The sequence below is a fragment of the Osmia bicornis genome, chromosome 5 (genome assembly GCF_907164935.1).
Source record: "Osmia bicornis bicornis chromosome 5, iOsmBic2.1, whole genome shotgun sequence".
In the NCBI taxonomy this organism is placed as follows: domain Eukaryota; kingdom Metazoa; phylum Arthropoda; class Insecta; order Hymenoptera; family Megachilidae; genus Osmia; species Osmia bicornis.
This window is the reverse complement of record NC_060220.1, coordinates 10083447-10155535: the sequence shown is the minus strand read 5'-3', so window position 1 is coordinate 10155535 and position 72089 is coordinate 10083447. Positions and strand designations below refer to the sequence as shown.

At 38.1% G+C, this 72089-nt stretch overlaps 3 protein-coding genes across 6 annotated transcripts; 2 read left to right on the top strand and 1 right to left on the bottom strand.

Moving 5' to 3' along the window:
• Positions 1 to 15453: 15453 nt before the first annotated feature.
• Positions 15454 to 56909, bottom strand: LOC114881071 (cartilage oligomeric matrix protein). Of its 3 annotated transcripts, none has more exons than XM_029197710.2 (15): positions 56732 to 56901; positions 53882 to 54052; positions 49421 to 49647; positions 43482 to 44091; positions 43219 to 43304; positions 37020 to 37083; positions 24666 to 24888; positions 22501 to 22629; positions 20197 to 20473; positions 19766 to 19918; positions 18641 to 19022; positions 18144 to 18497; positions 17848 to 18078; positions 17223 to 17732; positions 15460 to 15830 (listed from the first exon to the last, which is right to left on the bottom strand). In XM_029197710.2, exons 2-15 carry the CDS (start codon positions 53904 to 53906, stop codon positions 15706 to 15708), a joined length of 3396 nt encoding a protein of 1131 aa, XP_029053543.2. In that variant the 5' UTR covers positions 53907 to 54052; positions 56732 to 56901; the 3' UTR covers positions 15460 to 15705. The 3 variants fall into 3 exon arrangements, with proteins under 3 accessions (XP_029053544.2, XP_029053543.2, XP_029053542.2); XM_029197709.2 differs by having other exon boundaries at positions 15461 to 15830; positions 56603 to 56900; XM_029197711.2 differs by lacking the exons at positions 43219 to 43304; positions 43482 to 44091 and having other exon boundaries at positions 15454 to 15830; positions 56603 to 56909.
• On the top strand, positions 52683 to 53738 carry LOC114881073. 2 transcript variants are annotated; one of them, XM_029197713.2, is made up of 2 exons: positions 52683 to 53063; positions 53597 to 53738. In XM_029197713.2, exons 1-2 carry the CDS (start codon positions 52824 to 52826, stop codon positions 53657 to 53659), a joined length of 303 nt encoding a protein of 100 aa, XP_029053546.1. In that variant the 5' UTR covers positions 52683 to 52823; the 3' UTR covers positions 53660 to 53738. The 2 variants fall into 2 exon arrangements, with proteins under 2 accessions (XP_029053546.1, XP_029053547.1); XM_029197714.2 differs by having other exon boundaries at positions 53385 to 53738.
• Positions 56910 to 69131: 12222 nt separating the features above from the next.
• LOC123987835 lies at positions 69132 to 69998 on the top strand. Its single transcript, XM_046285986.1, has one exon. It carries the CDS (start codon positions 69132 to 69134, stop codon positions 69996 to 69998), a length of 867 nt encoding a protein of 288 aa, XP_046141942.1.
• Positions 69999 to 72089: the final 2091 nt, after the last annotated feature.

Below are 72089 nucleotides of genomic sequence, written 5' to 3'. Positions count from 1 at the left end.
ATTTTGAATCTCAGCGTATGTATTTGATCGCCTAACGGCGACCAGGATATTACTTTAGCCTAACCCAACCTAATTCACTGATTAGGTAAATTAAATTAGGTTATATTAGATTCCTGGCTGCCGTCATAATCCGGGGCGAAGCCAGGGTAACCAGCTAGTGTTGCATATATCCAGTCGAGGTGTCGATTCTGCGTCCGTACACATCGTTTGTATTCAGCCGCGATACCTATTCTATATACGTTCGTACACAACATGCGACGTGTTGCATGTTGCATGTTGCGCGTGATGCATCTTTGGTGTACGGCCTGCGTTATACATATGTAGCCGAGGTGTCAATTCTATGTTGTTTATTCTATTATTATTGTTTATTTATTCTATTATCATTCTCTTATTATTGTTAGCTTGTAAATTACTTTAATTTTCAATAGGAAGAAACTGTCCGGTTTCATGGAAATCACGGGCTGTTCCTAACATCATAAAGCACCTAAGCCCCTCCATTTATTAGTTCTAATACTACTTTTTTATCCAGAATTTTCCAAAGAGTTGATACGAGTAAAGAAAGAAATGCAATTCTATTTAAACAAAAAGTGCATCTGCATTTTTTTAGTGCATTGTTGCATTCACGAAGAAAATGAAGTCATAGAAAAATAAACATTATCATACCATTGAATTTTTACATGAACAGCTTTTTCGTATCTCTTACCAAATTCAAGATATAACCCGTCCCAATTGCGTGATGCACCCTGTATGCTTTTATGAATTAAAAAACATTTATTTAAACTAATAACTAATAATATATTTAAGCTAATAACTTTTTCTAAAAATTATTCTCAGATAGCACGTTCCTTCGGTTTTTCAGAGCAGGCATATATTTTTCAGCAGCGAGGGATGCTACGGTGCGCTATATAAAATCCACGCGTTTGGTCAGTCAGAATTTACCGGAGCGGGACAATTTTATCATTTAGGTTGAAAGAAGGATAGCATGATCACCCTACATCTCACTCTAACCACGCGCCAATGTTTCGCTTTCGTTCTTCAGGCGGATCGTCGTGATGCCTCTGGCGAGATGAGTGTTTGAATGTGTTTGTAAAAATACTTGAGGCGCTGTTGCCTTCCTACCCCTTAAGGGGGTAGACACGGGTAATAGTAGCGCGTTGACTTTACCGACAAAAATGGGCCTAAACATGGGTTTACGGGATTCGACTTTTCGTCCATATATGAGAGAATTTTGGGCTGGGTGAGGGCTTATTCGAAAGAGGAAGGTCCAGTGCAGTACGGTCAACTCATGATTTCAATCACAGCACTCTTTTAGTGGCCGAAAAATGCTTCGATTCCGCGACTGCATTTTGTCGATTTTTTCCTCTACTTTGGACGCTTATATTACTAAACATCAACATAATTCCACTGAAACATGAGTTGACCGTACTGCACTGGATCTTCCTCTTTCGAATAAGCCCTCACCCAGCCCGAAATTCTCTCATATAAGGACGAAAAGTCGAATCCCGTAAACCCATGTTTAGGCCCATTTTTGCCGGTAAAGTCAACGCGCTACTATTACCCGTGTCACCGACGAGATACTGTTAAAGACTGCCAGCCTTATGGGAGTTCGCGGCGGCGAAAAAAGTTGACGTTTTCGTACGCCCTCTAGAATATATTGCGGCCGCAGTAAGAAACAGAACCAGAATCAGTGAGTTTACCAACGACGAGGTTCGGTGCTGAACTGTATCATGAGACATGATATGATATTTTATCTGGTCGATGCTATTATTATTTCTTCGGTGATTCGAGTTAAGTTCGTTTTACAAACCTTTCGGAGATACTTTTTAAGACGTCAAATATTTTAAAGGAGGTAACTTAATAACCCTCTTTAGTTCATTGGAAATTATTTTTTGAATAAATGACCAACTCTAGTTCTAAGTGTAAAGTATGTATTTTTAAGGTAAATAAATATTCATTTAGAAAAAATGATGAATAGAAAAAGGCTACCCGTGAAAAAGGTAAAAATGCCCACCTGTTAACAGTCTGCTATGAGACGAGTCTTTGTTAACAGTTAAATGATATTTTTGGTTTAAGAATCATTATTTTATAAATATAACAGTAATTTTCGAATTATTTTTTATTCAGTTCTTGTATTTCTTCAGAATGTTATATATCAAATATTCTTATTTTTCATATATTTATTTAGTATCGATTATTACTTTAATTGTATTATTGTATTACAATAAGAATGTAATACAATTATAAGGTAAAATATAATTGTTTTCCAAGCAGCACCGACGAGATAATTATTCTACTGTGGCAAAGCTAAATCATCTCGTTGCTGGTATAACAGTTTTTTTCGGTGGTACAATGGGTAATATCACTATTCTACATTATCCATCATTCCTATTTACCGATCGTACCCCAGGCCCACTGGGCCCACTTGGCGTGCCGAACTTTAACACAGGGGTTGACAGTCTTTAACAGTATCTCGTCGGTGCCCGTGTCTACCCCCTTAAGGCGATGCGAGTGTTACGACCAGCCGCCTAAACGTACGTTAATCGAATTCTTCCCACGTTCGGACAAACATCGTATTACGGCCACCCGCCTAAGCGATCGATATTCGAACAATCGAAGTCCTCACGACCGGACACCTAAACATCATATTACGACCACCTACTTAAGTATTCGATAAGACTCGTTCTCACGGACATCCCACCCTGTCAATCATCGGCCCCTTCTCCACCACCAGCGACATTATAAAAGACCTTACCGGACATAAGCAGAGTCAGTCGAAATCATATTATAAAAATAAAATGCCAAACCTTTAAAAGTGCGATTCATTTAAAAACCTGTGAACTTTCTACGTGACACGAGCGTCGAAAACTTTACCGACAGTCCCTAGAAAAATCTCTAGACGCGAGTTTTCGATTTTCGTCGTCATTTCTAAACAGAATGCAAAAAAATTTGAGGGACGTGTCCAGGAAGCCCTACAGAATGGCGCTCTGGTCCTTATTTTACCCAAATCGTCAAAAAGTTATAAAATATTGAAATTTGTGTCTGTCCACAGTCAAGAAAATGGCGGATCGGACTCACCTGCATTAATTTATTTGTAATATAAACATTTTTGCGAAACGAATGTCCAAATAGAGACCAGAGCGCCATTCTTTGGATTCGGAGCGGGCCTTCGAAGTGAACGGACGTGCTGCGTGTGCGCTCCGCAAATGTATTCGTTTTTTACGTGTTTTGCATGCGTTTTTTGTCGGAATTGTTGCGATTTCACGGTTAATAGCTGTCACGTGTACAGATTAAGTGCAGGCATCGGGTTGTTTCGCGTAATTAATCGGCGATAGCCATCGACGTGTTGTGCAGTGCCTCTGTGTGTTGTGCGTCCATATCTATGACTTCCGATAGTTTATTATTACATAATGGGCGGTGCCGGGGCCCAAGAAATAAAGCAGATTAATTAGACTTGCGTTTAATGCAAGTAGGACAGAAATAGGATTACAATTTGTGAATCGGACAGGTGTTGGTTCCGCGGCAGCGAAAGGGACGCCTTCCTCATATTCAAAATGGCGGCCTCAGCTACAAACTCAGTGACCTAGAACGGGAAAAAGGACGAGGGCAAGATGGCCAGGGAACGAACGGCTAGAACTCAGAAGGAAGATGAAAACGATGAGAGAGAGGAAAAGTGAAGAAAGAAGAAAGAAGGAAAAAGAAAAAAGAGGGGATGCGACCCCTAAGCCGGCCGCTGTTAAGGCTGGTTCAGACACGGCTAGTAGTTTAGTCGAGTGGCGAGTAGTTCAGTGTATGGACACTACAGTTTAGTCGAGTAGATCCGTTTCATTGGATTTTTCTGGTAGAGTAAGCTTCCCCCACCACTAACTAGGCTTGCCCCACCACTAACTAGGCTTCCGAACAGACCTGTTCGGACGCATTTCTTTAGTCAAGCGATATATCTTGTACTCTGGATTTCCAAAGCTCAACTGTACTAGTCCGAACACTTTTCTATGCGCTAAACGGTTTAGTAATAAGTAGCTACTCCCCACTCGACTAAATTACTAGCCGTGTCTGAACCAGCCTTAAGAGGCGACTAAAGAGGTTCCGCGCATGCGCCCCTGGCGGTAGGCAAATCTTCTACCTGCCTGCCTATTACCCTTTCTGACACCCTCAGAACACCCACCTTCTGACACGCGAAGGGAGACTGCTCAATCCGGACCTCTAATTCCTTCCTCACATTTGATTTAGTTAATTTTTTAATTCTTAAATTTGGAAGCTCGACCCCGGTAATCAAGTATTAAATTACGGTCTTCCAATTTTCAATTTTGAATTGTAAATACTTCAACCCTCAATACGGTCTACGGACGCCACACCTTTTACTAACCCCAACAAATTAAGAAACTAAAAGCAATCCTGTTTAATTCAAGAAAGTAATTCTAATTTAATTCAACAACTTTAATTGCAACTTGATCTTTGGACCGGATTTCAATCCAATTCCGAGATTTACCATACAAATTGTCAGACGCCAAAGCCGAAACTTGAATTTTCGGACCTAATTTTCCATCCCTAATCTTCAATTTTAATTCATAATTCTCAATCGCCCTGCTTGGCGAGTCTATCTTGCGTCTCAAACGCATCTATCCTCTCGCGTATGTGCTTCCCGCACTGTCCCTGTAGATCCGCTGCTGGTGCGCAGAATCTTCCAGGCCAGTCCGAAACTCGCGATGATCCTCGATCTTTCGACGAAATTTGAAACACCCAAACAAATTTCTCTTTTTCTCTCTCGTACACACGCTCCCCGTGCCATTCTGAGCGTGGTACTCCTACATCATCGTGGGAGTATATGTAGATCTATCTATCCCACTTGCAGCATAGGTTTTCTCTTCTCTAAGCTAACAATTACGGAACTTCTACCTCGCGTTCACATATTCGCTCGGAGTCAGAGGTGGCTCTTCTAAAACTCGGTAGCGTAGGTCTTATTTTCAGGAAATCGGCGCTCATTTATAGGCCGCAACGTTAGAAACGGATTCTGCAAGGATAAAGCACAGTTCCTGCAGCACTCAGCGATACTTAAAAGTAGGCTGCAACGTAGTCCTCACGTCCCGAAGAAAAAGCTTGACCAAACAAGTCGGATAAAAGTCCTCTCTGAGGTCCGGCGGCGTGGATGCACAACCTCTCGAGGATGATCTTCGGGTCATTCAAGATCGGTATGTGGCTAAATGAGACGAAGCGCCGTCGGTTTTTGAAAATAGCCTACCGTTAAAGCGGAGGTGCGGCGATGTGGATGCACAACCTTCGCGGATGGCTGAACGTCTTTAGGCCATCCGAGACCGTTGGGGCGAGAGGGAAGCATCGTCGTGGCTTACACTGACATTCTCTGATATGGGCCTCTGAGTTCGCTGGAGGTGTCGGTGGCCGGTGCGGAGAGAAGTTTTAGTGGGTATTATGGGGTGCTGTAACGATCCAAACCAGAATTCGCATTTTTTAGAATCCGGTTGTTAGAATCCAGTCCCACACTGCCCGGGCTTACTCCCTAACCAGGAGGTGGTCTGCGTACGTAAATGTATTTCCTCTCTGTCAAAAAAAAAAAAAAAAAAGAGCGCTATTCTTTGGGTCGGATAGAGCAAAACGAGCACTCAGGGTATGGTGTACAACCTTTCGTTTAGACAAAAACCGAAAACTACGATTTCGTTGATTCTTCACTCGCGAAAGACGTCAAAAAGGTAAAACAGACCACAAATTTCGTTCCTCGTTTTTTCGGTAGGGCGCAGTTCGTTCGTTTTCTGCGCTCGACCGCGCGCTTATTCGCGGCTCGTATACATATGTGAATATGTGTGCGTCGACCGAACCGTCGACGACGATACGATGTATCGTGGAGAATGGGACGTTCGAGCCTTGTATAGGCGATGAACTCCGACGCGTGAATTTCTTTTTCACGCATCGTTCTATCGACTAGGATAGCGATTTTCAACCCATGCGTCAGAAGACGTACTATCATTATTTTTTGTTGCTATTATTATTCTTTTTTTTAGTGTAACTGAAGAACAAATACGTCCTTCCCGATTTCAATGATTTTTTGATATGTTATAAAAATTGATATTCTGATAATTATATTTATGATATTTGCTGCGGTTAAGGCGATGGCCGAACTCCGAATTCCGCGTCGGTAAAACAGTCAACGTTTCATCGAAAATTAGGCTGAACAGAAACTGATTTCAGCGCTACCTCAGTTATTGCATCCAGCTAACGGCATGCTATTTAAAATTTAAGATTAAAACCTTTTTATTTTTGAATTTTTTTTAATGACAATGTTACTAACGTATTTATGAGATTGTTCTGATTAAAACAAGATCAAACATGACATAATTTGAATTAGAATTATTTATTTACTTATTTATATCTAAATAAGTAAAAATAATGCAAATTATATGGTGTTTGGTCTTATTTTAATCAGAAGAACCTTACAATTACATTAGTAAAAGTTTCATTTAGCAAAAAATAAAAATAAAAACGTTATTGTTGAATTAATATTGTTTCACTCAAATGTTTTTTCTCGGGCCCTTTAATTCTCGGACCTCTTTCTCTTTCGCTATTTATCCTTTTCTACGTTCGCCAGCATTGAGGAACTCGCTCCAGCCCTGTTGTTCTTCCAGCATCACATTTTCGTTTCCTATTCATCCAATATTTGGGCGTAATGCAAAATCAGGAGAGTCCAACATAATATCACATTCTATGCTGAAAAAACATACTAACTTATCTGTCTAAAAAAATTTTAATAACTCTGGCAACAGATTTATTTTCGGGGTGCTTTTCATAAGTAATCAGTATTTCACCAAATTGTTCAGAATATCAATTGGGTAATTATTGAGATTAGGTTACACCTCACCGATTTTGTTGAAATTTAAATATGTTGTAAAATTAGACATTTTGAACAACTTTTTCCTATACATATAACCGCCGCTCGGCCTTAGTTTTAGAGATATTTTCGAAAAACTGTTGAAACTAACACATTGAATTCTGGCCATCCGTGTGTGTCAGTGACAACGTACGCATTAGGATGGGATCGCCGCTTTTCTACTGTTTTTGCAGGCAGCAGCACGGCGACCGACATCAATATATATATATACATATATTACGGGTGGGCTTAAAAATTAAATTCAACTAATTTTCATGATTTTGAATCTCAGTATGTGTGTCTAACCTAACTTAATTCACTGATTAGGTAGAGTAGACTGGGTTAGGTTAGGCTATATTAGGTGCCATCATAGCTGTGTACAGAAGTAAGTACACAAGGTATATATTGGTCATTGGTCGCCGTGCTGTTGCCTGCAGAAACAGTAGAAAAGCGGCGATCCCATACTAATGCGTACGTTGTCACGGACACACACGGATGGCCAGAATTCAGTGGGTTAGTTTCAACAGCTTTTCGAAAATATCTCGAAAACTAAGGCCGAGCGGCGGTTATATGTATAGAAAAAAGTTGTTCAAAATGTTGAGTTTTACAATATATTTAAATTTCATCAAAATCGGTGAGGTGTAACCTAAACTCAATAATTACCATCAATTTTTATAACATATCAAAAAATCATTGAAATCGGGAAGGACGTATTTGTTCTTCAGTTTCACTAAAAAAAAGAACAATAATAGCAACAAAAAATAATGATAGTACGTTTTGTGACACATGGGTTGAAAATCGCTATGTTAGTCGATAGAACGATGCGTGACAAAAAAATTTACGCGTCGGAGTTCATCGCCTTTTCGAGACTCGAACTTCCCATTCGCCACGATACATTGTATCGTCGTCAACGGTTCGGTCAACGCACATATATTCACATATACGAGATGCGAATGATCGCGCGGTCGAGCACAGAAAACGAACAAACTGCGCCCTACAGAAAAAACGAGGAACTAAATTTGTGGTCTGCTTTACCTTTTTGACGTCTTTCGCGAGTGAAAAATCAACGAAATCGTAGAACACACTATTTTGTAAACGAAAGCTTGTACACCATTACGTGAATGCTCGTTTTGCTCTATCCGATCCAAAGAATGGCGTTTTGGTCTCTATTTGGACATTCGATTCGCAAAAATGTTTATATTACGAATAAATTAATGCAGGTGAGTCCGATCCGCCATTTTCTTGACCGTGGACAGACAGTAATTTCAATATTTTACAACTTTTTGACGATTTGGGTAAAATAAGGACCAGAGCGCCATTCTTTAGGGCCTCCTGAATGCGTCCGTCAAATTTCTTTGCAATCTGTTCAGCAGGAACGAAAAATGGTGTGTTCTACGTTCTAGGGATTTTTCTAGCGACTGTCGGTAGTACTAGCCGTGCTGAAGTAAAAATGGCAACACCGCGGAAGTCCGGTCTGAATATATCAACACCTACCCTACTCTATCTGCCTCCCGGACTCCCAGACTCCCAGCCAATTAACGTCGTCAGACTCCCGACTACTCCCTGGACTTCACATAACCTCTTTGGTTTCGTTCCAATAATTTCGCTTGTTTCAAGGTTTTTATTCACTTATATACACGTTTATCAATTCTTAAATGTTTCAATTTGATCCAAAGATGGTTTCATTTTGCTTCATACCTAAATTTTCTTGAAACCATTGTAAATATTTCAAATATCATGCTTCAAAACACCAAACTACTTCGAGAGTACACAAAATTTATATCACATTTATAATAATTTTATACTACCACATCACTTCTACTTGCCATAGTTGCAACGTTTATGTATTGTTTATATATAATTAATACAAAATAGCGTATATTACTACAGCTTATAATTAAAAAAGACATTAATTACAATTCCGAGCACAGGACTCTGTTTTTGAAAATAGGACTCCCGATTATCACGTGAGCGGTGTTGCCACGTTGTTCAGCATGGCTAGTACTAGAGTCGGCTGTGATATTGTACATACATACATCAGAAGTGCTACCAACTTCTGATACAATCGTTACAATTACAAATGTTTTCTGCCGTAAGGTAGTTTACCGTTCTTATTGGATAATTACAACCACAATAGTTATTAACAATAACGAATTCCATAAATGTTTGCAAGTGGGATCATCGTAGAAATATCTCCTATTAGATGTGAAAGGTATTATGGGCAATCTGTTCAACGTTGGCATTTTGTAAAATGACCGGACATTGTGCAGATTGCACATTTTTTTGGGCAATGTATATAATGGGCAGGTATTTCACAAATGGCCCGGACATTTTATATAATACCCTCGGTTCGTTGACATTAAACTTATTATTATTATTATTATTATTGTTATTGTTATTGTTATTGTTATTGCTATTGCTATTGCTATTGCTATTGCTATTATTATTGTTATTGTTATTATTATTATTATTATTATTAAAACCATACATGTATGTGATAGGTTAGGATGGGCCACACACTTAAATCCGGCTGACGTGAAGCAGCCGGCATCGCTTTCGTTATTATTTAAACAATACTATTGTCATAGGAAAGTGTTGCCGGCCGCCTTACGGCGCCTGTGCAGCCTGATCTAAGCTGTCACATCTATGTAACAAGAGCGTTTCGATACATTGACCACCACCCTATAGGTATTCTGTATAATGATCGGACATTTTATAGATTGACCGAAACTTGTTATGGACATTTTGCACAATGTCTTTTCGAAGGGGTATTCTACACAATGCCCACGTTAAACACATTGCTCGTTACAAACAGTTTCATCGCGATTGGTTCATTCCTTGCAAAGTAACACCAAGAAATAAGCTTTTTGCTACAACAATAGTTATTAACAATAATAAATTACATACATTTTTGGAAGCGAGCTCATCGCGGAAATATCTCCTATTAGATTGGAAAGCTTTCATCGCGATCAGTACATTCCTTGCAGAGTAACACCAGCGAATAGGTTTCTTGCTATAACAATAGTTATTAACAATAACAAATTCCACAAATTTTTACAATTGGGATCGTCGCGAAAATATCTCCGATTAGATCTGAAAGGTTTCATAGCGATCGGTACATTCTTTGCAGAATAGCGCTAAAGAATAGGAGTTTGCAATAACAATAGTTATTATATATGTACAGGTAGGTCTCGATTAGTGCAAGTAATAAATCCCAGAAATTACTCGCATTATTTGAGTTTCGTACTATTCGAATATTTGAAATATAGGAATTGGTTCTTAGTTAAAGAAAATATACGATTAAAATTTTGAAATATACCTTTCATATGTATATTATTAAATTATAATAGTGTAACATCCCAGAGATAGGTACGTCACTGCACCGACAATTAGGGAGAGCGGTTCCCTTAGAAGGTGACTCGTATTGTAACCGATCGATTAGGCCACCGATACGTCACATAGTGTAGGGGTCCGTAGGGCCGGCCCCACTATCATGTCATGGTACGAATCGCGCAAGCGTAAGATTCCCCTTCGATGCGTAGAGCACCGAGCGATGTGCCTGCCGATCCGCAGAACGAGCACTTGTCGTCGAGACTCCAATGCGACCACATGCATTTTTAGCTACCGCAGAATTACCCAGATTCACGTAAGCGAATCGGCAGCTACGAGTATCGTGCTCTGATCTCGCTTTCGAGATTGCTTCCGCGCTCATGAGCAACCTTTATCAGCGCCTCTAACCAACCGAACTCTGAGGAATTCGCGAGAAAAGAGACCCTGAGAACGCGAGCCATGCGACGTGCGAAGGGGTCGGAGCCCGCGTTCAATCAGGCATTTTAAATAGAAAAGAGAGCTCGATAGCAGGTGTTAACGCTGCGTCTACGCGTGAGACAAAGTGTGTGTGAGTGTGAGAAAGCGGTATGATAACACGCGTTCGAGCCACGTTCAACCTTCGTCTCAGACGTCGAGGACGATCGAGCCGTTAGAGCTATTTACAGTAAAACTTGGATATAGGCAACAAACATTGGGGCCCAGGCGTTGCATATATCCAAGCGAGGTGTCGATTCTGCGTCCGTACAAATCGTTTGTACCGTGCCGTGTTACCTACTCTACGTTCGTACAAATCGTTTGTACCGTGCCGCGTTACCTATTCTACGTGCGTACACAACATGCGACGTGTTGCATGTTGCATGTTGCGTGTTTCATGTATCTTTGGTGTACGGCCTGCCTTATACATATGTAGCCAAATCATATCGTGTTTGGTACCATTTTAATCAGAAAAATCTCACAAATGCATTAGTAAAAGTTTCATTAAGAAAAAGTTAAAAATAAAAAAGTTTTATCGTTCAATTAGTATTAGTCACGCCAATATTACGGTCGGATCATATTACACGGTTTCCTCGCCAAGCGGCTCGGTTCGGCTTAGGGGGATCCCCCCAAGTGGAGGGGATAGCGATGTTGCATATATCCAGACAAACTTTTGTTGCATATATCCAGGTTTTACTGTACCGCGGTATTCGATACAACAAGGGAAAATAAATGCCATTGTTAAGTTTTTCCTCTCTTGATATCTGAGTGTATCTCTCTTATTTCTTTCCCTATCTCTATCCCACGGAAACGTGCTCTTGGCGGAAGAGCACGGTTACAGTATGGAAGTATTAGGGATTATAGGTTCGTGTGGTACGCGGTTAAGGAGTAAAATCCCAACATTAATGTGTTAAACTATATGTTTATTCAAGTAAGTGGAAATTGTTAACTAAATATGCTCCTTCTTGATATAAAAGAAAATAGTAACGTTAATAATACAATGTGTGCGGGCTAGATGAGAAATACAGTAAGAAATTATGAGTACCCTCTAGATGAAAAATACAGTGGAAAATATAGTACTAGTAGAAATTAGTATATACTAGTACGGGTAGCAGACTATAGGTACAGCCAACACTCTGAAATTATTCAGAGTCATTAGACCAACTACGCTAAGTATTGGAAATTATCAACGACAGCAACTTGTACTATTCCCTCAGATATGAACGGACCACTCTACAGGTCGCAATCGGTTTCTGGGCAAGCCAGAGCTATGTGTAGTATAAGCCGTGATCAAGGAGCTCCGCTCCTCGCTAGCTCTTTACACTTGATAGGTGACTCTAAACCCACATGTAGTGAACGCGTTGCGCATCATGAGTAGAAGGTCTGTAGATCTGTAGAAACCTGTAAGTACTTGTCGCTGTAAGGAATTTAATTTAGCACGGGTTACTCTGACGCTATATCCCTACCTAAGTGGTTCAGCGCTGAGCAACCGTAGCCTTTCCTCTATTACTAGAGTGGTAGCTGCACTCGACCGAAGTCGAAGTGGAGCTAAGCATGGTCGAGACCAAACTGATTTTCTCGGCGTGGCGCGCCTCTATTTATAGTCAGATTCTGCTGACCAAGCGCTTTTTTCTATATACAGGGTGTGCCGTAACGCATTTTCACCCTCTGAAGGGGTGGTAGGTGGGGTGATTCTGAACAACTTTTTCCTTTGTGAAAAAGTTGTTTGAAGCTTCCTTTTTGTATTATTAAGCTAAACCACTGACCAATCCGAGCGCGTATAGCGCCCCTTTGAAGTCACCGAACGTAGAAAAAGACGAAAAGCCAAACAGACCTCGCAACAATCAAGCTGGCAGTCCCATTTGAAGTAGGAAAGGAAGAAACGTCGTAAAAACGTTACGAAGTACATAGTGCGGAATATTACATGTTTTTCATCTGTGCAACGTGACAGTGAATAAAAATGTTTATTTACATGAACGAAAATTCTGTGAAAGGTGATAGTGACCGTGTGGTTGAGTGGGTTCAATGATCTTGTCTGGAGATTAGCTGTTCTTCGAAAGTTTAGGATCGACACAGTGACCCAGTGAGAATTATCTGCTTTTAGCATAGTACGTTAATTTAGGAACGAATGGGTAAGTTTCATTTAAATTATTTGTAAGTTTTTATTCATTATTCCATTTCAAACATTTTTATTTGTTGTTTAGAATGTTTAGATTTCCTTTTTTACATAATGACAGGTGACAAGAGATTAGATTCCGTATTTATTTTAAACAGCAACTAAAAATGTTCAACCAGTTCAATTTTTTTATTGTGCTGTGCCAATGGGGTGCCGAGCCGTTCGTTCGCGAACTTCAAAAAGAAAGCTTCAAACAACTTTTTCGTAAAGGAAAAAGTTGTTCAGAATCACCCCACCTACCACCCGTTCAGAGGGTGAAAATGCGTTACGGGACACCCTGTAGAATTCCTTTTGATTTCTGGAATTCCCTATCACGTGTCTCTCAAGCACCCCTACTCTAAGATTTCACCCCACCGCGAGATCATCGGGGTTCCGCTGGCGCACACGTGGTCGCACGTCGATCAATTATCGATAACTTAATTTACCGACCGACTTACTGACTAGACATTTATCGACTATTACGATTGATTCTTAAATTGCGGTACCGCTGGGACGTTACAATAGCATAAACTTGTTTATTATTTTTTAACGTATTTTAACAGTGTTGATTGCACTTTCTTCTGCTTTTTCATATCGCCGTATATGTGATGATAAACCTGCAGTATTTTATCCAAGTCTCTGTTAACTTGCATGCTTCGATCCATGTCTGGATCGAAAAAAGCCACGCAAACCTCGCATTAACTGAATTTTTGTTCGCATTAAATGCGACCTGGTATCATTATAAAAGTTGCACTATACCGAATATCGGTTTTTGGTCGACGCGATATGTGTATAGAAACAGTAGAAACAGTAGAAACAGCATTCTGACCCATACACCGCCAGAGTAGGCGGTAGAATACATTTAGACATACATAGAATTCAATGTAGTAGTAACAATAGTTTTTCAAGAATATCTCGGAAACTAAAGCTTTCAGTTGATTTTGCATAATAAAAAAGTTCTTCAGCATCATGCCCCCGACAACATATTAAAGGGTCATTGGGACCTGTGTTGGGATTAGAAACTTTCTGTTTTTTGTAATAATAATCCTTCGCAATGAAAAAATGCAAAATGTTTCTGTAACGGGACCAATCGGGAGACATACTCTACAAGATGCAAAAGGTTTCGTTCCGATTAATCCATCCGTCTCGGAGTAATCGGTGAACATACGCCGAACGTACATGAAATAGTACGTTCTTTTGCAATAAAAACCGTTCGGAATGAAAAAATATAAAATGTTTTTTTAACGGGACCAATCGGAAGACACACTCTACAAGATGCAAAAGGTTTCGTTCCGATTGGACCATCCATCTCGGAGTAATCGGCGAACAAAGCCAGAAAAAAAAAAGAAAAAAAAGATATATACTGATCGAATTGAGTATCCTCCTCCTTTTCGAAGTCGGAAAATTTCCAATAGACAAACGGTTGAGGTATACCATGGGCGTTCGGTCGGCGCATTTCCCCTTCTTGAGGGAAAGTCCTCCAATTTGAGGATGTCGTAAACAAAAGGACATACCGTCGAAGGCGTCCTCACGATGAAGGATCTCCAGTGACGGAAATTCTTATTTACACTGTCGCCGTGAACGGAACGAACCGGAGTAAAGAATTAATATTATTAGTAAAACGCGCCTTGTTATTTGCACCGTAAACCTGACATCACTTATCCGCCCGATTATCATTACGTTACTATCGCAGCTTCCTCGACTTGCATTGCAACAGGGTTATGCAATCATAGGATAAAAAAGTAATTGAATTTAGTGCCTTCTATCATTAACATTGGAACTGATACGTGCCCCGTTTTGTCTCACTCTCGGACCATTTCTGACAATGAGTAGAAAGGACGGCGTATCCCTGTTCCCCTTTTTTGGTCCCTTTCCTACCGATTCTTGCATCACCTACAATCAATATTAAAACTAATCTGCATACGTTTAGTTTTACTTCTTTACACGGGCGTAAAGCGCCTGGTGGGTGTAGTCGCTAACCCACTCAGGTTAGTTTTTTCGTCCCAATATCAATATTCCTTACGCCGACAAAGAGACAAGTGTTGGGTCTTCCGGAACTGAACACAATGATAGGCACGTCCTATGAGTGTGCAATTTATCCATACCCGGCTCCACTTGGAGGGTGGTGACTGCTGAGGAGTGGATATGTAATGCTTTTGTGCCCTTTTCCATCGCCGGTATAAGCGTAAGCTTGGGAATGGCAGAGCGGGTTTTCATCCCCACAAGGCTCACTGAAACAATGATCTACTTCCTTACGTCTCACTGTTTGGCCATTTCTTGCTATGTTAGTTACGTAGCTCTGTGTTACAGTTTCTCTCATTGTTGGGATTGCTAAGAGAATCCGCGCTTACGGAGGGAAAAGGTGACGTCGTGTGAAACTATATATGTATGTAACATGCTCGGCGTCCCTATAGGAAAAATGGCGGTCTAAATTACAATTGGCTCATTTGTTGCATACTGTTGGTCAGATGAATCAGAATCTTCTACATTTAATTTTATTTCATTTTCTTCTAATTTCAATGTAGAATTACTTGCTTGAATGTAATAAATAAGCCAACTGGATTTAGACCGTCGTTTTCCCTAGAGAGACTCCGAGAGTATTCGAGGGTATACGATAATAAATGTGATGAATTGTGGTGCTACTTTCTATTGCGTAACCAAAATTTCCTCCGCGATCATTTTACCTCTCCATAGGTGAAAAACATGTTTTTCATAAACAAACAAGTGTGAACGCGTTTTTAGCAAATATTTAGTTTTTTTATTTCGTCATGTTCTTGTGTAGAGATGTCCTTTAGTCTCGCACGCAAACAAACAAAAAATCGGATGAAATTATAACAATTCTAACGAAATTATTGCTTAAAATATTAATAATTTAAGGCGAGCTGTAATAGTTAGATTGTGTGGCGTAGTGAGCTCTAACATCGTTACTTATGTCCACGGCCACGTCTTTCTTCAAATTCGCTGGTAACTCGTTCCAAACTGATTGTGGGACAGTTTCTGAAAAGTTATAATTATTATTAATAAAATTGAAAATGATTCATCAATTATTCATTTTTATTATTAGTGTGAATGCTACTTTATTTTTTACGGTTGGTCACTCACAAGCAATAATAAAAATGGACTACTTATTAATTAATTATACACAGAAAATAAAATTACAGATTTAAGATGGTTAACATTTCAATTTATCGTATTGTTGATGTGTTAAACATGTACAGTACTGAACATGGTCAGCTTTCCCAAAGAAAAGGACTCCTTTTTCCTTTCTATGCGATTCCCCGGCTTTTATGATTCCAAGCACTTCCCATAGATTTCCTCGGGTTCTGGCTTCCGAGTTCCCGAGTCTCCGCCCTTCCCCAAACACGGTCCCAAGGAAAATAACAATGTAAGGGAGGGGCCCTCATATATTACATATGCAGGATGATTCTCCTAATTGGGACTGGTTATATCTTGAGGATGGTAAATAGTACAAGAAAGGTGCAGAGATAAAAGTTGAATGATGTGGGAGAGTCTACTGTTCTACAGTATTACTCTTTTTCATAAATGCAACGATGTATCTAGAAAATGCAAATGCACTTTTGTCTTCATATTTTACTTACCATTCTTAAAATATAATTCATCTCAATTGTGAGAATCATTCTGTATGTATGTCTGTGGTTGCTCACCATTTCCGTATAAAATTTCGTTTGATATTTATTTTATCATTCATATTTTTTTAATTATATAACATCTTTTATAATATTTAGTAATTAAAAATTATATTCTTTTCTTTTCCAAATCATTTTTAATACTAATATAATTAAAATTAAGATTTTGAGAATTCCTGCTTCCTCTCTAATGCCATTTTTCTTAGGGAAATCCACTTTGCTTGATACTGTACACGTGTATAGAGTGAATAATTATATTAAGACCTGCTGTCTAAAATAACTTTATTTATTAGTTTGTAGAAAAAATATTTTGGACGGAGTAGCTTGTATTAAAAAGAACTCATCGAATAGAAAAATTTGTAATCTTTTGTACTTTATATTTTCTAAGATATTACGATCACATTTAATTTGTTCTATCGAGTGTAATGTAACCTTAAAATGATCTTCAAGCTAAGAACTTACTTCAAGAAAAAATTTATGCATTAGTTATTAAAATTATTTTATTAAAAATGAGATGATGAAATGATTAATGAATAATTAAAAGTTAATAATCTAAAAAATTCAAAGTGACCTTGACATCCGATATCTCAGAAAGCACAAATTATAACAAAACAAATATCTTTCTATTTAATAAGTACTTTGATTTCTAGGATAATTCTTTAAATATCCAGAATATCGTTATTGTTTACATAAACAGTTTGCTTATACATAGATTCATAAGTATCAGTTTCTTTCCTCTCACCTTTGCACATGTACAGTAGATTCGACCAAGTGATCTTTTCTTGTGAAAAGCAATAAACACCGAGTTTTCCACCCTTCAAGGTCGAGTCATAAACATTTCCAGAATCAGCCATTAATTGTTTGCCCTGGTAAAGTCGGAACCTGATCAGACCAATTCTTGGTCTATGTAAGAGTTGCCACCTGTATGGAGTTCTCTCTTTCCAGCCAATTTTCTTCGGATCGTGCCAAAGGATCTTCACCTGATTAGGAGTATCCTCGTTATGCCAGAGACTGTTTCTGAGAAGTTCTCCCGGACCAGTGGTTGAGTCGACGAGTTTAAGAAAGATCCCTGGATCTCCTACTGCTCTGAACGGGGTTGGCATCCAATAGGGCTGATGTCCTTTCTTCCAAGACACGATATAAAACCTATGGTTATCCTGATAAGAAAAGACGAAGCCAACAGAGTCATCATCTCCGTCGTCGTCAACGAAAAACGTCCCCTCAAAGTCTACGCCACTAAAAACGTCTGGGCCTATTACAGAAAATGATGGACATTAAAGGAATACATATTGCTGAATCTTAAGTATTTTAACCTGAAGAGAGCTCGCCGTGATGTCTATTCCGTTTATTATGTAAATAAATGTTACCAATAGCAATTCCGGGATCACTGTTCACGAGCTGCTGGATTTCAGCGCCTTCGTTGTGTATCCTCCAAAGAGGGTCCTCCTGAGCAGTACCAACAGGGTCTAAAGCAATTGTTGTATATTTTCTGAAATCCGTTGTCCAAATCAAACTGTTATTGGGACAGTTGTCATTGCTATTTATCACGGTGTCGTTGTCATTGTCGTTCCAACAGGCATCGCCAATATTTTTATTTGCTAATAAATGGCAAAAATTTTGTTATAGTTTATCGTATGTTTTTATTGTGTACGTATACACTTACAGTGAGCGTAACGTTGATTCGGATTGTAGACGTAAGGACAGTTATCCTGATTATTAGGTATCCCATCGTTATCAATGTCAGAGTCACACTCGTTTCCTATGCCATCCCGATCATCGTCGTTTTGTCCTGGATTTGCCACATCAGGACAATTATCTCTGTCGTCTTGCACCCCGTCTCTATCTCTGTCATTGTCGTTATCGCAGACGTCACCTACACCGTCGCCATCTCGGTCCAATTGGTCTGTATTACGATCGTATGGACAGTTGTCACAAGCATCGCCTATTCTGTCCATGTCCGTGTCTGTTTGATCCCAGTTTTTCTTTCTCGGACAGTTGTCCTGCAGGTTCATGATACCTATAAAATCATATCAGCCATTGAATTTTCTCATTTGCACTGATACTAATTTGCGAAGAAAGAATCGTTTAACAAAACTTTTACACAAAGGCCGCTAAGAATCCAAACACTGAATCTACATATACGAGTATGTGATACATTACCATCGTTATCGATGTCTTTGTCACAGGCATCACCAATGCCGTCATCATCCACATCCTCCTGCTTAGGATTTCTAATCGCCGGACAATTGTCGCAAACATCTCCAACTGAGTCTGGACCATCCCGATCATTATCCTCCTGACCCGGATTTGAGACCAAAGGACAGTTGTCCGAAGGATTTAGTACACCATCGTTGTCGGCATCTGGATCGCACGCGTCGCCTAAACCATCACCGTCTGCATCCTCTTGTCCACTGTTTGGCGTTTCCGGGCAGTTGTCTATCTGACACCGTCGATCATGGCAACGAAGATTTCTGTCAGGGATACCATCACTGTCCCTGTCTATGCCACAGACCAGTCCATTTCCAGCCCATCCGATACGGCACTACAAATCGTATGTATTTATATGAACAAATAAGATTTTTTTAAAATCACTAATTAGTTATCCAGGGACCAAAGGATAGTTTGATCTATTTCACTCAAAAGTACCAAAGTAATTATAATTTTTTTCTTCTTCGCTTACGTTTTTTTGGTATAGATTGTGATCTAGATTTGGGAGGTGATTCGAGTTGTACGTTTAAAACTCTTTTTGTGTAGCATCGCTGATCCGGAGAGAGTGTGCACACTCATTGTTAGAAAGAAGATACAGAAAAGAAGTTTTAATAGGTATACCTTGGTTGCATTAAAGTTCTAGAAGATAATTTAAGTGTTGAAAGGCTGAACGTCTGATCGTAAGTTTAAGTGTTCGTAAACACAACAGATCTTTTCCATCCTTTAATCTTCAGTATCAATGATACAGCTTGGTTGGAAGGGACGATGTTTACACAGAAAGGTCTGAGTTATTTTTTAATATAATACAAAGCGAACAAAGAACTGCATGAATTTATATCTGTTCATAAAATTGCCCGTAGGGCGCCCGAGTGCCACCATTCTCTCACAGTTTCGTGTCTGCTCTGTTCTAGTAACAGAAGCTCGTAACTGTGCCCGTGTGCTGCTTTGGACGCCAATGCCCGATTTATTACTTGCTGAGCATGCCTACCCTAAAATATTTTTACTTTCCGTCCTTTCTCGCCGCTAACCTCAAAACAATATTTTCAATACAATATTTACAATATGTTTAATACTTACTCTGCAAATATACAGATTAGTGTCGATGCAGTTGCATTCAGCATTCACGTCACACACAGTCACTAAATCTGGACAAACACTGTGCTTAGGATGGCAGCCAACTGTTTGATTCCCTACAAAACCCACTCTACAAGGACCGCATCTGTATGAACCCTGCATAAAGAAAAAAATAATTTATTTCAACAACTATTAAGTGTTGACGTTCTACCGTATTTGTATGCTAGCTACTATCCTTACGTACATATATATCTAAACAAATTAAAATTACAAACGATTCGTAATCGGTGTGATGATAAGTTTATTTTTTATATTTTAATCTAGAAAAATTAATATCACAAATAAATTCTTGTTTCTAAATTTTATAAAAATATAACTATATTCTTTGAAATTCTGTCTACAATTCTTACAAAGATATGAAACTATTTCGTTACCTCTGTATTAATGCATTCCATGTATGGATTGCAATTTCCGTTGTTAATTTCGCACTCGTTTATGTCATGGCAAACTTGTTTACGACTTCTGGCTATATCTAAACCTACACCCTCTATCGCAGATCCAGTAAATCCTGGTGGACAAGGTTCGCATCTGAAACCAGGACGGAGATTGATGCATCGAACGCCGGGGTGGCAAGGTTGTGCCACTTCGCACTCGTTTAAATCAAGACAGGTAGAACCGTTACCAATGTATCCATTGGGGCAGGAGCCACATCTAAAAAATTAGAGTCATTACAATACAAATTTTTAAAAGCACTAATAATCTAATTGATAATATTAGACATAAGAGATTTCGAAGTTGCAAAACGATTTATTACGATATTTCATATGCACCAAACTAATATACTATTATTGGAATATTTCTTGGCTTCATAACTTAGGTTATTTCTAATCATACTTATTTTAATGTGATTAATAAACGGGTTTACAATAATAATTATACTACATGCTCATATCCGCGCATCCACCTCTTTTTTTCATCCCTTTCTTACATTTATCCTAAAAATAAAACTAAAAACTACAAGCTAATGAAATAATATCTATGATTTATTTTTTCATTTCCATTCCTTCTTACGCTCCTCAAACATTCCATCGTGTCTTATAGCCTTTTATCCTTTAATTTCTCTAATAATTGTTCTCCGTTTCTAAATTAGTAGATACCTACTGGCAAAATGACACTGTTTTCCTAAGTTCTACGTGTATTTATATTTTAAGGAAAGGGCGGCATGGAAGGGTCAAAGAAAGGAAATGACAAAGGTTATAGGTGACTAACTGTAGAAAGCTGTTGAACAATTGAGTATGAGGATGACTGATTGTTTATGAAAGATATAGCAGATAGGGAGCAAACGGAGTGACTGTTGGTGTGATTTTGCCCTTGTTAGCCGAAGATAGGGAAGATGATATCCAACATTTGTTTTATTACTTATATTATAAAAATAAGAATGCTAAAAACATATAGTTTCCCGCGCTTGAGCGGTTAGGGCGGACCAAACTTACTACTGACCGTCCTCAACTGGTTAAAAAAAAGGAGAGCAAGAGGAAGCCGAAGTCTGATAAAAAGAAGGCAAAACACGGAAATTTAGAAACGGAGAACAATTATTAGAGAAATTAAAGGATAAAAGGCTCATCTACGGTTCGGGTAACACGTTAACTACCGTCTGAAGTAATAAATAATCTGCATTTTGTATTTTTGTTGTACCATGATTTCTACAACCCCAGTCTCCAACATAAAATTAAAAATGAAGACTGATAGTAAATAGATGATATTAATCTGTAGCTGTGTAGGCGTGCCTTTTCGCCCGGGCATATACAGTAAGTAACCGTATACTTAACGAATTAGTGCTGGACTGTTGCTGAGAAAAATCTAGTAGTAACACTGTGCGTTTCAGGGGACCTGTATTTCAGCTACAGTGCATTGAAAAAAACTTCATATCCACGAGAAAATGACCTGCCGTGTACAGACGACACACGCACTGTCTATTCCTATCTCTGTGGAATTATAGAACCTCTCATGCACGAAAGTCGAGGTGTGTTCTCTTAGGTCTACATACTTAGTTTATAGATGCTTCCCGATCCCCATATAAAACATCGCCATTCCTTTTGCAACGTGTAGGCGAGTCACGTGACAAGATGCAACCGTATTTGCTCTACACTGCTTTCCTGTCCCGATAATTTCCACCTAACGAAATACGATTATTCCTGTCGGTGTAGTGAATGCTAATTAAATAGGTCATATGGCTGTCATACTTATCCATCAACAGGTAGGAATACGCAATTCGATCATGAGCAGCATTTGTATAAAGGTGTAAACGTATGCCACTTGTTCTGAATGGGTTAATTCCCGAAGTCTGCTTATACTTAATATGCATGATAGATACTTGTATAGCTTATTGTAGGTAAACCACTTTATTACAAACCTATAACTGACTGACTAACTGATTCAAGAATTTGCAATAACTCTAAAGTCACGGAGGTGACCCCCATAAAACGGGATCACTCAGTTCAAGATAAGTATTAGAACTTAATATTTCCAATCGTTTCAAAAATATTGCTAGATCTGTATTTGGTGGCCTGCAAGAAGGGGATGCGGGCAATGAGCGAAGCGAAGTCCTATCATACTACAGTAGTGTCTTATTTTCTTTATTCCTCCCTTTCAGTATTATTACTATTATAACTTTTCCTTCATTCCTTTTCTGTTCTACATTTAATTGTCTATGTTTATAAATCAAGTTTAATAGTTACCTGTAATAGGGTGGATAAATGACAGACTCGCATTCCACTTCTGCGTAACAAGGGTTGGATTCGCAACCATTCCAGCGTCGCTCGCAGTGTTTGCCGTCCCCTACGTAACCGGAAGGACATTTTCCGCAACTGAAAAATTGACAAGGCACTAGAATAATTTCAATTTTGAAAATTATAAACAGAGTAGAATTAATTGGCCGAGTTATCAAATAGATTCTGTTCTTTCCTTGTATGTACTTATAATTAAAATCATTGTTGCTTACAAGTTGAAATAATTAGGCGCTTAAGTGATAGATTATTGTGCTGTGTTCAGGTTGGAGTTATACCTTCAGACCGACCGACTGACCAAGTGATGACGGTCGTTTGGCTAAAGAATGCCCAAATTAGCGACACGTACTGGCTGGGGCCACCGCGAGTGTCTCGACGAATTATCAAATATGGTCAAAAAACGACGAACCGCCCTCGGCACGGAATATTGTCAAACTTTCAAGTCAATAACCTGTAAGTGCGACTATAAAATAAAAACATTTCTTCTTTATACTCGACGATCGGTGAATTCTAATTCTTCGAACGCTCCAGAACCTATAAGTTACCCTAAATATCTTATCGAATGCTGACAGGCACAATAATTATTTATAATTAATATTTTTTCTTTTCTTTTTGATATCCTTTATCAATAAGACCAAGGAAACAAAATAACCAATTACGTACTGTATTATGATGGAAATTAAAATTCAAAATAATGGGGAAGTGGTAAACTATAACAGTGTCCTTATCTTTAATTATTATTTAACAATAAGAAAGACCTGATTGACTAAATTGCCAAATGCTTTGGAATATAAGCGATGACAGTCGTTTGAGTCCTAATTAGAAGTTTAAAAACTCAAATATTTGAACTATTCGAATAACTCAGATAACTTGAAACACGAATTCTTTATTCGAATCATGTGCTTATGCTAATACAATGTTCCCTGGGTTATTATAACAATCGTATCTCCTACTATGCAACTGGTGCTTAAAATCTTGATATATTAAAGATCCAAACGTCGATTAACACATTCGCGTCCATTTGGATAGATTTGCGTCAGGGCCGGCCCTGAAATTTCGGGGGCCCGAGGCGAGCACCGAAAATGGGCCCCTTCACATATATGACATAAAAAAAAGTACCTCAAACAAAATTTATAAAATTAACATTAAAGTTTATATAATTAATTTAGATTTGCATTTACATCGATTAATATTCAAGTAAACATTACTCTTCTTGCATTCTTACAATTAGACGCAAAATCATCTTAGGGGGGCCCTGGGTCTTGGGGGGCTCTAGGCGGCCGTCTGCAATAGTCTGTCTAGACCCAGGGCTGGCCCTGATTTACGTCTCATGTTCTGTTCGAACAATTTCACTCTTTCGCTTTGAACGGCTTAGAAATTGGCGTCAATAATCAATGCCAGATTGTTTGTTACCGCACACTAGTGGTTTCCAATTGTAAAGTGAAAAAGGGCAGGCGCACACGAAAGAAAGACAAGAATTTAGTTTTCATTGTGTATTCTTGAAAGAAGTTGAATATTTAAAAAGCTTGAAAGATCGGTTTGGTATGAGACAAAACGGCTCGCAAAATTGGAAGCAAAAGTTCGAAAGGATTGCAACGAAAGCGGAGGACGTAAGCGACTTATAAACGATCAATTACGGTAAGAGAGGATCATTACGTTTCGGCTCGATTTAAGTACCTGAAAATCTTTTTTTTTTTAGTGCCGCCCGTCACTTCCCTACTCCTTCCCGGAGCGAGCGAGATAGCAGAATGTTGACGGAACAAATATCGAGGGAGAACGATTATGGTGACATAAACTGCTAAAACTTGTAATATCTTGTAAACCGTTTGGATTATGTAAAGGGTTCGTTGCTGAAACATGTTCATTAAGACCTTTTTGTTCATTTTGATGTATAGGTATTACATGTCTCTGAAGTTTGATTTAACCATAGAAGAGGAATTGTCAAATCAGTTTGCAATTCCTCCTTTCTGATTGATTGTCATTCACAATAATTGACGTAAAAAATATTTAGAAATTAAATGTAAATATGTAAGTTTCTATCTTCCAATAATCACAATAAATCTCTTGAATTTCTTTTACCTGGATTATATAAGCAAAATAAATAAATTAAAATATACCTGTATCCATCCGCACGGTCGTAACAACGAACACCGTGAAAGCAAGGGTTGTTCGTGCAAGTAACGACGGCTTTCACACAACGATATCCATCGCCAGTGTAACGTGGTGGGCAAGCTCCACATTGTGGGCCGTATGGTGTGTTACGGCAGTCAGCCCCCGGGAAGCAGGGTGATTTGTAATCGCAACTAGGAAGAGGAGCTGCCGTCGTTGTAGTTGATGGAACTGTGGAATTACTAGGATCAAGACTTGTCAGCAGTCATTTTTCCAAAGAAAGCTAGTCCATTGGACTAGCAACATTCCCGTTCGGTCGCTTATCTTCGCGATGACGGAGCGGGACAAACCTAGTACCTCGTTACGTAATCTATTCTAACAAGATTCTACAGAGTTTAGCTTTTGTGTTAAACATCTCACTATTGCTGCTTTTTTAATTATTATTACTCTTTTTGTGTAATTTTGACCTGCACCATTCTAACTGTTCTACTGTGTTTCTGATTTTAGCTTGTTTATATTTTGTTTTTACAAAGGAAGAATCTCAATTGTCCAATTTTTATATTAGCGGGCATTGCCTGTTTCAGTATGATGATAGCATATAAATTCTTAACCTCTTAAGCGTGCAATTTTTTCCTACTTATGTTAAAATAACTACGGTAATTGCCGAAGGCGTTTGACTCCGTCAGAGCCAGTTGACTCCGTTTTGCGTTGTTACCTTTTTCGTGCAGAGATTTGCGCGGAACTGGACGATACCATGCAGTCATCATTGGTATCATTGGAAAGAACACGTTTTGAAGTTGTGCAAAAATTCCTGATTTTTCAATTCCTATGGCTAGATTTTGAAACAATCTCAAAACCCTTTTAGGTGTGTTTTTCGCTATTTTAACAGCTAAAACAAAACTTTTGTGCGAAAATGGTTGAGAAAAAAAAGAAAAAAATATTGACTATTCCAAATATTTTATTTGGTCACTAGGGCGCCGAAAAATTAGAGTATTGTTTTCCCTCAAATTTTGTCCTTTTTTGCTCTGATTGCACTCGTATGGCCGACGTAGAGAGAGAGAGAGAGATGAGAGAGTCAATAAAATAATTTTTAATAAAAAAAACATCCGACTTCGAAATGCACTAAAAAGTGTAAAATCATTTCTATTTCATTTATACCAATATTCCATAGCTATTAATAATATCTACTTAATCGTTAAATAGGATACCAAATACATTTCAAAGTTTTCGAAGGCGGCGCAAAATTAAAAACTTTTCTTCTACTAGGAAGATCCTAACTCCGGCGTCGGCAACCTATGATAAATCACCCATTTGATAATTTTAAGTAAACAATATTCAACGGGAATCAACAAACCCATTGCTAACTATACTGCAGTTCACTTAACTACTGAGGTCTAGGGAGATTTTTAATAGTGCGTGTGATTCCCCTTTACAGCTTGCTTCTTACTTTGCGTTCACATCAGTTTTTTTTTTGCGACAAATAATAGGAATTTCATTGTATCATGAAACTTTACAATATCATCATCGGTTATCAGTTATCATACGTCATATATTTCTGCCCACCATTTATATGATCGCAAAGTATAATAAGAAGCAAGCTGTAGAGGGGAATAACACACGTTATTAAAAATCTCTCTAGACCTAGTGAGCGGCGCGAGTTAAGTATGGTCTCTCGTGAACTGCAGTATAGTGCATGTACATCAGGAGTGCTGCCAATTTCTCATACAATCATTACAATTACAAATGTTTTCAGCCGGACCTATAATTTTTCTCTTACGACTTATTAATTACCAAGTTTGCCATACCGCAATCAAATCGTTATTGGCAGCACCGTTTGTTCAGGTATTTTTAATTTTGCCCCGCCTCCGAAAACTTTGAAATGTATTTGGTATCCTATTTAACGATTAAGTAGATTGTATTAATAGCTATGGAATATTGGTATAAATGAAATAGAAATTATTTGACACTTTTTAGTGCATTTCGAAGTCGGATGTTCTTTTTATTAAAAATTATTTTATTTCACACTTTTTAGTGGAACCAGTAGTATTTGTAGGATAGTGTAAGGTGATTTTAGATTTCTGTTGCTTAGCTAATAACCATAAACCGAAAAAAAATTGACCGAATTTAAGTTGTTAATAAACAACAGATTTCATAAATTTTTGCAAGTGGGATCATCGCGGATATACCTCCTACTAAATGTGAAAGGTTTCATCGCTATCGGTACATTCCCTGCAGCATAAACGCCGGAAGATATAAATGAAGTATTACGTATTTTGCGATAAAAGTCGTTAGGAATGAAAAAACGCAAAATATTTTTTTTACAGGACCAATGGGGAGTTATACTCTATAAGACGCAAAAAGTTTCGTTCCGATTGGTCCATCCGTCTCGCAGTAATCGGCGACCGTACGCCGCACGTACATGAAATAGTACGTTTTTTGCAATAAAAAGCATTAGGAGTGAAAAAATATAAAATGTTTTTTTAACGGGGCCAATCGGGAGACATACTCTACCAGATGCAAAAGGTTTCGTTCCGATTGGTCCATCCGTCTCGGCGTAATCGGTGAACATACATAAAAAAAAAATAAAATCATATATACACATCGAATTGAGTATCCTCCTCCTTTTCGAAGTCGGATAAAAAAGAGAAGAGACTGACTCTGTTGCCAGTGTCTGCCGTCTTCACGCCTTGACCGCAAAGAAGAAAGTGAGAAGCTGATCTCTTCTTCCACTCCTTTTATGTCTTTTGCTTCTTCCCTGAAATCGTTTCACGGAAAGAGCAGCCACTGAGGAGTGAAGGAAGAAGAAGCGAAGATGAATAGGTTTTGCTCACTTGCTTTTGTACGGGCCTTCGGCATTCACCTGGAGTTTATCCTGCTTACTCTAGGTTTCCTAGTTATCAATATCTCATCAACCTCGCCGATTTCGCTCATTTTTATCCGACTTCGAAAAGGAGGAGGATACTCAATTCGATCAGTATATATTTTTTTTTTATTTTTTTTTTTTATTATTTTTTTTTTCCTGGCTTTGTTCACCGATTACTTCGAGATGGATGGACCAATCGGAATGAAATCTTTTGCGTCTTGTAGGATATGTCTTCCGATTGGTCCCGTTATAAAAACATTCTATATTTTTTTATTCCGAACGGTTTTTATTGCAAAAAAACGGGAAGTTTCTAATCTCAACATAGAATGACTTCAATGATCCTTTAATATATTGTCGGGGGCATGATTCTGAACATCTTTTTCATTATGCATAATTAACGGAAACCTTTAGTTTTCGAGATATTCGTGAAAAACTATTGTTATTTTTTCTGCCTTTGTTCGCCGATTATTCCGAGACGGATGGACCAATTGGAACGAAACCTTTTGCATTTTCTAAAGTATGTCTCCCGATTGGTCCCGTTAAAAAAACATTCTATATTTTTTCATTCCGAACGGTTTTTATTGCAAAAAAACGTACTATTTCATGTACGTGCGGTGTATGTTCACCGATTATTCTGAGACGGATGGACCAATCGGAATGAAACTTTTTGCATCTTGTACAGTACAACTCCCCATTGGTCCCGTAAAAAAAATATTTTGCATTTTTTTATTCCTAACGACTTTTTTTTCTAAATGTACGTTCGCTGATTACTCCGAGACGGATGGACCAATCGGAATGAAATCTTTTGCGTCTTGTAGGATATGTCTTCCGATTGGTCCCGTTATAAAAACATTTAGCATTTTTTTATTTCGAACGGTTTTTATTATTGCAAAATACGTTCTGGTTCAAGGAATGCACCGATTGCGATGAAGGTTTTCACATTTCGTAGATCATTCCACGATGATTCCATTTCCCAAAATTTATGTAACTTCTTATTGTTAATAACTATTGTTATTATAATAAAAAGCCTATTCTTTAGGGTTATCCTCCAAGGAATATACCGATCGCGATTTTTCAAAGTTATCCCTGCAAGTAAGCTTAGAATACTGCTCGTTCCACTTAAAAGTGTGAAATGAAATAATTTTTAACAAAAAAAAAATCCGACTTCGAAATGCACTAAAAAGTATAAAATAATTTCTATTTCATTTATATCTGTATTCCACAGCTATTAATATAATCTACTTAATCGTTAAATAGGATACTAAATATATTTCAACCTTTTCGGAGGCGGCGAAAAATTAAACATATAATTTATTCTTTGAAAAATAATAGGAATTTCGTTATATCGTCTATCTTTACCATATCATTATCCCTTATCAATTATCGTACGTAATATATTTCTGTCCACCATTTATACGATCGCAAATTAAGAAGCAAGCTGTAGAGGGGAATCACACGTTATTAAAAATCTCCTTGGACCTAGTGAGCTGCGCAAGTTAAGTATGGTCTCTCGTGAAATGCAGTATACATGTACATCAGAAGTGCTATCAACTTCTGATACAATCGCTACAATTACAAATGTTTTCTGCCGTATCTATAACGTTTTTCTCTTACTACTTATTAATTACCAAGTTTGCCATACCGCAATCAAATCGTTATTGGCAGCATCGGTTGTTCGGGTATTTTTAATTTTTCGCCGCCTCCGAAAAGGTTGAAATATATTTAGTATCCTATTTAACGATTAAGTAGATTATATTAATAGCTGTGGAATACAGATATAAATGAAATAGAAATTATTTTATACTTTTTAGTGCATTTCGAAGTCGGATTTTTTTTTTTGTTAAAAATTATTTTATCTAATATGTTGTTGGGATGATGATTCTAAGCAATTTTTTCCTGTACATATAACCGTCGCTCGGCATTAGTTTTCGAGATATTTGCAAAAGATAGTTCCTACTATTCCTGTAACTTCTGCGTATACCTACACGTCCGTCGCGATGTATGAGTCAGTATGGGATGGGTGGTTTCTGTAAACACAGCATGGTGCCTGTCAAGCAGTATACATAACGGGTGGAACTTAAAAATCCAATATTAATTTAACCTAACCTAACCTACCCTAATACAAAATTAAATTAGTGAATTTGTTAGTTAGTGAAATAGATTAAGTTAGGTTGGACGCAAGCCAAAATTCAAAATCATTGAAATCAGTCAAGTTCGATTTTTTAGTTCACCCGTTATATTGCTTCGGTTTCAGCCGCCGCAATGCTTACTGCTTACCAAAAGAGGGGTTGAGAGGTGATGCTGTGCTGACGCACACACCGCCACGGGCGCCTAGGTATACGCAGAATTCATTGGTATAGTACAAGTAACTTGCGTTTACAAATATTTCAAAAACTAAAACCGAGCAACAGTTATATGTATAGGAAAAAGATGCTTAGAATTATGATTCCAACAACATATTAAAAAATGAGCGAAATTGGTGCGGTTGACGAGATATCGACAATTACCATAGCTAATAATTATTTCTATAATATAATGACTAACAATAAGTAAATATGTGCAATTTTTTATCCCTATGTCTTATTTTGTTTTCCAGTACAAGTTACATTTTAGAAATACAATGACAAATTTTGTCGTTATACCCGTTTAAGAGGTTAATGACATACATGAAATATTTGATGTAGGCACTTAATCTTGAATCCAAACCATTCAGAAGTTTAGTAACCGCAGAAATACAGAGTATCAAACGATAGGTGATTGGACAATAACTTAAAAAACATTTCTTCTTATTTTAGCTGTAATTTCAAATATCCCCGGTGACCGAACGATATAAAATTTGAAGTGAAGGCGGGGGGGAACTTAACTATAAAACTGCTTCTTCATTAGTTTCCAAGATAATTCGATATTATACCCACATTGAATTTCGCCTATACATACGCAACTAATACAATTGTCTTCACTGTCAAAAGCCATTGTCATTGAATATTGAGCAGCCGAGATTGGCTTCTGCATCTACAGGGTGTCCCAGAACTGGGATAGAAGCCGAAGGGGGATGGTTGGTGAGGTCATTCTAAACAACTTTTTCCTTTGTCAAAATGTTGGTGAAGGCTTTGTTTTCGAGTTATTAACGCTGGCCAATCAGAGCGCGCCGTTCGCTCGGTCGTGATCAAGTGCATCGGCACTATGTCGGTATAATAGGATTCGTTGGGCAGAAGTTGCATCGGATAATGAATAAAAAAAAGAAAGGAATAATACTATCGAATTATTGATTGCTCATGAACAACGAAGAAAGTAATGAATCGTTGTTCATATAGAATAAATAAATCGAATTGATCCAACACTTTTATTAGTTGTACAATAGAAATTTAAAAAAAAATACTTTGTAATCATTTTTGAAACAAATATGAAGAAAAGTTTCAACATGCTAAAAAACGGATTGAAATGGAATAATTAATAAACGTGTTAAATACGAAAACATTCAAAAATGTAAATAAAACATACCTATTCGTCCGTCATGACAAAGAATACAAATGTTTATTTACTTGAAATAATTGGACTCTTTCGAACTATGTAGTGAAATTCTGTGAAAAGTGATAGTGACCGCGCGGTTGAGTGAGTTTAATGATCTCGTCTGAAGATCAGCTGTTCTTCGTAATGTGTTCCCTCCTCGAATGTTCAGGATCGGCATAATAACCCAGTGACAGCAAACCATTTTCATTGCAACTGGGTCATTTACGGACGAATGGGTATGTTTTATTTACATTTTTGAATGTTTTCGTATTTAACACGTTTATTAGTTATTCCATTTCAATCCGTTTTTAGCACATTGAAACTTTTCTTCATATTTGTTTCAAAAATGATTACAAAGTATTTTTTTTTAAATTTCTATCGTACAACTAATAAAAGTATTGGATCAATTCGATTTATTCATTCTATATGAACAACGATTCATTACTTTATTCGTTGTTCATGAGCAATCAATAATTCGATACTATTATTCTTTTCTTTTTTTTATTCATTATCCGATGCAACTTCTGCCCAACGAATCCTATTATACCGACATAGTGCCGATGCACTTGATCACGACCACGCGGACCATACCCAACACTCTCGTGGTTCGGCCCGCGCTAACGTCGCGCTCTGATTGGCCAGCGTTAATAATTCGAAAACAAAGCCTTCACCAACATTTTGGCAAAGGAAAAAGTTGTTTAGAATGACTCACCAATCATTCCTCTTCGCCTCCTACCCCAGTTCTGGGACACCCTGTATAAAGAATTCCATATAAAATCCATTTTTGAAAAATCTAATCGCTTATTCTCAAGGAATTAAGCACATTTGATTCGTATGTAAAGTTTTCAATTGGGTTAAATAAATTTTTGACAATGCTACACCCTACAGATTAGGGACACCCTAAGAAGTTAGGCGCATAGGCGCCTGAGTGTTGTCGGACTTGTTACAGGCATCGTTGTCTCTACTACTGTGATTTATCGATCGGCAATCGGTAATGGGAAAGTATGAAGCAGTCTCCATTCTCCCAAACGATTGTCGCCCGAGACGAAGTGGTAAGTACTTAAATACTCACCCCAAGCCCGCAACAGTGCACGTGTACACTGAGTTGCATTGGACTTGTCGCAGTGAAGTTGGCTAGAAATTCACTAACGCATTCACGCAGCGTTGGTGAGCCGATTTGTAGCCACCTTCACTGCGACAAGTTCAATGCAACTCAGTGTACACTGAGTCCCATCGAAGTTGTCGCAGTGAAGTTGGCCACGCATTCACTCACCGACGCGGCGTGAATGCGTTAATGAATTTGTAGCCAACTTCACTGCGACAACTTCGATGGGACTCAGTGTACACTGAGTTGCAATGAACTTGTCGCAGTGAAGTTGACTCCAGATTTACTGACACATTCACGCCGCGTCGGTGAGTCGATCTCGCCCATCGTCTCACCGACGCGGCGTGAATGTGTCAGTAAATCTGGAGCCAACTTCACTGCGAGAACTTCATTGCAACTCACTGTACAACCATGCCTATGTTTGTCTTAATGCTTGCTGAGCGTCCCTGCTATACAGGGTGTCATGTAACGTACTTTCACCCTCCTAGATGGTGGTAGGGGGGGTGATTCTGAACAACTTTTTCCTTTGCGAAAAAGTGGTTTGAAGCTTCCTTTTTGAATTATTAAGCAAAAACACTGACCAATCCGAGTGCGTATAACGCGCGGGCTCAGGGACGGCAGCGTCGGCTACGAAGCGGGGCTTGACGTAGGTCGCGAACGAACGGCTCGGCACCCCGTTAGCATAGCACAATAAAAAACTTGAACTAGTTAAACATTTTTTGTTGTTGTTCAAAACGAATACGGAATCTAATTTCTTGTTGCCTGTCATTATGTAAAAAAGGAAATTTTGAACATTCTAAATAACAAATAAAAATGTTTGAAATGAAATCTCTATCGCGGGACGGCTATTCGACACTCGACGACAACTGTTATTACAGGGAAGACAACTATTAGTTACCGCTAACGATACTGCTTTATATTTAGGGTTTCTTCTCCCTCTTTTCCATTCCAACCTCAAAATTTTGTGTCGATCGATCACCAGACATTCGGAACATTTTCCATAATCTTTTATGTAAAATGTCACTGAAAAACAGGTTGGTGAACTTGTACAAACGCTACTTCCTCTTCGACTTTGATGACCTTAAAATATGTTGTGAATATTAACATTTTGAACAACTTTTTTCTGTACATATGAGTATCGGTCGACCTTGGTTTTCGAGATATTCGCGAAAAACCGTTGCTACTATTATACTGACTTTTGCCTACACATGTACACTGAGTTGCAATGAACTTGTCGCAGTGAAGTTGGCTAGAAATTCACTAACGCATTCACGCAGCGTTGGTGAGCCGATTTGTAGCCACCTTCACTGCGACAAGTTCAATGCAACTCAGTGTACACTGAGTCCCATCTGAGTCGATCTCGCCCATCGTCTCACCGACGCGGCGTGAATGTGTCAGTAAATTTGTAGCCAACTTCACTGCGACAAGTTCATTGCAACTCAGTGTACATCCGTAGCAGTGTATGCGTCAGTATACGATCGCCACTTATCTGGTGTTTCTATAAGCAACAGTATATGAGCCGATAACATATTCAATAATTTTAAATTAATGACTCTGTAGCCGTCAGGGGGCCATAATATTACTCTATCCTAACCTAACCCAATGCAATGAACTTATAGAAAAGTAACAAGGTACTGCTTTTAATTGCTTACGTCTTAAAGTTACCGAGCGTCTACCTAATATTTAATATTTCGGATATATTATTAGAAACTGGTGTCCCACCATCTTATTTTAAAATTAGTCATACAAGAGGACCAATTTTTAATTACAAATTATTATTATAATAGAAAATAGAGTCAAAAGAGACACGTAAAAGTTGATTTGTGTCAGTTGGGATGATATATGTATATCTCAATATGTAGTGCATTATGATAAAGTTACTTTTATCCCAGAAATGTATTGCCATAGGATTATTTTAAATTCTATGGAATTTTGAATAAAATTAAACTTTACAAAATATTATTACAGTGATTTGGAATACAAAAATTTTCGGGGGTGTTGAAAATTCGGGGGTTAAAATGGATGAAGTTCCGAATACGACCGGTCGCCGATCAAGATGAAATTTTTAGGGGGCGGGGGGAGGGAGGAGAGGACCCCAAATATAAAGTGGTATCTTCGGCTTCCTATTAGTTTCCGGGATATTAATTATAAACTTTCGTACAATACATAAAACATTTCCTATACAGACGTAACTAACACAACCGTCTTCGTTGTAGTAAGCTGACATCGTCAAGTGTCGAACAGCCGTTGACACAGCGGAGGTTTCAACCTGACTATCTATAAAGTGTCCTATTCAAAACTTCGGAGATACGACGAGTGCTGTAGCCTTGCCGGCCGCCTTCCGGGTGGCCGGAAATTTATCTAGCCTAATCTAACCTACGTATAAATCAAATGTGTTTAATTCCTTGAGAATTAGTAATAAAATATAAAACATAACGTAATGTAACTAAAAAAATGGATTTTACATGGAACACCCTATAGAAACGGAAGCCAATACCGCTATGGTGTGAACGGCTGTTCGACACTTGACGATGACGGTTGCTACAGCGAAGACGGTAGTGTTAGTTGCGTCTGTATAGGAAAAATTCTATATATTGTACGAAAGTTTTTAATTAATATCTCGGAAACTAATAGGAAGCCGAAGATATCACTTTACATTTGGGCCCCCCCCTCTCTGCCCCCTCCCCCCTTCCCCTCTTTCATCTTGATCGGCGACCGGTCGTATTCGGAACTACAGCCGTTAAAATAAAAATAGGACAGTTGGTACCTTTCCCTCGTTAATTATTATCTTGACACTAAATTATTGGTAATTATCATCATCTCGTCAACCTCACCGATTTCGCTCATTTTTTAATATGTTGTTGAGATAATAATTCTAAGCAACTTTTTCCTATACATATAACCGTTGCTCGGTTTTAGTTTTTGAAATATTTGCAAACGAAAGTTACTTGTACTATACCAATGAATTCTGCGTATATGTACCTAGGTGCACGTGGCGGTGTGTGCGCCAGCACGGGACCACCACGTATCCCCTCTTTCTGTAAGCAGATTGCAGCGGTTGAAACCCAAGCAATATAACGGGTGAACTATAAAATCGAACCTGACTGATTTCAATGATTTTGAATTTTGGTTTGCGTGGCCGTCTACCTGATGGTACCCGAAATATTAATTTAACCTAACCTAACTTAACCTATTTCAATAACTAACAAATTCACTAATTTAATTTTGTATTAGATTAGGTTAGGTTAAGTTAAATTAATATTTCGGCCACGCATGTCAAAATTCAAAAAATGACTTGCGTTATACGTTATTTAACATAAACTTACGATTAGTGTCTAGTGAAATTGGATTTTCAAGTTCCACTCGTTATGTATACTGCTTGATGGATATTATGCTGTGTTTGCAGAAATCAACCATCCTATACTAACGCACATACCGCCATGGACGTGTAGGTATACGCAGAATTCATTGATATATTAAATAGTCGTAACTTTCATTTGCAAATATTTTAAAAACTAAAGCCAAGCAGCGGTTATATGTATAGGAAAAAGTTGCTTAGAATCATCATTCCAACAACATATTAAAAAATTAGTGAAATGGGCAGGGTTGATGAGATATCGATAATTACCGATTTATTTTTCCACTAATGTCTCGCTTAAATATTGTCATGAAATTTCAAAACTTTTTGCGAACTTTACAGAAAATGGTATCTATTGTTAAACAAAAATTAAAATGTATTTGCGTCTATATAAATGTACATTAAAACCTATTTTAGTACATTTTTCTAGAAATATGGATGTTGCTTTTGTATTTTAAATAAAACTATAGGATGCATTAAATCAGAGCTGCACAACTTCTTGTTCACGAGTAAATTACTTCTCCGGAGGTACCCCCGCGCCAACCGAGACGACCGCGCACGAGATGCGGCAATAGGACGCGGGAGATCTCACGAGACCTCGCGAAATACTTACTTACGTCCTCCCGCCGCAACTTGTGTGTGGCCGTCTCTGTTGGAGTGGGGGTACCTCCAGAAAAAGGATTTACTCGTGAGCAAAAAGTTGTTCAGCTCTGCTTTAAATCAAAGATGTATGTACACCTGCTGCTCATGAACAAATATTCCCCTGTGAGAAGTACCCCCATTATGAAGCTTGGATCGTCACGCTCGAGTCGCGATGCGTGAATACGGGAATGCAAAGGAACACGGAACGATGTCTTTCCATTATGGCTCCAACTATACCTTGTTTCTTTTGCGTGATCTGCTCCATAGTGATGGTACCTCTCGGAGGGGACTATTTGCTCGTGAACAGTAAGTGGACATTTTTGCTTTAAATATTTTTCATTATCTAATAATCTAGATAAAAGTATCTAATTGATAAAAATTGTACAGATTTAAATATGATTTAACGACATAAAATGTTTTGCAAATTCCGTGGCAACACCCTATATGTATAATGTAGAAAACAAGAATAATATTTTTATTATCATTTTGTTTCTCCTTCAATTAATATGCACTAATCGTAAGAGAGTAATTGTGAAATTAAGTGGCTCGTAACAACAAATGGTCTAATTTTAGACCAAGCTGTTTTTATGCTATATCATGTTACTCGTTGACGAGTTATTAATCATATCATACAAGGATTAAACAACACACTTTAAAATGTTGAAACATTAGAGGAAAAAGAACTTTTCCTCGTGGAGTAGTTACAAGTTTCTTCTTCCTTTCAAACGAGTCACAACATTGTTCAAGTTTGCAAAAAGTACACATTTATTGCAACGTAAGACCATATTTGTACATTAACGAAACAAAAAAGAAAAGAATTTAAAATGAACAACTGAGATTCTTGCCGATTAATAATTTTTTCAAGACAGCAGAACTTCACTCACCGGGGGGTACACGACAGGCTGCGCAAGTTTCGATTAATTGTCGAAGGTGTTGCGTTTCCAATCTCTAAAAAAACAGACATCATATTAGTATAAACTATCAGAAGGGATGGTAAAGAATATATGATAGGTGACAGGCAAATATATAAAAGGATATAGAGCAGATACACTCTTAGCATTAGTAAGCCCGACACAGACGCCCTCCTACGCCAGTAGTTACACGCGACACTATTAGGGGCTCGGGGTACAGCAAACTCGCGATAATTAGCCCTTTTGGGGGCTGTAGAGGCGGGCAACCCAAAAAACGGATAAATATCGCGAGTCCATAACATCTGATGTCCCTGCACTTAAATGTTCTTTAAAAAGCGTTCAAACTAGACAATAAAGCTCTGGCAGGCAGTCTTCCTCACTCTCGAGCGCTACTTCATTCTTCTCTGCCAGTTATTACTAAACGCTAAATCAGTGTGACCCTAGCCTTATTGGCTAGAGAAAACGACAGAGTATATAATGCGTGCACTTGTGTAAGTAATGCATATGAGCACTAGGGTGGCCCTTATTTTTCGACTTCCCATTTTTCTTACAAGGAAGGGTTTTTAGGTGTCCGCCTCCGATTGTTTTGATTTTTGGATATGTTTTAAAGGACCGAAAAATAAGGTATACGTATTTTTTTATTTTTGCCCGTTTTCATATTTAAGGGGTGAAACGACCCCCTAAAGTTTCGGCTACAATAGGCTATCTCGGAAACTATCATAGATAGAAGAAAACTTTCGAAGGAAAAGTTTAATGGTTTTTTATGAACATATAACAGCTGGTCATAAATTTTGTAAAAAATAATTTGTTAATAACAAAAAATTTGTTTATAACATTATTTTAAAAGTAATCACAATTTACATAATAACAAAAAAGAACATTTTGTTTCTGAATCCATTGATGTATTATATGATATGTTTGCCTTTTACATTTTTGCATATTTTAAAATTAAATATGCATCGCGCACATACGCCGGGTCGCGGTCATTCGTTGGATGACCTTTTTAACACCGTTCACTCTGACGCTTTAAATATTACTAAAATCGAAAAAGATAAACTTTTTCTAGTAAATCAGCGAAAAAAAGGACGACCTTTTTTGGAAATGCTTGGTGCTGGCAAAAATATAATGACGAAGGAAAAGCGACAAGCAGTTCGGATCCAGCAAGAAGAGTTCCGAAAAGAACGATTTGAAACCATCATGGAAGTGCAAGGTATGACATATTTTTAATAAAGTTTTTCTGTTGGTCTATGCATTCGATATCTTATTTATGTATCTGCATCATAGGAAAAACAGAACTACAGTCTTCATCAAGTAGTGGGACAGAAAATATTGAATCTCTTACAATACAATCAAGATTTTTAGAAAATTTACCAACTGTTGAATAAATTGTATACAGCTCCCAGTTGGCCAGCAGTCGCATTATCCGGTGGTTCAAACGCTACGTTACATATCAAGTGTAACACTAAAATTTAATAATTTTGTGTATATTGTTAAAAGCCGAATACACATGCTAGTATTACACGTGTAAAAAATTATATTTTTATTACAAAATAGTCACTGATACGTTCAAACTAAAGGGCCTCAAACATATCCGATGTTAACCTGAAATCTTACAAATTTTAAAACTTCAACTCGATTGCGGCACGGGTTCCTGTTATCCAATCATGCTGAAACTTTGCAATTATCATTTTTTCATCAAGTGTCAAAATTTTTAGGGGTGCGACTATGAAAAACCGAAAAAAAATTTGGAGCTCTATAACTAAGGGCCACCCTAATGAGCATGAGGTGATGCGGGCATCTGTCTCGAGTTTATTGTATGGCTTCGTCTTAGGTTACAATTAGAGTCATTTGGGAGTGGGGAGAACTGCTTCAACGCTACATACACTTTCCCACTACCGATCGCCGATCGATAAATCGCACTAGTAGAAACAATGATGCCTGTAACAAGTCCGATAGCACTCAGGCGCTATCGATCGGAACGGTCGGTATTAGATCAGGGCTGGCATCACAGATATAAAGCACATCTCCGGGTGAGTGAAAAAAAAAAAAAAAAAAAAAAAAAGAGGGAATAAAAATTTTACATGCTTTACCTTAATAATGCATTCTATCAAGCATTTTTAAAAGAGTATCATCCCTCGTGAAAATAAAAAGGATCAAAAAAACAGATATGAAGCGGGTGTGAAGCGTATTATGGCCCAATTTAAGTGGATTGACGACAGCGCTACCTATTGAGTACCAATATTGTGAAGCTTTTCGTGTCGATAATTCATATTTACTAATATTTCATAATCTACCTGAACCTGGCACGCGTCTTTGAAATATTTAATTTTTTCAAATTGTATCGTATTCCTCTTCGTTTGTACCCGTTTGTACCAGTTTCCTTTTCGTTTGTACCATAAGGGGTGAAAAGATATAAGGGGGCGAAAATACCCTAGCACCCCACTTTAACATTTTTTATTTCTCTCAACGCCATAAAAGGAAGAAACGTTTGTATCCGTTTGTACCACCTTCACTTCCGTTTGTATTCCAAGGGGTTCGTTTGTACCGATCTCTGAAACTGACTCTAAGGGGTAACTTCGTCATTTTTGGGTGTTTGCTGTGGGTGCTGTTTTCTAATTGTTTAAACATTAACGCGTATATTTGTTCTAAATATTAAGTACCTGTAAATATTTTCTAATGATTTCCTATTCAAGATTGTCGATAAGAAAAAATTAGGGGGTGTAGAGAACAATTCATTTTTTAAATTGCGTGTTTTCGAATGGCCAATTTAGGCACATAACAAATTTTAAAAAAGAGGCATTTGTTTAAATAATATCTTGAAAAACTAAAATTCTTTTATATATACATGAACTATGGATTCCCAGATAGCACAGAAACATTTCATGTAAGTATGTCCATCGAACGTCCATGCTGGACGTTTCGGACGTACGGAGAATGTCCCGTTAACATCCATATGTCCCCTATAAGTCCTGGTTATGTCCTTTAAAGATCCTAGGAAGGTGCTTGTTAAAAAGTGGAACGTCCAGGGGACGTCCTGTGCGTACATTCTCAGGATGTTTTCAGAACGTCCGAAAGTAACATTCTCTGTACGTTGTGTGAACGTTTACAAAACGTTGCAGAACGCTATATTAACGTCTTGAAAGCCATATAAGGAATGTTTTCCGATCATTTAAAATTACAAAACGTTTTCTGTACTTTTTTTTATAATCTTTATTTTTATTACATATCTATTATTTATTTTATTATTTCTACTACAAATCTTTTACAATGATCTTGTTGCGTTCCGCAGCTCTCCTTAGCCAAGACTGTATGGACACCTTCGTTTCTTTCTTATCTTTGCACACTTTTGATGTTTGTGCTGCGTCTAAACAACAGAAATTCAGTTGAATAATATATTCAATTCGAAGCAAATAAATATAAAAAATAACATATGATGGATACCGACTACATGTTTTTCATATATTTATACATAGAATTGTACGCACAACCATTTCATAAAGAAAAATAAAAAATCGGTATGCATCGTATACGAATAACATATGTGTTGTCGTCTCAAAAAAGGCATAATTACCTATTATTAAGAAAAATTAAGGAATTAAGTTAATTAAGAAAAAAGTGACACTTACCTGAGATGGCAGAAAAACTCGTCAACACACTATAAACACCAGTAAGAAATACTAATATTCACTCGTAATATGACGATCGTCAACGCTTGAAATTCACACTCAAAGTGTACGGAGACTCGCTATACGTCTTGTCGCAACAACGTTTCACGAAAAAGTGTCGATGGTGGTTCGTCATATTCCCAAGTTGGAAATTCCGCCAATCGTTTGTCAGCGCCCGAGATCTGTTTTCTGTTTAGGCCTTGTCATAAAACAGCAGGCCTCAAACTTCGGTCGTTCTCGCCGCGCGGGTGACGTACAGGTCATTCTACCCTATTTTGGACATACGTCCCATCTATGTCCGTAGGACTTTCAAGACGGACGTTCCTAGGACATACGAAACGTTCGCCCCACGGACGTCCGTAGGACTTTCAAGACGGACGTTCCTAGGACATACGAAATGTTGGCCCCACGGACGTCCGTAGGACTTTCAAGACGGACGTTCCTAGGACATACGAAATGTTGGCCCCACGGACGTCCGTAGGACTTTCAAGACGGACGTTCCTAGGACATACGAAATGTTCGCCCTACGGACGTCCGTAGGACTTTCAAGACGGACGTTCCTAGGACATACGAAATATACGTTTTGTGGACATCCCAAGGATGTTCAAAATGGACGTTGGACGTTCGGACATAATCTGGACATGAAACGGACGTCCCTGGGATGTACGGTGCTATCTGGGTTAAAATAAGGGACACGTGTCTCGGGAATTTTTGTTTTATTATATATCATTTAACAATCATTAATTATATGCACAATTTCCTTTCGTTTCTTACGAAGAGAATTATCGCATTAAACTTATTTTGCAGATGGTATGATAAAGTTTTACGATGCTTTGAATGATAAATGTTATACTTTCTCAATAGTTCTTTCATTAATCAATAGTTCCTTCATTAATTATTCGATATGTTCCATTGTGAGTGTCACTCAAAATCGTACATTAAGTATATTTGAAAATAATACACAGATTAACAGTTGCTATCTTTTGTGTAAGGTACAACCTTCAGGTTTTGCGTTGTGTTCTGTTACTCAGCACATAAGAGATCTCATTTACATATCTCGAATAGTTCTTTTCTTTTAACGAGCCACTATATGTAGAGTTTCCGATTAACGCATAGGGGATGAAATTCTATAGGTCGTATATTTGGAGTTAGTAATATTAGGTAAGCAATATTTATAGTCTTTATGTTATTAATATAAAAAATCTTCAAAAATGGTGAAGTTACCTCTTGGGGTCAGTTTCAGAAATCGGTACAAACTAATCCCTTGGGGTACAAACGAAAATGAAGATGGTACAAACGAGTACAAACGTTTCTTCTTTTTATGGCATTGAGAGAAATAAAAAATGTTAAAGTGGGGTGCTAGGGTATTTTCGCCTCCTTATATACTTTCTTCTCTTAAGGTACAAACGAAAAGGACACTGGTACTAACGGGTACAAACGAAGGGGAATACAATACAATTTGAAAAAATTGAATTTTTCAAAGTCGCGTGCCAGGTTCAGGAAGGTTATTTCATACAGGTACTGAAATATAAACAAAGTATCGAAAACCTATCAAATCAAATTTGGCTGAAATTTTGCAAGTAATTTCATTTTACATAAAAACAATATTTGCAAAAAAGATTTTTGGCGACTCGAAAAATAGGACCCAAAAATGTTGCGAGCCTCTTTCTGGTTCAAAAGAATTTAAACCTAACCTAACATATAAAATACGATATGTAATATTGTAATATTTTTAAATTATATATTTGTTATGTTCTCGAGGTGGCTCAGCCTTCCCATTCTATTTTAACTAATATCACCGATGAAAGAGTATTACTATTATTAATAGTCTCTCGTCGATGCCAATATGTATTGTAATCTTATTCTAAGCTGTGTCGGTAATGCAGAGAGTGACATTACTTTAGTAAAATGTTCTATTTTTTTCAAAATTTTGAGTCCTAACTTTCAAATCATCAAAAATCCTCTTCAGAAATATTGTTGTTATTTGTAAGGAACCTATTGTTAAAGTTTCAGCCAAATCAAAGCATGGAAGTTTTCGGTGCACAAAAATGATAAAACACTTTTCGCAAAGTTATGGGTCTTAACCTCCGCATCGCCAAAAATCCTTCTCGCAATCATTGTTTTTATGTAAAATGAAGCTATTTGCAAGCCAAATCTGATTTAATAGGTTTTCAGAAGTTTAGCCGTATAATAATATTTAAGGGCAGCTATATTTTGTTTATGTTCATAAATATCAGTCTTTTTTATGTATGTAAGTATATTTACCTTCAATAAATGTATGAAATATTAGTAAATATACATTATCGACATGAAAGATTTCCCATAGTTAACTATCGGAATAGTTAACAACGCGATAGTTAAATAGCCATTTTCAAATAAAACAGCTCAAATTTTTTTCATTCCTCATGATTGTTTAAATAATATTCTTCGTACAAACATACAGCAGCGTACAGAGCTCGATTTTGCAATTGCGAAGCAACAGTTCTATAACTACGATTATTACTCACATTCAATTCTATTTCTCTCCAGACCTTCTTAGTAGCTTCGATCAGCTCGTTTAGTGTTTTGACTATCTGGTTGTCCGTCAAACAGGCTACGAAATCAGAATTATAAGTTATTTTACATTCATCGTGTAAAAGTTTTTATCAAATATTCGGTTGGCAACTAAATATTTTGAAGCATTCAAAACTGTTGCTTATTAAATTTCAGTAAATGATTGTGAAGGATGCGAATTTAATTGTCAACCTAATACAACCTTCGTTTGACTCACTTCTTTCATCCAGACTTTGAATCCCAATATCTCCTCTTCTTGGAATTCTAATATAGTTCACGTTAGATTGATTCAACAGGTCTGATTCGTCCGAATGATTAAATTCTCCAGATTTAGCACGGAACGATCCATCAAGGAATTCAGATTGATGCAAACGTTCAAAGTTACCCGAGAAGTCACCCGTCAAATGTTTATTACGATCATCTTTAACAACGTATTGATCGTGTCGATTCAATTGACCCCGTCGAGTGGATTGATGATTGTGATTCAATCCATGAGGTTGTTTCAAACTCTCTAATTTCTTTAACTCTTCGAAATCAAATTGGCTGTCGTTTTCGAACATATCTGACTCGGTACTGAACCGATGTGTATGTCCTTTTGATGAAAAATGATGATTGAAACCTGGTCTGTCAAGGTTGAAGGAATATTCGTCGAAATCGTTTGGTTCTTTGTGATTAGATTTTAAATTTGATTTGTAGGATCGTTTAGATTTCATGAAATCGGATAGAGTATCCATATCGGCCAAATTGTTGGGGCAATTTTCTTGCTTGAGAGTGTCGATGGTGGATAAAAGTGGATATACCTTCACTTGGCTCCTTCTTTCTCTGAGCTGAAATAATAATAATTCATCAACTAGATGTCGGTTAAAACTTTGCATTAAGATTCATACTTAGGCCACATACAGTGATGAAAAGAAAATTTAGATATCTGAAATTTTTTATATTTGATTCAATATTGAATTTACGGCTATTTACTTGTAAATATGTGTTACGTTACGTCTCGCGTGAGAAGCGACGACGTAACGTAAAATTCTTGATAAATTAAGGATCTTAGATATTGGATTATCACTGCCACCAGTGATGGTGTATAGGAAAAATTCAATGTATTGTACGAAAGTTTTTAATTAATATCTCGGAAACTAATAGGAAGCCGAAGATACCACTTTATATTTGGGGTCCCCTCCCTCCACCTCTCTGCCCTTAAAAATTTCATCTTGATCGTCGACCGGTCGTATTCGGAACTACAGCCCAAACTTTTACCAAGTGTAATGAAATCTTATATGATTGAATTATTGCTTATTTTCAAATATTAATAACTATATAAATATATATGATGAAAAGGTAAAACCTATTGGAAAGTGTGGCATATGCCTACCTGAAAACCTTCCACAATGCAAGAATTTACACAACTTTCCTAAAACATATAAAAATCGCTAAAAAATGAATGACGTTTCAGACAATGATTAAGACTAATACACATGGCATAAAATTTCCTTACTTTCAATGAAATACACTGCTTTATGAGTGCACAAATGAAAAAATGAACATTGGTACATTGTCCCTCATACATTCAACTTTATTAAGCAGTAAAAATTTCACATATTGCGTGAAATTTTTGAAATCGACTTTTGTCCGACTTTTTGGGCCAAATACCTCACTGTGCGCCGCGACAAGATCGATGAAACTCCGTGTACATGTTACCGTTAAAGTGCGGAAATCAGTTATTCTGCAGATTACCTAGTTAATCTGCAGATTATGTACTAGGCACTCGTTAAAGTGAAAATAAGATCTTTGTTGGAACAACACCAATGTTTCTAAACGCTTAAATTAATATAATGTTAATTACTTATTTTTCGATATCTAAAGAATCCAGTTAATACAATCACACAATCAACAAATTAGTTGATAGAATCAATGGTAAATCTATAGAATTACGGCTTCTGTGAAAACATCCCCCACGAGTTGAACTACATATTAAATTCGCTTTGCTGACCGGGGGGTTGCGCCCCCCAAACCCTCCGTGTATACTACACTAACTAATACTGATACCCATTTTTAATATAAGGAAATAATAAACACAATATACAAAGTAACATATTTATTTAAATAAAACGATTATATTAAATTATATTATATCAAAAATGGGTATCGGTATTAGTTAGTGTAGTTTTTAGGGGGGGGGGGTCTGGGGACGCACCCCCCCATGAGGCGGGACAAATTGAATACTTTAAATATTAATAACTTTTTTGCTATGCACTAGCAGCCAACGCAAATTATGGGAAATAAAAACAAGCGGCGACGACAAAACACTAACGAAACCAAACTAAAAGTGGCGGGATAGAGGAGAAGAAGTGAGGGAAGGAAATGAGAGAAACAAACTTTCGCACTTTAACGATACAGAAACCGTTAAGGATGATTCACGCTACACCGTGCCGGGTCCGAGCCGTATCTCGGACGGGACACGGTCAAAGATCTTCATATACGTTTTATATGAATCTGTTTATGTTATGCCGGCAGTACACGCTCGCCGAGGCGACCCGAGACCAGGCGAGCACGAGAATGTACTTGATGGTCTCGCCTCGCCTCGTGCCATCTCGCCTCGTGCTCGGAGCGCTCGGCCTAGACGCGAGCTTTCAGGACGAGTCAAAGGAAGCGAAGCCGACACTAGGTGTACACGGGTAGCCCTCGCGAGAGTGTACACGATGCTCTCGGATCTCGGGTCTCGGGACTCTCGTCTCGGGAGATCTCGCGTTCGAATCGCCTCGGCAAGCGTGTACTGCCGGCATTACACCGAGTCGAGCCCGAGCTTCGGCCGTATGTCGGCCGTGCCCCGGCATCGAAACGTCCGTGTATATTGTTTCGCCGTCGCCGCTCCGTTCCCGGTTCGGTTCGGTAGAGGCACGGTGTAACATGAACGTACTTGCGAACGGGTCTTTTGCGGCGTAACGATGGAAACTCGTGAAAATAACGATCTCGGTCCGTTTCGGGCACGGTGTAGCGTCGGTGTAGCATGCATAGTATGCCCGGACGATGCCCGGCGACAACGGCTCGGTTCCGGCACGGTCCGCCTCGGGCACGGTGTAGCGGGAATCATCCTTTAATGTGCATATTACCTAGGTAAAGTGCGGAAAGCTCTTGATTCCGCACATTAACGGAGCAAATCAGTTAATCCGCAGATTAACTAGGTAATGTGCACATTAACGGCTTTCACACTTTATCGGTAACATACATACTGAAAAAGAAATCGGTGATGTAGAAACAAGTGAAATTTGTAGACTTACTTCGGTTTTATTCTGTTGTTTGTTTCACAATATAAATTAAAAGTCGTGAAATGCTGTGATTTCAAACATGTTTAACTATTTGCAGTTCATAACGCTAATGATATCAATAAAATCTTCAGCATGTATATAATTTACATAAATCTACAAAAAGTACTTATTGTTTCAATTTTCATTACAGGCTGCAATAAAAAAATTGTTGTTAAAAGCAACTTTAAATATCGTCTTCATGATTCCATGTCCTTATTCATACTTAATTATTGTAGATGTACGTGCGGCGCGCGCGCGTGTGCTCGGAACGTTACCAGGTGTAAGTGTAATGTGTATGCTATATATGCATTGTCGAATCACATCCGATTGATGTAAGGAAAATGATGAAAGAAATTTTGAAAAAATTCCTATTCGTAACGTAACATAGAAAATAGAAAAGTAAGAATAAAAGTAAATTTGTGAGTACAAATTTTGGTGAGAATTTAAAAAAGAGAATTTAATGAATGTTAATGAAAGTTAATGAAATTTAATGTTGAGGAGGTGAAGCAGAATAGCTGTAGTTGTAAGTCATGATTGTGGGAGATATTTGGAAGTCTAAAAATCCAGTACACTACACCTAAGCAACAATCAACTTCTTACAATTGATTCACATTTTAGATAAGAATCATTCATGAATACAGGGTCTATCATTTATCTCGGAACCCGTGCGCGCGTGAACTCATAAATGTGGCAACAGCGCAGCGTTTGGCATAATCAGCGATACATACTCTGGTCCGAGATTCGATTCGGGATACGAGTATGTTTTTCTCTCTGCCGATTGCGCCCGAGTTTTGCCGAGCCGAGCCGAGCCGAGCCGAGCCGACTCAAAGTTCCACTGCTCGTTGTGCATACTCGTATCCCGAATCGAATCTCGAATCAGAGTTCGGTCGATTACCAACTTAACTTTAGGGATTTTTACATCGCTCCCCACAGCTCTCTACATGACATTATACTTTCAGTAATGGTTTGCAGAGGGCGCATCTATCGAATTTTAGCGCTGTTGCCACATTCATGAGTTCGCGCGCGCACGAGTTTCGAGATAAATGGTAGATCCTGTACTAGCTAAGTAAAGCCATTGACGTGTTGTCCGTATCTCAAAAGAAGACGCTCGAGGCAATACATCTCTACACTACGTCGTGATCAGTTTCCTCGTGTCACACGAGTCAAATTAGTAGATGTGATCACTTCGACCAATAATATGCTACGGCTAAAAATACGAATGAACTGATGTGGAACACGATCAACAACCAGTCTGTGGTACGGGTAATAACTACTATGTGCTGTGCATTTATGAGAAGGCACATGGCTGGAATGTTGGTCTTATTGGCTGAGTTCTATAAAACCCACCTCTCTCTAATACAATTGCGGAAAATAATCATTTTCATTTCAAAATAAATAGTCATTTTTCGAAACTGTCACATCTACAAATACATCGATACACGTCTATTGAAAATCAATCGATTAGCTGGGCGGTGCGATCGAAGTTTCCCCCTTGTCCCGGAATGATCCCACGTGCCATCTCCAGTTCACGATTTTAAGGTTTTAAATTTCAAAAATTTTAAAACTTCAAAATTCTTAAATTCTAAAACGCAAGATATTAAACATTTGACATTGTTAATAAAGCTGACGGACCTGACCCATCTCAGAAAAACAGTTTCAGAGTGAGATCACTCTTGTGATGTCGATTTACTACTTTTTTTTCATACATTTCAATGACAACAACAGTGAAGTGAACCATGAATAATCAATAAAGATGAATTCAAAGCAATTCAAAATCAATTCAATGCTTAAACGTGTTACATGAGTTAACAGCTGTGTATAATAAAGCGGTCAGCCTTGGTCTGGCTAGCTATATTTGGCATGGATACTAGGCATCATCCTACGAACATTAACGTCACCAGTCCTCTCTAACAACCGTGAAACTGTCAAGATTAAAGAAAAATAAGAAATAATGCTTATATGATGATTCTACCTTATTGTATAATAAACACGGACGAAATTCTTTTGAATAAAGGACAATACTTCTCATTTTATTTTTGAATCAAAGTTCATATGCTCAAAAGGTTTAAGTATATCAAATTTTGTGAAAACTGATTAACATTTAATTATTGTCCTAGAAGATTGATAATAACCATATGTTTAAATTCCTTGTGGATAAGTATATTATTTAATATTTTCCAGCCTCAATTTCAAAGGCTGTTTCCAAGGGCCTTACCAAAGGAAATATTTTGCCGAGTTATTTATCATATTATAACTGCATAAAAATTAATGTATGTCAACTAATTAAATAAAATAATTATGATTATATAACTTTTGACCGTAGTTTTGGATCAGTTTCAAATTATTATTCTGAAATTTCTTAACAAAGAGCTCGAATTGACCACAATAAAATTATTGCATAATAATAGAACTATAGTCTACTAAATATACCAAATCAAATAAAATAAAATAAAATGAAAAGAAAAACAGGAAAAGTTATTTTTAATGTAATAAATTTTATAATTTTTTCTTTATATTTAAGATAAGATACCTATTATTAAACGGAGGACATATCCAGAAACTTTTCTTGATAGAGAATTATGTTTCTTTCTTTGCACAATTGGAAAATTGTATATAATTTAGTTACTAATCTTTTTATACAAGAGTAACCTAAATCAAGTTCGTATTAATTGTTATGATACTGTAAACAAAATCAAATAATTGTAACACACTGACCACTTCACTGCGGACTATAGTCATCTATAGTAGCAGAAAGGTTAATTATTTGACTGATCAAATAATAGAAATAATTGATTGTTTTAAATACTGTCAAATATTTCTCAATATGAAAAGTAGAGTTATTCAAACTCACCGCTTCTACAAGTAGATTTCCCTCATTATCTGCTAGCATGTTGAAGGTTCTCTTTAATGGTATAACACCTTGATAAACGCAATCAATGTAGATGTCCATTCGTGCATCGGGTGGATTTTGATGCACTATGAAGATTATATCCTTCATTGGTAAATGAACATTTGAAAGATCCAGGTTTATGTGCTCGGCAGTTCGGTGACCATCTTCATCGATGTTCTCGAGGATTACTAAAAAATGTCTTTCTCTTAATTACAAAACATCGAGTATTAAGCTTATAATTAAAATAACGGTGAAGTGGCCTAGGGGGAGCTTGGCTATCAGGAGTTCGGGAAAATCCCCGGTGGGCCGGTAGGGATTTTGGGCTTAATTAATTAAAATTGGAGCCCGTATTCTACAAGAGGGCCCGTGATATTACTAAATTCCTGATCAAAATTTCAAAAGTCCTAATCCGCCTCTGATAATGTCCAATTAACCTTTGAACGGTACAATTTTAACATATTTAGTCAGAAAGGAAAATCAAGCTCTTTCCCTGCATTCTGGACGAAAACCGAGTGTGATTGAGTTATAAAAACCTAGAATCCTTTGGGTCCTTCATTTTCCGTATAGCTATTGAACTGTTATCCTTGCCTACGATTTCACGTCTGACAGGCTTAACGGCAGGTCAGTACTTTTACTGACAAGGGAATGGTCAAAAGTGGATGGTAGAGTTGCTCGTCCAGACTATGTTTATTCGAAAGAGCACGAAACGAGAAGTTTATGGTGTAATTTTTGGGTGTCATTGGCAACGGGTTCAAAAGTTATGGGACTTTGAAATTTTCATATTTTTAAGTGATTAGAAAACATGAGAAATCGAAACATGAAGTGAAAATTAAGTGTAAAAGTGACAAAGGTATGAATTTGAAATGATTAGATGATGTTTACTAACAATTAAGATGAGTTTCAGGAAAAATTGCATGTGTGATGCCATTTGCACTTGTGTGATCATTTGCACTTAAAAATATGAAAATTAGAAAGGCATATTATGATGTCACCAGGACATTGGATTCAACCAGTCTAATATCTTATAATGTCACCCGGGCTGAACGTTTTAAATAACAAATTCAAATTTTAGGCAACCTTAATTTTTATATCAATACAAAATCATTCTAACGACACCGATTTTATAAAATTTTAAGCAACCAACAAAGATTAATTTTATAAGTTTGACCAGTCGCTTAAATAGTTCAAACGATTCCTTCAGATATTATTATTTTCAGTACACAAAAATCTTTCCTTTAAAAATTTTACGACCTAATTTTAAACATGCACGCCATTTTATACACTTCGACAAATTATCATTTTTCCGAATATTTATTTAGTTTATTTGTCCACAATAAGGGGAAAGTATAGCGTTCTTACAAAAATAATAATAACGGAACTACATATTTCACTGTTGCAAGAGTTATACAATACAAAGGAGCATCTAAAACAGGTCACGTGATTAAGTTCAGTTATTCTTGTCGATAGCGAAAAATTCTTGTTAGATCGCGAGAAAAACATAATCTGATAGCGATGGTGTTTTATATGTGGAGCCGCAAACGAAATTTAAAGGTCAACTTCTTGTTTTTTCTTTTTCTATTTAAGAATAATATCTCTCTTTTACAAAGATTGATTCTTCAAAGCATTTTTCTTAAAATGAAATTTTATTAAAATAAATTTATAAAACAAAATTTTAAAAAAATATTTTACGTAATGTTGATTTTTTAACGTTGTATCTTAATACTTTCTTATGCAAAATATTTTGAGAAATCAAATTACAAGAAAGAAATATGTAATTCCATTTAAAACAGAGATCACCTTACAGTCTTCAAAGATCTTGCATCTATAAAAAGGTTATTACTACTACTTCACAACCCCTTGATACCTTATAATTGTTGTAAACAAACTCTTTCATATCTCTACAAATAACAGAGATATTTAGGTATTCTGTTTTTCGAAACGCATTCTGTATATTTATTATTGTACCTGGACTACTAACAATCAGTTTCAATCTTATTTCTTATACAGAATAAGATATTTAAGACAGGCCATTGTCTTAATCCTTTCTTGCCCAAGACAAGAAGAAATAAAAATAATTAAAATTAAAAAACTGAATGGATAATGTATAAAAGTATTCATGTTGGAAAAATTAGAGATAGCACTTCAAAATCCCCTTACACACTTCTAGTTATTAAATCTGTGACAATATAATCTAACGAGATTCGCTCTAGAGCTAACCCTTTTTCAGCCGGTCAGACCGGAAATTGAAAGAAAACATCTTTCGTTGAGATTTTGATCCACTAAATACAATGCCGCAAGAATTTTTTCGATAACTCTTACCGTTTGGTCTGTACAAAAGTGACAGAAAGTCTAAATACTATAGCCCCCTTCTCAAGATTTTCAATCTTAGATACAAGTTGGCTAATAAAACTACAATAACTATATAATAAATGTGAAATTTATTTGTTGATAAAAACTCGAGTTAATTTGACTATTTTTCCAAGATGCAATGGACCCTAAGCGTCGGGTCCAAGGCAAGTGCCCCGCCGCGGCGCGCCGTTTGCCTTTACTTTGCAATGTTAGAAGAAAAATGCTACTAAAGATTAGTAGTGTTATAATATCAACACGTTACTATGAGACCGGAAGTACTGTTAGGCACTATTTCTTTCTGGAGGAGGGTCAGATCCTCCACTTTTGCTAATAAGAAGTATGAACCCTTGGACAGCGGACCATGAAGAGAGACTAATTTTAATTTAACTTTGCATTTCATATTATATTCATTTTATAAATTTGACACTGTTTCTTTAAAAATTGTTCTTTTAATATGTATATGAAACCTTTGGTTTAAAAATTATACATTTAACGATTAACGACCCACCCACGGTTGGGTTAACGGTTAAGAGTCTAATACTGCTTAATTTTTGTCATTTATAATTCCACGTAATAAGAATATTATCTTATTTTTAGCTCGATTACACATTGCATTTTGGTCCAAATATTTATTTCTATTAAAATAAGATTTTACGAGGAGGCTTATTCCACATTTTGGGTTGCGCGTTCAATACAGCAAAGTACGTGGGTGAATCAAATATAACCGGGAATTTTCATATTGCGTCTTGTAGAATTAAGTGTGCTGCGTATGATGTTGAGTGATTGTGGATGGAGGTGTCTGGAGTAGGAAAAAGCGTTGGTTGCATTCGCACTTCCGCTTTGTTAGTAAACAACATCGTGACTGAGCAGGAGGTACACCCGTCGGTTGCGCAGCACATAATCAACAAGTTTCTGACTCGGAAGGGTGAAAAACCAGCTGAAATTTTTAAGTCGCATCGTTACCTGCGATGAAACATGGGTGCACCATTACACGCCTAAGTCAAAACATGCGAGCATGGAGTGGAGAAGAAGTGGCGAGGCGGCTCCGGTCAAAGCCAAAACTCGGCTGTCGCCTGGGAAAATTTTTGCAACTGTTTTGTGGGACTTCCGAGGCGTATTGTTAATTAATTTTCTTCATGAAAGCCGTACGATTAATGCTGCCTACTATTGCCAACTTCTTGCTGAGCCAAAACTTGCATCTCGACGGAAAAGACGGGATATGCCCATACGAGAAGTTCTTCTTCCATACAACAATGTACGACCGCATACAGGGTCTACTATTTATCTTGGATCCCGTGCGCGCGTGAACTCATGGATGTGGCAACAGCGCAACGTTTGGCATGATTGGCGATACTCTGGTCCGAGATTCGATTCGGGATACAAGTATGTTTGTCTTTCTGCCGATTGCGCTCGAGTTTTGTCGAGCCGAGTCGAGTCGACTCGAAATTCCACTGCTCGTCGTGCATACTCGTATCCCGAATCGAATCTCGGACCAGAGTTCAGTCGATTACCAACTTAACTCTAAGGATTCTTACATCGCTTCCCACAGCTTCTCTATATGACATTATACTTTCAGCAATGGTTTGCAGAGGGCGCATCTATCGAATTTTAACACTGTTGCCACATTCATGAGTTCGCGCGCGCACGGGTTCCGAGATAAATGGTAAACCCTGTACAGATACATTGACTTCACAAAAATGGAAGAAAATGCATCGAACGGGATTGGACCACCCTCCTTATAGTCCAGATTTAAGCCCGTATGATTATCACATGTTTGGACCATTAAAGGCGGAGTTGAGAGGACGTCAATTCATCGACGATGATGGCGTGGAGGCGTTCGTGTGCAACTAGCTTACGACAAACCCAACGCCTTTTTTCGATGACGGAATCAAAAAGTTGCCTATCCGTTGGGAAAAATGTGTAAATAAAGCAGGAGATTATGTAGAAAAATAAGATGTATTCAATTTCTGCTTTGGTATTAAAATAAATTTAAAAAAAATAATTCCCGGTTAGATTTGATCCACCCTGGTATCTAAATTGACGACTATGTTCTTTTTAAATGAAATTTCTTACCTCGCTTCGATCGTCTGTTGAGCATCAACACTATTTTTGTTCTGAATTTTCCATATTTTACAGCAAGAAGGGTCTCCACCGCTGCTTCTAATGGTTTTTTCTTTGATTTGATGTTCGAAATAGCAATCACGAAGTCGTTGTCCCATGTTTCTCGAAGACTTGATGTTAACTCTGTAAGGAATTAATTGAAAAAGTTAAGTACATATTTTACAGTAAAGCTTCGAATGTTTCGACTCTCCCAAAATTAAAAAAGAAAATCTTTTACGTGTATAAAAATTTATAAGCTTTACCGTTCTAAAACTGTATTTTGTACAACATATTTTTCAAATTATGTTTTATCAATGTATAATTGGTTGACAATATCCAAATATAGCCAACCTATATATTTCCGTTGTCATCTCTCTATAGTTGCGAAATTTCGAGAACCACAATAGATAAAGACAAACGAACAACTGATATGAAATCAGGATCAGCCAGAGACACTGATAGGAACTTTTGAGACCGTAGCACTTCCGGTTTTGAAACCAGAAGCTGCACTTTTACCGGAAATGATCTGATTGATTTATGCCCAACATATAAAAAACGTAGACTTTAATGACAAACCAATATAGCGAATCAGATCTGAGATATCCCTTACGGTTTTTGAGAAAACCGGTCATTTCTATACTTAAAAAAATGTCGGATAATAAAATCTTTTAACCATCTTATCCTTCTATACCCTTTAATGTTTCAATTTTTGTAACAGATTCTTTAAATTTAAGAACCAATAAGAAAAAAGCCATCATAACATTTATTATAATATTTATAATACTTTTCTTAATATCTCCTATATACTTTGCAAGATACAAGGTAAATTGTTTTAAATTTGGCAAAACAACAGGAAGTCATTAATATGATATCGCCATTATTACTAACAACGAACGATCCCGAACCCGGAAATTCAAAAAATTACGAAACTTTATGGAAATGTAGGGGATTTTCTCCTGATTAAAGCGCAGTTTTCGTTTATTGCCCGTTTTCAGTCTGAGGGGCATACAACATGCAACATTCTATAGAAACATAATTATATTAATACTATTACTATGTTGGAAAATGAATCTTTTAATTTTTTTGATATTCTCCTATAAAATGATTTATCTGCACAACCATATTTAATCGTTATTTCTCTGCAGTGTGTATGCAATTTATCCAAAAATTTATTAAACTTCTCTATTTCTTTTGTACAGGAGCATCAGCTTTCAATTAAATAAACAACAGCACATAATAATAGTAATAATAGGATTTTTTAACAGACATGAAGAGCATCTTCTCAGCTAACTGTCTCGATTGTTTAAAGTAATTAAGGTATTAAAATGCTAAAGTATTAAATTATTGATTTAACAAACTACTGAAGTGCCAAAGTACAAAAGTGATAAACTAATATAGTACTAAATTATTAAACAACTAAAGTACTAAAGTATTACATACTTTGTGCTGGAAAAACTAAAAATACTAAATTTATATGTTTACTTCCACAATTGGCAATAATGAAAATAGTTGTTTCAAGTTAAACGACCGCAGAAAGGATTTGTCGTTCCAAGCATGCCATTACCGGATTTCTTGTCAACTTGTATGGGGACTGGTTTGCCATACCATAAACACGTTATGGGAACGTGCTGCAGGTACAATACCACTATACCTATAGTTTACTTCAATCGTTAACGATATTTGTTACAAAATAAATAAACAGTTAAAAAAAGGAACTAATTAGTGTTTAAAGTTATAATATTACAATATAGCTTCTACAAGTTATCTTTCAAAGTAATTATATTTAAAAAATTGGTGAATATCGCGTTACTTTATTAAATAAAATTTTTAATCATAAAAATGTATTATTGGTAGGAAATAAACAATAATAAAGAAAATCGTGGCTTATAATTTTATATAATTTTTTTTTCTTGAGATTGTGGTACAATAATTATATAATTAACGATATGTGCTATGAGAATAAATTTTTCAATAAATTCGTTGGTTTTTCTGTGGAAAGAGAATACTTTTATCACAGAAAGTTCTTCAGATTTAATAACTGAAGTAATTGTAATTTAAATCTTCAAATTTCAAAATTGAATGTAGATTTTAATAATTGAACAGCTATTCAACAAAACTGATTCGTTTACGTAAGAAAATAAAAAAGTTGAATGTTGTTTTTTTTAAATCTTGAGACTGATGATTTTAAAACGTGAGCCTATTTGAAACCTTAAATTAAAAAGTTCAGAACCAATACAATTGTGAGATAAAAATTAACTCTTCATTTCATGATTCTTTTCTAATTTTGAAAAGAAATAAAGGTTTAAACAATTAAATACATATTTTATTTTAAATATTTATTTCATATAAAAATAGGTTAGATTGAAAATTGTTATATGAAACAAAATTTATGATTACAAAACACAGAAGCACAAGAATTTCAGATATATTACTTTATGTGATAAATTTACAACATAACGTAAGGATGGATTAAAATTAAAAATATCCAAACTCAAGATTGTTAAATCTTTCGATTTATTAACATGTCAAATTAAAGAACCATTTTTAATAAATTTTCCAAACCACATGAAATTTTCGAGTTCTCAACTTTCAGTTCAATTTTTACCAAATTTGTCAATATAATTATTTCATTGTTTTTAAACAAAAATTAATAATGTATTGACTTAATATTATTAAGTATGTTCTGTAACCTACCTGTATCAGGTGTGACGCTGCAACCGACACAAACCACAAAGAGGATCACGACAATGAACGTCATGAAAACGCGCATTTCGGATTACTATTTTTTTAACTTTTTATCGTATTTTGTAATTAATTTCGTACCTTGCGAAAGCGATTTGCCTATTCGAATTCTTTCTCGCGTTTACGCTTCTTGAAATGAATGCTGAGCCAATCTCGAAGAAATAAATAGTTCGCGGGACGTTGGCGTTCGTCGACTGAGACGAAGAAAAGCCTACAGACGACTTTATAACTCACCCACGAGAATTTCCGAGTACAGAGTCGTTGTCCGTGGCACATAGAACGAAAGGAATTGATGGATCTGAACTAATATCGACTTCGGTGCTTATTTATTTCATCATGCATGCGACAAATACTCGTTTAACGATCTTATTTTGTTTTAAGAATATTAAAGAGAATTTCTTCGAGGAAGAATTTGTTGAAATTTAAAAAAAAAGAAAAAAGAATTAGACTTATTTTTTGAGGATGCCAATTTGCAATAAAGTGACCCTGATGGAAACAGAAACCGTGTAATGCCCAATAACTAGCCAGAAACCAGCCACTTTAAATAACCAGTTTTTGCATTTCATTCGAACGTTTCTTTTAATAGTCTTGCATCATTAAATTTTAATATACTGTAGAAATATGTTACGTTTCAAACAGAAATTTTTATAACATTTTCCTCTTCTTTTATTTACTGATCGCATGTGATTTCGATATTGTATATAGTACATCCTGAAATGCCCTTTATCAAACGTAGAAACGGTCTTTGATATGTGTAAGATAGTCTATCTTTTGGAGACACGATTCAGAATACGCATAACAAATTTCATTCTTCGAATTATCGTGGTTCCACGCCACGAAATCACGTACTGTCCACCGATGACAAGATGACCCGCGGGACAGCACAGGGGCAAGGGGGGACCCTCGTTCGCTCCGCCCTGGCGCGCCAGTTCCCCACAGTTTGACGCTTTCGTAACGCCAACGTTTGGGTTTTTGACGACGCACGTTACATAGGCGTAGGATTTCTGTGTTTACGAGGGTCGGGTTTTTTGACCTACCGTTAATCATTTCGTACTTCATTTAATATATTTAATATATCATTTCGTACTTAAAAAAAAAACCTCAAGTGGTTTAGTTTGATTTCGAAAAAATTATTCTGTTTTAAAGCATATGCCACTACCTTTCGGATCCACTGTATGTCTACGCCAATGCTCGCCTCGCACTATCTCACTCAATTTCGATACGTCTCATCGACTTTCTTCGTCACACGGTCTGAATTAGTGTGCGTGATCGTTTTAGCCAATAGCTCGCTAGAATTGAAAATGCGTGTGAAATGAGGTGTCTCCCTTCCATTCTGACCAATCAGATTTGCGGCCTTCTCATGGAACATCTTGTCATCGGTGCACAGTACAATGTGTAGACACATACAGGCTGTTTGACAACAGGTGAAATAAATTTTAGGAGATGGTTCTGGATGTCAAAATAAGACGAAAATCACGAATAACAAAATAGTGTTCACGGCTTCGTTTCTTAATTATTAACGTTAAAAGATTCGAGTGAAAAGTGCCTACGATTGGCAATCCGCACAGCATCGACGATTGAATGTCGTGGCAGAAGGGGCGTGTACAATCACAGCCAACAGTCATTGAATATTAGAAGCTTATCATTTGCTATTCTGTTCCTTTTTGTTATAGCATGATATAACATGGTAAATATTTAGAATAAGGGAGCCACCTCCGATTTCGATCACCTTGAAATATGTTGTCAAGGTCGTCATTCTGAACAACTTTTTCCTATACATATAATAGTCGGACTCTTTTAGTTTTCGAGATATTTGAAAGAATAACGCGCTTTACTACCAATATTTCCAAGAGTGAATAAATTGCAACTAGGATCCCCTCTATTGTTTTGGGGAGCTTTGCCCCCCAAACACTCCCGCCCCCACGAAGACAATAATCCCAAACCCCTTTGGGACGAACTTAAGTACTTCGAAAACACATGTGGGGATTAATGAACGGATAGTATACAGGGTGAGGAAAAAGTCCGGAACCGGTGAAATATCTCGAAAACAAGACATTTTAGGAAAAAATATTTAATACACAAATTGTAGGGTGTCAATAGATGCATCAAACGGTGGTACGTATTTGACCTTGAGCGTAAGTATGGAGGAGCTATCCAGGTCAAGTTAAAAATTTTAAATGGAAACACCCACTTTTTATTTAATATTCTTGTAGCTGACATCGAGAGCTTTTCAAAACACTTCCACGAGCTTCTTTCGGTTGAGTACTTTTCAAGATATGAGTCGATAAAATTCAAGTACTGTCGGCCATAGTAGTACAGTCTAATGCTAAATGTCAAGTTCACTGATAACTTTGGACATTGAGTCAACGACTTTAGTAAGAAACATAAATAAGATATATGTATATATACACACAAGGCACTCTATTGAACGCAAAATGCTTGTCGAAAATTTATATAGCCTTAAGATAACTATTTTCTCAAATATCTCTAAAACTAAAAGAGTTGTTCAGAATAACGCCCTTGACAACATATTTCAAGGTGATCCAAATCGGAGGTGGCTCCCTTATTCTAAATATTTACCATTCATCCTAACCAGGGGTCGGAAACTCCCACCAATTTTTTTGGCTTTACGGTTTTAGTTCCCCGATGACAAACGATACGTAGATAGCGCTACTACGACGACAATCAGCGCCGCCTACGAACGCTACAACTGCGCAAATTGGCGTCGTTTGGCGTGGTTTGACGTGGTTTGGCGTCATAGCGTCCATTTTGGTGGTGTCCAATGGTGTATTTATTATAATATAATTTTTAACAAAAAAAAAATCCGACTTCGAAATGCACTAAAATGTATAAAATAATTTCTATTTCATTTATATCTGTATTCCACAGCTATTAATACAATCTACTTAATCGTTAAATCGGGTACTAAATATATTTCAACCTTTTCGGAGGCGGCGCAAAATTAAAAGATCCTGCCAATAACGATTTGATTGCGGTATGGCAAACTTGATAATTAATAAGTCGTAAGAAAACATATTCGAAACGTTATAGATACGGCAAAAAACATTTGTAATTGTAGTGATTGTATCAGAAGTTGGTAGCACTTCTGATGTACATGTATACTGCATTTCACGAGAGACCATACTTAACTTGCGCAGCTCACAAGGTCTAAGGAGATTTTTAATAACGTGTGAGATTCCCCTCTACAGCTTGCTTCTTAATTTGCGATCATATAAATAGTGGACAGAAATATATTACGTACGATAATTGATAAGGGAAGATGATATAGTAAAGATACACGATATAATGAAATTCCTATTATTTTTCAAAGAAAAAATTATGTTTAATTTTGCGCCGCCTCCGAAAAGGTTGAAATATATTTAGTACCCTATTTAACGATTAAGTAGATTGTATTAATAGCTGCGGAATACAGATATAAATGAAATAGAAATTATTTTATACTTTTTAGTGCATTTCGAAGTCGGATTTTTTTTTTTGTTAAAAATTATTTCATTTCACACTTTTTAGTGGAACGAGCAGTATTCGAAGGATACCGTATTAGCAACCAATTGGTAAAGAAATTGACGAAGTTTACTTGCAGGGACAAGTTTGAAAAATCGGGATTGGTATATTCCTTGGAGTATAACCCTAAAGAATAGGCTTTTTATTATAATAACAATAGTTATTAACAATAAGAAGTTACATAAATTTTGGGAAATGGAATCATCGTGGAATGATCTACGAAATGTGAAACTTTCATCGCAATCGGTGCATTCCTTGAACCAGAACGTATTTTGCAATAATGAAAACCGTTCGAAATAAAAAAATGCGAAATGTTTTTATAACGGGACCAATTGGAAGACATATCCTACAAGACGCAAAAGATTTCATTCCGATTGTTCCATCCGTCTCGGAGTAATCAGCGAACGTACATTTAGAAAAAAAAGTCGTTAGGAATAAAAAAATGCAAAATATTTTTTTTACGGTACCAATGGGGAGACATACTTTAGAAGATGCAAAAGGTTTCATTCCAATTGGTCCATCCGCCTCGGAATAATCGGCGAACAAAGGCAGAAAAAATAACAATAGTTTTTCACGAATATCTCGAAAACTAAAGGTTTCCGTTCATTATGCATAATGAAAAAGATGTTCCGAATCGTGCCCCCAACAATATATTAAAAGATCATTGAAGTCATTCTATGTTGAGATTAGAAACTTCCCGTTTTTTTTGCAATAAAAACCGTTCGGAATAAAAAAATGCGAAATGTTTTTATAACGGGACCAATCGGAAGACATATCCTACAAGACGCAAAAGATTTCATTCCGATTGGTCCATTCATCTCGGAGTAATCGGTGAACAAAGCCAGGCAAAAAAAAAAAATATATACTGATCGAATTGAGTATCCTCCTCCTTTTCGAAGTCGGATAAAAACGCGATCCATTGGCGGTAAGCGCGTTTCTGTCATGCCAGCAGTTACTCTTTAGAACGCTGCCATTCCTAAACTATTTGAGATTCGACCTTAAAATTTTAATATGATATTCTAGAGAGTATAGACTTTCAAAAAATGCAAAAAAAATCGATTTTTCAAAAGTGCTACACTGGTATAGCCCCTTAAAGGTTGAAAATTAATAAATAAATTTTTGAAAGTGATTTTTATAAACAATCCCTTGAGTGACACCCACCGAAAAATTAAGAATAATCCTTTACTATTTAACTATTATCTGTAAAAGTTTCAAGAGTGTCGGATTGGTACATCATAGTTAAAAAAAAATAAAACCAATGCAACGCCCTTTCATAAGGCAAAGCCAGGCTGAACGCTAGAGGCGCTCAACCTAACCGACCTATAGGAGAATAGGGGGCCGCGCCGACCAGCCACGTTTCTCATACCAGAAACAGCTCTCAGAAAAGTATGAACTCTTCTTTCCCTAAACTGTGTGTTAGTTAACAGTCATTTATTTAAATAATATATTAATAATTTAAATTTTTTAATTTGGTTTTCTAATTAACTTTTAACGTCCGTGTTTTCACGGTGTTCCTCGTTTTAAGTATGTGGGAGCCCTAAATCACAGATTTATATCATGTCTTGAACAATGGCACTATGTTAGATGCCATTAGTTGTCCTTTTACTAGTCGAAGAAGGTATCACAGGTATAACTGCAATATCATTCTATTCAACGTTGTAAAGAACATAGACTTCTATAGCTATTTCCGTCTTTACCTTTTCACGTACGTGTTACTTTTAATTAAATTATAGCTAGTACCTGTGAATAGTTGTAACTAAGGTCTTCCTCGTTTTAAGTATATGGGCGCCCTGAAAAGGGTTAATTATGCTATAAATTTTAACTCACTTATTTGATAAAACTAACATTGTTCCAGTTATTGATGAAAATAGCGACGAAGATTAAAACTTATTTATAAGCGTGTTTTTTTAAAAAAAGTTTTCGAGTATTCTTTTTCAAATCATCTACTTCAATCTGGCGATAAATAACACAATCAGCTCATTTTAGGGCTTAAAAACGAGAAACACCTTAGTTGCATTTATATAAGGGAGCCATTTGTAACGTACAACACAATCAGTTCTTTTTAGGGCTCCCACATACTTAAAACGAGGAACACCGTGAAAACACGGACGTTAAAAGTTAAGATTAGAAAACCTAATTAAAAAATTTAAATTATTAATATATTATTTAAATAAATGACTGTTAACTAACACACAGTTTAGGGAAAGAAGAGTTCACTTTTCTGAGAGCTGTTTCTGGTATGAGAAACGTGGCTGGTCGGCGCGGCCCCCTATTCCCCTATAGGTCGGTTAGGTTGAGCGCCTCTAGCGTTCAGCCTGGCTTTGCTTTATGAAAGGGCGTTGCATTGGTTTTATTTTTTTTTAACTATGATGTACCAATCCGACACTCTTGAAACTTTTACAGATAATAGTTAAATAGTAAAGGATTATTCTTAATTTTTCGGTGGGTGTCACTCAAGGGATTGTTTATAAAAATCACTTTCAAAAATTTATTTATTAATTTTCAACCTTTAATCAAAGGATAAAAATTTTGAAAAAAAAGTATGAAATACAGCTAATGAATACCTACTATTTGCACTTTAATGTGTTCAAATATCTTAAATAGTTTCCGAGAAAAAAATAGTAAAGTTTTAGAGTTTTACCCTCATATCTCCCTTATCAGAGGGGGTAGGGGGTTGAAATTGCACACAATTGTTGTTTAGACAAAAAGCATTATGTGGTATAAATATCAACCGAAATTGTTGCTGGGGCCGATTCACTATGCTTATACGGCTAGACCCTTTAATACAATATGAAGTCTTGTATCTATTACTATATTTAAGTTGTAGGAGGGGTATGGTGAAATAAACACACACCGTAATCTGCTTAGAAATACTGTGTTATATTTTGACGTCTGTCGTCAAGGCGTCTTAGTTCGAACTGCTTCGAACTGTTTCGAACGAGTGAGCCGTCGAAGAAAACTCTGAGCCCACTTAAGGGTACGTGACCGTGTCATGGTGGGCCGAATCGGAGCCCCTTGACCCGTCCTGTCTCTACAAGGGTCTGGACTGTCTCTAAGCCCGATGGGGTGTCGTAAATCTAATGGGTAAATCTAAAGATCTACAAAGTGTATAATAAATTCTTAATCTAATAAATAACTTTAATAAATATTCTACAGTAAAATGGTTACAAGGATGAATAAAACCAGTTACATTTCTACATAAATGATACATATTTTTATCTACATGGGTGCGAGGTAAAATAAAATTCCCGGTTTATGACAGCCTGAAATGCCATAAACTCTTGCTTTTTGAAGCATTCTGACAAAGAAGTTTCCACAATATAGACTATATACGTAAATCCACAGTACAAACTGATTGCGCGTTCACGATTGTTCACGGTTGAAAACGAAGATTGCCGAATGGACCTTTAAATGGATTGTATCAGGGTTGGGCACGTATTATACGTGACATATTATACAATGTATTATACAGGGTATTCTACAGTATATTACGCTACTTAGTTTTATATGTATTATGTGGGGTGATGGTAAAGTAGAACTTCTGTCGGTAAATGCGTGTTCTTCTATTCGTCACCTCACTTCATGTATTAGATCTTTATTTAATCGTCATGAACTCAAAACGGATTAAACGAATTTTCACGGAACCGATTTACAACGTTACGATTCAATGCCGGAGAAACAAAGACAATTGCCATTAAGAACAATTGAATAAATGTTAAATAAATAATTTAAAATCAAACACCGGAAACGGAAGCGCGTAGCGACGCCACATCATTCCCCCCTTTTTAAAAAAGGAAAAAGAATAAGCAAACATTTAACATGCCTAAACGAGTCGTCGGATCTGCTGAACGGAGGAAAACCTAACAGTCTTGGGAGCCGAAACGCGACCAGGGTACACCCTTAACGTCGGAGGTCGCGAACTGCTTGCGCCTGAATGTTCACCCGTTTCACCCGCTTGAATTAGCGGAACGTCTTCCAATTCAGTTACAGTATACGCGGGCTTGAGTCTTTCCACCGAAACCTGTTCAGTTTTCCCGTCGCGATCTATAGTGAACACGCGATCAGATAGTCGCTCGACGACGCGGTGCGGACCGGAATAAGGTTGATCAAACGGTTGTCTCACAGAATCTACTCGCAGAAACACATGCGTACATGCATACAAGTCTTTGTGCTGAAACACTCTGTTCTTAATGTGATGAGCAGCCGGCGTCGGTCGAAGTTTCCGCATAATCCGACGAAATTCCTCCACGAAAATTTGGGGATCGGTGTCAAACTCCTCGGAGTCGAAAAATTCCGGAGGCACCCTCAAGGTCGTGCCGTAGACGAGTTCAGCAGGCGAGCTCTTCAAATCCTCCTTGAACGCAGTCCTTAACCCGAGGAGAACCACCGAAAGAACTTCCATCCACTCTTTTGGCAAGTGACATGAGATAGCTACTTTGAGAGATCGATGCCATCGCTCCACTAGGCCATTCGCCTGCGGATGATAGGCGGTGGTACGACAGCGTCGACCGCCGACAAGCTTCACCAAAGCTGCGAACAACGCAGCCTCAAACTGTGAACCGCGGTCCGTGGTAATTGTCTGAGGAGCACCGAATCTCGCAATCCAGTGCGTGAAGACAGCCTTAGCCACTGCGTCGGCGGTTGCGTTGACGATTGGTACGGCCTCGGGCCAACGAGAAAACCGGTCGATCATCGTGAGGATGTACCTGAATCCTTAAGAGGGAGGCAGAGGTCCGACGATATCAATATGAATGTGCTCAAACCTGTTGTCTGGCACCGAAATCTTCTCCGCAGCAAACTTGTTGTGACGCTGGATCTTCGCACGTTGACACGCCAAACAGGAGCGAACCCAGTCCGAAATGTCCTTATTCATTCCGGGCCACACGAACTTTTCGGCGATGTACCGTCTCGTGGCCTTCACTCCGGGATGCGACATGTGATGAGCCAAATCGAACTTTCGCTTGCGAAGCGAACCGGGGATGTAGGTCCTAATCCCAAACTCTGAAACATCACAGTAGAGAGACTCCTCCGAGCCAGTCAACGTAAATTTCCGCAGTTTAAGAGCCGTCGAGGTGGACTGAAGCAGCGACTTCAGCTCCTCGTCAACCATTTGTTCGCGCGCAATATCCGCGGTATCAAGCGCTAAAGGAGTAACAACCGCATTGATGCGCGACAGCGCGTCAGCGACGTTGTTTTCTACACCAGCAACGTGCCGAATGTCTGTAGTGAACTCAGAAATAAACGCTAATTGTCTTCCTTGCCTGGGAGATGATTGTTCCAGCTTCCTGGAGAACGCGTAAGCTAAAGGTTTATGGTCCGTGATCACATGAAAAGCTCGACCTTCGAGAATGTCTCGAAAATGCTTCACGGCCTTGAAAACTGCCAACAACTCTCTATCATATGTGCTGTACCGTTGCTCCGTCGGAGTCAGCTTCTTCGAGAAGAAACTCAGTGGCTGCCAAGAGCCTCAAATCTTCTGTTGCAACGCGGCACCAACAGCTGTATTAGAAGCGTCCGTTTGCAATGCGAGGTCAGCATCCGGAACCGGAAAAGCCAAAAGGGTGACTTCGGCCAACTTGTCCTTGAGTCGACAGAACGCCTGTCTTCTTTCGTCGGTCCATTCAATGCAATCCGAGTTTTTCCGTCTCGGACCGGAAACTGCTGCCTGCAACGGTGCCTGAATCGCAGCAACCCCCTTTAGGAAGCGATTATAATAATTAATCATGCCGAGGAAACGCCTCAGGGATTTCACGTCTTGCGGCTCGGGATAGTCCTTAATTGTCTGGACCTTACTTGGAAGCGGTGCTATTCCATCAACACTGATGCGATGTCCCAGGAAGTCAACTTCGTCCTTGCCCCAGTTGCACTTTTCGGGTTTAATTACCAAACCGTAGGTTTTTAAACGTTCGAATAACATTACCAAATGCTGTCGATGCTCCTCTTCATTCTTCGAGGCAACGAGGATGTCATCAATGTAGACGAAACAGAAATCTAAACCGGCGGTTACCTCATCCACGAAACGCTGAAACGTTTGGGCAGCATTTCTAAACCCAAACGTCATGAACGGAAATTCAAAAAGTCCAAAAGGCGTGATGATCGCTGTCTTGGGAATGTCCTGATCACGCACCGGAACTTGATGATACGCACGCATTAAATCTATTGTCGAATAAATCGTAGTGCCATGCAGAAAGTTCGTGCAGTCCTGAATAAATCGCAGCGGATATCTGTCCGGAACAGTCACATGATTCAAACGACGATAGTCTCCGCACGGTCTCCAGCTGCCATCCTTCTTCTTGACGAGATGCAGGGGACTCGCCCAAGGACTCTTCGAAGGTCTGCAAATACCCTGCTCCATCATATACTGGAACTCCTGTTTGGCCACCTTTAATTTGTCAGGCGCGAGCCGTCGCGCTTTGGCGGTAATCGGTGGGCCTACAGTTTCGATGAAGTGGACCACACTGTGCGAGACTTCAGTGGGCACAATCGAGGTCCTGAAGAGCTCTGGAAACCCTGCGAGCAAATCTGCGTAAGGCGTATCACGAGAGAGACGGCTCACCTTCGGAACGTCCTCGAAACAGACTTGACCTGGCGCCTCCAGAAGAGTTCCACCATCAATTAGCTTGCGTCTGAAGATGTCTGGAATCAAGTGATAATGTAACAATAAATCCGTGCCAATGATGGCCTTATTCACATCGCACACTATGAATGACCAGTCTATTCGTCGGCGAAGACCGAGATCCAAGCAAATACGACGTTCTCCATACGTCGGTATCTTGGAACCATTGGCAGCGAAGAGTACCAGGTTGTTCTTCTTTGAGCGGTCACGGACAGACGCAGGAATCACCGAGACGTCGGCTCCGGTGTCGACTAAAAAACGAATACCAGACGTCCTATCTCTAACGATGAGGCGACGTTATTCAGCCCCTGGGATGCCTGTCGCCGAAGACATCGGAGCAACTAGTTTTCCCGACTCCCACGGTTAATCCACCTGCATGGAGGAAAACAGTGACGCGCGTCAGCTCCATATTTGAAATGGAGTCTACACAGTCCATCACGCGACCGAGAACGAGTCCGTGAACCTTGAGGCTTGGAAGATTTCCCATTCCGTCTGCGGTTTCCGTTACCATCGCCGGTATCGCGAGCTTCAAGCCGACGCAGGCGTGCCAAAATTTCAGAAAGTTGGTCGTTTAAGTCCGAAAAAGGCCGAGAGGTTGAAGTAACAGCAGCTACGCTGAGTGGTCGAGCATCTACTACGCTGGAAGGTCGAACATCCGAAATGGTGGCTACACCTGGACTAGCAATTTCATAAATCTTGTCCGCTTGAAGAGGAAGCTTCCCTAAATCCATGCCTTCGCTGATGGCAAGGATTACACGAATATTCTCAGGTATCTGTTCTAAGAACAGCGTTCGTAGTACCGAGTCACTGCACTGGCCACCTGCAAGATTCCTAAGGCGTTGCAAGTAATTCGACGGTTTTTCGTCACCCATGCCATGTCCTCTGAGCAACCTGCGAAGCTTCGATTCACTGGATTCATCAAGAGCCCCTAGAATTCGCTGCTTAAGACAATCATACTTGCCATGCTCTGGAGGGTTGGTAATAATGTCAGCGACGAAAGGTAACACAGTGGGATCCAGGTTGAGCACGACGTTTCGGAATTTAATGTCGTCCGATACGATTTTTGATAGAACAAAAGCAGCGTCAACCTGAGAGAACCATAAGAGCGGATTCTCTTTCCAAAAAGATGGTAGCTTCACTCTCGCCACAGCATTGACTTCTCCTGCTGCTGTTGTTGCAATTGATTCCGTCTTTTCCATCCTGGACGGGCCGGCGATTGGATGATCGCTACCGGAAGCTGTGTGGTCCGAGACCCTGGTTGGCGAACGCGCGAGCGGCATCCGGTCAAAGTTAAAGTTGAAATGTCGGTCAGTCTACTGCACCGACCGTCGGGGTCACCAGTTGTGGGGTGATGGTAAAGTAGAACTTCTGTCGGTAAATGCGTGTTCTTCTATTCGTCACCTCACTTCATGTATTAGATCTTTATTTAATCGTCATGAACTCAAAACGGATTAAACGAATTAAAATCAAACTCTAACTGTTTAAATAACACAAAAATATTTAATAACAACAAAGATCACAAAAGTTATAACGACCAAGAAGGCGTCGGCGTTCAAACGCGAAACACATAAAACTTGTAATGAACAATTTAAATGGAAAACAAAAAAGATTTCAAAAGTTCACGAGAACTTAAAACACTCTTACAGATAAACTCAACGAGAGGAAAAACAGTTTGAAAAAACGATTTCTAAATTTTCACGGAACCGATTTACAACGTTACGATTCAATGCCGGAGAAACAAAGACAATTGCCATTAAGAACAATTGAATAAATGTTAAATAAATAATTTAAAATCAAACACCGGAAACGGAAGCGCGTAGCGACGTCACAATTATGTGGCGACCTCTGCTGATGGTCGACCGTCTCGCCGAAGCGTACACTTCCGATAAATCTTCCGATATACTTCCAGGAAAAGCGTCGTTTTCCCGTTCCGGATGGAAGTTTTTCATTCTCGTGGGGACGTTTGAAGCGGTAGCTTTGTGTTTTGAGAAACTTTGTATTTCGTTCGTGGGTGTTCGCATCAGAGAATTTAAATGCGTTGTTGAGCGTTCTAAGCTGTGTCAAGTGCATTAGGACCAGTTAAATATACATCGTAATTACAAATTTATAATAATTGACAATTAATAAAACTCTATATGAAAAGCGGTAGTGAGCTTGTTTTCCATCAATTGATAAAGTAGGAATCCTAACTCCTAAGGAATCACTTATTCCTACAATTGGTGACCCCGACGTGATCGCCGTAGTGCAACCGTTATTAAGCGCGTGAAATGAAAGCAAAAAAAAAAAAAACAGTAAATGCCGCTGGAACATTCACCCACGCGAGAGGACGGACAACAAGACAAGATGGCGGACCGAAAGGAAACGGTAAATGAGCCCGCTCCTGAGGCATCCATCAATTCAGCTACCTTACGACGGCTACCGCCGTTTTGGAAGGAGAATCCGGCTGCATGGTTCATCACAGTGGAGATGACCTTTGATCTGGCGCGAATAACCAGCGACGATACGAAGTACCGTTACGTGGTGACGAATTTGGACCACACCGTACTACCCTTCGTCATGGACGTATTGGCCTCTCCACCGGCGCGTGGTAAATACGAGGAGATAAAGAAACGGATCATCGAAGCATTTGATGAGTCCCACGAAACCAAATTGAGGAAGCTGCTGCGAGGAAGTGAAGTGATGGACGAGAAACCCTCGCATTGTTTGCAGAGACTTAGAAATCTGGCTGGTGGGCAAGTCGGAGAAAACGTTCTGCGTACGCTCTTTTTGGAGCAATTACCGCAGAGCATGAGAACTGTTCTCGCTATTAGCGATACGGCGGATCTGCAACGGCTAGCGCTCCTAGCTGATAAGATTGCAGAGATGTCTGTGCCGAGGGTGGCGGCCATTGAAGCATCAACCCCGGTGATTCCACCACCGTCCACCAGGATAGAGGCGCTGGAGGCTAAGGTGGAGAAGCTAGTCTCGATGGTGGAGACGCTCACTACGCGACAGTCCCGCCAACCCTATAGGTCCCAGCCAAGATGGCGGCCACGCGGTAGCCCTGGAAGGGGGCGATCTGGAAGTCGGTCAACTTCACGCGAAGGGAACAACTACTGTTTCTACCACCGGAGGTTCGCTGAGAGGGCCCATCGATGCGTCATTCCTTGTGGATGGCCAGGTCCACCGCCTACTGGAGCTTCGGCTAACCCTGCCACGCAGGGAAACTGATTGCGCAACCCCGGATCGAGATGGCGTCGGATGGTCGCGACGAGAACTGCCGTCTCACTATTAAGGATAGAAATAGTAATTTATATTTTTTAATTGATACAGGGGCGGATATCTCCGTATTGCCGCACAGATCGGTAAGAGGAGAACCCGCCATTACTGACTCTAAGATTTATGCGGCGAATGGCACTCCGATAAGTACATTCGGATCGCGGAGGTTGACTCTGAACCTCGGATTGCGTCGTCCGTACACGTGGGAGTTCATTGTCGCGAAGGTTCAACAGCCTATTATCGGTGCTGATTTTCTCAAGCGTTTCGGTCTTCTGGTTGATTTACGAAATAAGAGACTGATCGACGAATTAACTAAAATACAAACTACTGGTTTTTACAGACGGCGACTCAAACTTCATTGACGACTGTTGACATAAACAACCCGTACAGACGACTGTTACAGGAATTTATTGCTATTACTCTGACAGTACAAAAACAGGAAGTTCCCGCCCATCAGGTACGTCACCATATAGTAACCAGGGGCTCACCGGTCGCGGAAAGGGCGCGAAGGTTGCCCCCGGAAAAATTAAAGGCAGCAAAGCCGAAGTTGACCACCTTATTGCAGCAGGGATTTGCCAGCCTTCTAGTAGTCAGTGGGCAAGTCCATTACATATGGTCCAAAAAAAGAATGGTGGCTGGAGACTATGTGGTGACTACCGGCGTCTAAACAGCATTACAGTCCCTGACAAATATCCAATTCCTCACGTGCAGGATTTCGCACATAGACTTGACGGAACGACAGTTTTTACTACTTTAGATTTAACGTGGGCTTATCACCAGATACCAATCAATCCAGAGGATCGAGCGAAAACCGCCATCATCACGCCATTCGGGCTATACGAGTTTAATGTGATGACGTTTGGGTTAAAGAATGCAGCACAGAGTTTTCAAAGATTCATGGACGATGTACTCAGAGGTTTGAACTTCGTTTTCTGTTTTGTGGACGATATTTTGATCGCCTCTGCCAATGAGCTTGAACACGAGGAGCATCTGAGGTGTGTTTTTGAAAGGCTAAAGGCTTACGGGTTATCGATTAATTTGTCGAAGTGCGTTTTTGGGGCACATTCCGTACAGTACCTGGGGTACCTGATAGACTCCATGGGAGCCAGGCCTGTACCGGAAAAAGTTGAAGCCATTAAAAATTATAATAAGCCAAAGACAATAGCCGATTTGCGCAGATTTTTGGGCATTCTAAATTTTTATCGAAGGTTCATTAAGGACGCAGCTGCGATACAGGCTCCACTTCATAAATATTTAGAAGGAGCAAGGAAACGCGATAAGCGAGTTATTCAATGGACGCCTGAGGCTGAGGAAGCCTTCGATAAGTGTAAAGGCTCATTGGCGGATGCAGCACTGCTGGTACATCCACGCGATAACGCACCTTTAATATTAGCTACAGACGCTTCCGATATTGCTATGGGAGCGGTTTTGCAACAGGAAGTTAAAGGAATGTGGGAACCACTAGGTTTTTTTTCAAAGAAGTTTACACCCCAAGAGTCAAGGTACAGTACGTATGACAGAGAATTAACAGCAATTTTTAAAGCAACCAAATATTTTAGACACATGTTAGAAGGACGTGACTTTACCATACAGACGGACCATAAACCACTGACTTACGTTTTTGCACAGAAATCTGATAAAGCCTCACCTAGACAATTACGTCAACTTGATTATATAGGACAGTTCACTACTAGGATAGTTCACATTTCGGGAGTAAATAATTCAGTGGCTGATGCTCTATCACGGCTGGACGTTGTCAGTATGCCAGTTGTGGTGAGTACACAAGAAATAGCCCAACAGCAGGAATTAGATACAGAGCTTACACGTATTCTGCAGGGTGGTTCTTCATTAGACCTGAAACAGCTTAAATTAGATAGTTCTGAAACTATCGTTTATTGTGACATATCCACCGACAACATCAGGCCTTATATACCAGCAGTGTTAAGAAGGCGCATCTTTGATACCGTCCACAATCTTGCGCATCCGAGTGGTAGAGCTACGAAGAGGATGATTGGCAGTAGATTTGTTTGGCCAAAAATGAAT

Coding starts and splice junctions, on each gene's coding strand:
- LOC114881073 (XM_029197713.2), top strand. CDS start 52,824: ATGGAGTGGAGAAGAAGTGGCGAGGCGGCTCCGGTCAAAGCCAAAACT. Junction 53,064..53,596: donor TTCTTCTTCCATACAACAAT/GTACGACCGCAT, acceptor GGACCATTAAAG/GCGGAGTTGAGAGGACGTCA.
- LOC114881071 (XM_029197709.2), bottom strand. CDS start 56,678: ATGCGCGTTTTCATGACGTTCATTGTCGTGATCCTCTTTGTGGTTTGT. Junction 20,474..22,500: donor ATTTATCCACCCTATTACAG/GTAACTATTAAA, acceptor CTAATTTTTTAG/ATGTGGCTCCTGCCCCAATG. Junction 18,498..18,640: donor CAAAGACATCGATAACGATG/GTAATGTATCAC, acceptor ATGATTTTATAG/GTATCATGAACCTGCAGGAC.
- LOC123987835 (XM_046285986.1), top strand. CDS start 69,132: ATGGCGGACCGAAAGGAAACGGTAAATGAGCCCGCTCCTGAGGCATCC.